The sequence below is a fragment of the Spermophilus citellus genome (assembly GCF_964194105.1).
Source record: "Spermophilus citellus genome assembly, chromosome: 9".
Classification (NCBI taxonomy): Eukaryota; Metazoa; Chordata; class Mammalia; order Rodentia; family Sciuridae; genus Spermophilus; species Spermophilus citellus.
The window spans coordinates 19,767,525-19,839,613 of NC_138191.1; the positions used below are offsets into that span (position 1 = coordinate 19,767,525).

At 45.1% G+C, this 72,089-nt stretch overlaps 1 protein-coding gene across 4 annotated transcripts; it reads left to right on the plus strand.

Annotated features, from left to right (window-relative positions):
- Positions 1 to 4,449: 4,449 nt before the first annotated feature.
- On the plus strand, positions 4,450 to 53,402 carry NGF (nerve growth factor). 4 transcript variants are annotated; one of them, XM_081305496.1, is made up of 3 exons: positions 4,450 to 4,532; positions 47,601 to 47,724; positions 52,508 to 53,402. In XM_081305496.1, exon 3 carries the CDS (start codon positions 52,520 to 52,522, stop codon positions 53,243 to 53,245), a length of 726 nt encoding a protein of 241 aa, XP_081161622.1. In that variant the 5' UTR covers positions 4,450 to 4,532; positions 47,601 to 47,724; positions 52,508 to 52,519; the 3' UTR covers positions 53,246 to 53,402. The 4 variants fall into 4 exon arrangements, with proteins under 4 accessions (XP_081161622.1, XP_081161621.1, XP_081161620.1 ...); XM_081305495.1 differs by lacking the exon at positions 4,450 to 4,532 and adding an exon at positions 8,465 to 8,484; XM_081305494.1 differs by lacking the exon at positions 4,450 to 4,532 and adding an exon at positions 22,705 to 22,724.
- The last annotated feature ends 18,687 nt before the right edge of the window (positions 53,403 to 72,089 follow it).

Below are 72,089 nucleotides of genomic sequence, written 5' to 3' on the forward strand. Positions count from 1 at the left end.
TAAGGAGGCTGATTCATAGGGGGAGTAGGGAGAGGGAGCATGGGAGGAATAGACGAACTCTAGATAGGGCAGAGGGTTGGGAGGGAAAGAGAGGGGACATGGGGTTAGAAATGATGGTGGAATGTGATGGGCATCATTATCCAAAGTACCTGTATGAAGACACAAATTGGTGTGAATATACTTTGTATACAACCAGAGATATGAAAAATTGTGCTCTATATGTGTAATAAGAATTGCAATGCATTCTGCTGTCATATATAAATTTTAAAAAATCATTTTGAAAAAACAAAAGATCAAGGGTTTTGGATGGAGAAGCTGAGGGCCACAGATGAGAAGGGAAACAGTTTCTGCTAGTGCCTATGCAGGTAGGCTAAAACAAGAACCCACAGGGACATCCGGAGTGCTGGTGACTGAGAAAGCATGCAGGAGAGGTCACAGTTGGAGCTATGGTTAGAATCCTGAAGTCAGGGTAGAACCCCAGGAAGAACAAGTGTGAAGGAAAACAGGAAGCCCTGGGAAGGAGCTGTGGGAGACACAGGCCTTCTGAGAGCAGACAGAGACTTTAGTACTGTAGACAGTGTGACTCAGGACAGCACTGTCACAGCAGTCTCTGGAGAAAAGTGTTCCAAACAAGAGGTCATCAGGAGGGGAGGCTGGGGACCAGCAAAGTCTCCTAAAGGAGGAAGAGGCATAGTTCAACAGCAGGAGTGTCACAAATTTGGGTTCAAATCTCTACTCAATCATTGTCCAATTACAAGACTTGAGAAGTGATGCATCCTTAAGGCATCAGTTTCCTTACCCACAATAGGAATGGGGCTATGGATGGGACTCACCAAAGTGCCTCGCCCCATGTCTAAAATAAGGGAGGCAATAGATAAATGCTGGGGGTCGTGTTTTTTGCAACTGGTATTGTTGAAGAAAAATATCCGTTCCATAGAGGGAAGGGGAGGGGAGGAAGATGGAAAGCATACTGCAGGAATTTAAGGGAAGCCAAGGAAATGGTAGATGTAGATCACTTTGCTGAGGAAATTGGTGGTGAAATGAAGTTGAGAAATCTAGTAGCTGGGCCAGCAGCATCTATAAGAGAGGGAACACATACAAATGGAAGGGAGGGAATGAGGAGAGAGGAAGAAAATGAAGATTTCACAGCCAGAGCGTGAAAGCCAGGAGCAGGTCCCAGGAGTGGGCAGAGCTGGGCCCTACAGGAAAAGGGGTACCCCTGACTCTCCCTGTACCCTGCCTGTCTCGTTTCCTCCCAAGCCTTCTCCTGCAGCCTAAGGTCGTCAGGTCTTCCTCTCTGCTTCCTTGAGGGAGTGTTGGGGGAAGAAGATTCGCCTAGAAATCCAGAAGTCCTACTCCTGGCCCTGACACTGGCTATTTGCACTTGGCTGAGCCTCTGTCCCTCCTAAGCCCCTGTCTCCTCATCCATAAATAAGGTGGCTAGATTGGTCACTTGCAATTCCGTAACCATGTCATCTCACTAAGTGTTATGAAATATCTCCCCTTCCGAAGTTTTTCTTCACGCTGATTAGAAGGAAAAGGAGAAAGGAAATCTGAGTTACAGCTATCACTTCCTCCAGCAACTGGGATAAGATTTCCTTATTTCTCAAGTATTGCAAGCAGATCCAGTGGTCCCATGTCGTTGGCAGATCTCTGCTGAGCCTGCTGGTGTTTTAAATAGCAGGTGCACTTTGTCCTGGCTTCTGGAATGAGGGGAGGGAGAGGCAGGAGGTCTGTGCTGGGCTGAGCACTGCCGTTGATGAGACACTCAATGGCTGCAGGCTTCTGCATCCTCAGAAATAACAACAATTACTGTACACGCCACAATCTGTCCTCCAAGTCAGCAAATGCATCAGCTGCTGGTTATTTTGATACCCTGGATAAAAAGCTCTTTCGAGAAAATCTAGTACAGGAAAACATCCTCATCCTCTGCTTGTCTGCACCATTCTTTCTGGCCGCTGCCCTCTCAGCTGTTTTTCATTCCTGTAAGTGTGGTTGGTCCAGGCCTTAAGGTCCTTCTCTCAGTGACCCAGAAGAAGGACATTTCTGTTTGAATCCTTCAGGAAAGTGGAAGAGGCAAAAGAAGAGACACCTGGCAATGGTTTCTGAGCCAAGGCTGGCCTGATCTGGAGCATGCTGGGAACCAATCCAGTACCAGTGGATTGTCTGACAGCCACAAATGGCTCTAGTTATTGTTGAATTCAGTAAGCACTTGCTGAGCACCTACTACATGCTAGGTCCTATGCCAGGACATAGGGAAGATGTGATAAACTTGGCCAGGACTGATAATCAAATCATGACTGGAACACCAGCTCTCTGACAGTAGTTACCACAGCCATCTCACAGAACCTAATACTTAGTAGGCTTTCAATAATAATCTTTAGATGTTTCTGTTTGTAGTTTACATATTCTTATTTACTCAAGATCCTTCAAAATCAAGAGCAGAAAGAGATCTAGTTAGGAATGGAAAGAAACTTTTATTAAACCAACATGTGCCATAAGAATATGATCAACAATTTGGGGGTGGGGCATCTGTGCTTAGATTCTGCTTACTTCATTTTTCAATTTCCCTCTTACATACCACATAAAAAAGAACCACAAGTGCCTCCAATCCTTTTGTCCTTCTGGGTGACACCACAAGGACACATACAAAAGCTTTGCATTCAATAACCAAATTCTGTTATTCCGAAATTTTAAATTTCATGCCCAAGTTTTCAGACAGCTATTATGTAAGAGCAGGAGTTAGCACTTTCCAAAAAAATGTATCTATGACATGAATGATGAATGAATTTGTCCTATTGTCCGGAAATCCCTTTGTTTAATTGGCAATGATAAATTTCCTAGTAGACCACCATGACTATGATGCCACTTTTGCAGAAAGGGCCATTTAAGGTGTTCACTGTCCTCTTGCCCTCAGATGACGGTGTTCATCCACCAGCCTGTATCTGACCAAACCAGATGTGGACTTCATAAAGCTACAGCTGATTTCCAACTCCAGGGCTTCTCTCCTTCTCCAGAGTAGGATGGAGTGGGAAAGAATAAAAGGGATGAATGGGGCCAAAGATGAAAATAGAAAAAGTTGAGACCTCAGACCAATCTGCAACCAGGAAGTTGAAAGTATCTAGGCAGGGTTTATCTTGTTCAAACACCACAGGGTAAGGGACCACCCAGCATTTGTAACACAGCATGAATCCTGTGCCTCCTCAAATCCCAGCATCAGGAAGGACACCCTTTTTCAAGGTTACACTGGCATGGTGTCAACAGCAATGGGGAGACTCAGTGCTCCACTCTCCCTGTCCACCAGTCTCCCACTTTCTTTCCTCCCTAGTGTCATCCACACAGGGTATAGGTTCAACATGCCTTTGCCAAAGGAAGAAGTGAAGATATCTGGCAAGCCCAAGCTGGGAAGGAGTAGAAGGTGAAAATTTTCAAAGACCCTAGAACGTTATTTCAGTTATTGATATACATTTGGTGGAATATCTGACTGTAGATTTATTTCTGCTTTGCTGGTTTGGGGCTGGAGCAGAAGGGCAGACCTGAGTGAAGCTCTGAATCTACTAAACCCAAGAAACCTTGGAGGAGATCCCACCTCACTCAAGGTGGGCACAGTGGGAAAATAAGGAATTGGGTAGGGGCTAGGGTGGACCAGAAGTCTTGCTCACAGTCAGTGTGGGTTTACAGACCTTTTGCAAAATTGATGACAACTGTGGACCCTAGAACCAGGAAAAAAAATGCATGCATCACGTACAGACATATATTCATTCAAGGGATCAGGGACTCTGGAAAGCTTAAGTTAAGGCTGGCGGGTGGTGGTGGAGGTATCCTGACGCCTAAAGTCCTCTGCAGAGTGACCCCAAGCCCAACTCGCCCCTACCTGGGAGCCTTCTAGCTGATTCAGATTCTCAGAGCCGCCGCCCTCTCCTGTCAGAAAAGTCCTGGCACCTGACTCTCACAGAGCTCCCCTGGGTGCTCCTTTAGCTCACTCAGACCTGCAGGGAGCAGGTGATGTGCGGGGCACCCGGAGCAACACATGGCAAACCCAGGACGCGAAGGAGGAGAAGGAGGCTGGCAAGGCATGGGGCAGGGCTGGGAGATGAGGGGAACTCAGAGCAAGTCCGCCCAGCCCCAGTCCGCTGACCCATCTGCATCGGGGGCTAGCACTCTCTTGGTGCCCCAGAAAATCCCCGTGCGGGCTTTGGGCGCGCTGCCCTTCGGACTCGGATTCGTTTCCCTTTGCCCGCTGGAGGTCTGAATCTTTCCCTGGTTGGTCGGGCCCCCCTCCTGGTAGCTGTGGATCTCCAGTCCCCAGGACCCCCTACAGCCAGGCATCTCCGCCCAGCCACGGCAGGTGCGGGGCTGGGGGTGGGGGCGGGGTGGGGAGGGGAGGGGTAGGGTGGGGTGGGGGGGAGGATTTGGAGCGAGTGTGACTCAGGAGACCGGGAGGAGGGGCTAAAAACATTGAAGAAGCCTGTTTCAGCAGCTTCACGCTCCGGCACAGCAGAGAGCGCTGGGAGCCGGAGGGGAGCGCATCGGTGAGTCAGGCTGCCCTGAATCGAGCCCCGAGAGGGGTGCAGCGAGGGCGCCGGCAAGGGCGCCGGCGGGCCGGGGTGGCTGGGCTTCCCAGGAGAGTATGCATGGATCTTGGTCTGGCGAGATCTCAGGGGACCTCCCCAAGCTCCCGCGGGCTGAAATGCACCCCCTGAAAATAATGTCCCAAAGTGGGTGTCGGGGCGCGAGACCCTCGGTGGGGAGGCGAGTCCGAGGAAGCACCGCTCACCGTGGTCGTGGAATTCCCAGTCCCAGGAGAGTTGGAAGTCTGGTAGGCACCCCTAGCGCCTGCAGAAGCCGCAAAGCTGTGCTAGGGAGGACTAGCTCGCGGGTTAGAAAAGAACTGCGCGCAAGTGAGAAAGAGCAAATGAGCACGGAGAGAAGGGATGCGCGCGCTGGCTGCAAGCTGGCGGGGGCTGGCGGACTGGTGGCCAGCGCTGCGGAGGGCGAGTGTACAACACGCGCGGGCTGGGGAATGCGCCAAGTCGGGAAAGTGCTACGTTGCCCCTAGATGAGGGGACGAGACGGGTAGAGCGTGTTAGACTTGGTGAAGGGAATGGACGTGAGTTTCGGAACTCCTCCGCGTGTTGCAAGAGGAATGGAAGTAGCGATTGTGGGACCGGGGATTGACATAAGAAGCTTGCGCGCCAAACGCAGGGTCCGACATGCTAAGGCCCTACACGGAATGTGCTGGATATCCGCAGCTCGAAGACGCCAAAGTTTAATCCTGCTACTTGGGTCTTACGCTTTATGCTTTACCTCCAAACGTCTACTGCTAGGTGTGGGAGAAGCTGGCACCCAGGGTTGGGGCGGGCAGCGCCTTGGGTTCAGGAGGCTAGGCTGTAAAGGAGACAGAGAGGACTTGGGGGTCAGGGAGCTGTAACTTTGAGTCAATGTAAACAAGCAAGCGGCTGAGCTCCGTTTGATTACAATGATTACACACACACACACACACACACACACACACACACACAATCTCTGAGATTCTTATGGAAGGTGTTTTCTGCTTGAACTTTCTTGTCTCCTATGACTTGAGAGATTAAAAAAAAAAAAAGAGTCTGCTTGCCAGGCTGGTTTTTCCAAGTAGTTCCAGGCTGGAAGTTGTAACAGTTTGAAGGATAATTTATGGGTGTTTCGTGTATTAAAGTGTATTAGAGCAAAGCCTTTTGGGTGCTGTGGGTATTAAGGAAAACTTAGTGCACGTTCCCAGCTGGAAACCAAAATAGTGCTCTCCTGGGTGTCTCTGCCCCATCTGTCATCTGAAGCCAATGGAAATCCTGGAGAAAAGGCACTTGATTAATTGTCCTGCCTCCATCCTCTGAACAGTGCCAGTCCCCTCCACCCCATACATACATGACCAGTTTCATTCTGCAAATTCAGCAATGGCAGTGAAGGACCCACCAGGAGCTTCTCTCCAGGTCTTCCAACTCTTGAAATTGTCATTTAAGTGTACTGGGCTGGGGTGGTGGGGGACTGTTTCTCCCTTTCAAAGCAATACAGAAGGGTAGCAGCTGTTGCTCCCTGCCATCCCTTTTTGCCCTGTGTTTACATTTTTCTAGAATGTCTGAAACTTTCCTTCTCTGCAGAGTCACAAAAGAAAGGCTACATTAGAACTGATGGGTTCCTTCTGTTGAATAAGTCAGGTGTCAACTTGCATGACCTAAATGCTAATTCACAGTGGGCATTATACCCAGAGGTTCAGAGGGGACTTGCAGATGAGGGTGAGAGTAGTGTGGGAGCTGACACTGGCCCAGCCAACAATGACTAGCAGAAGAAATGAATGTCCCTCTTTTTGGTAGTTGGAAGGAGATGGAATTAGTGTCACATTCTGTCATATCCTTACACTGCTCTTTTCTCAACCTTTTTATACATTGTTAAGCCTGAAAGAGAAAATCTATCGGGGGCACTGCAAATGGGAGACCAAGGTCTCTGGGGGACACTTGATTTGACAGAACTGTAAGAGTACCTCTGAAGATTTTATAGCTAGCAGCTGGAGCCACTGCTGTCCTGGGGCAACCATCTTACCCTAGAGTAGACCAGGCTTCCAGAGAGTTGGCGAATTGGGCCTACTCAGGACAATCATCCAGTGCTGATGACTCTTTCCCTTCTTTTAATGCTTAGCAAGGAAGGAGGCTCTATTGCCTACCCCATTACTCCCCCGCCCCAAGGGCCAGTAGGCCCAAGGTGAGGTTCCACAGTACCATTCTTTTTCAGGAAGAAATCTGAAGGGGGCCCAACTGCCGACATCAGCAGGGAGAGTCGGGCATGGCAGGGCAGGGCTAGAGCCTGGGGGAAGTTTCTCATCATTACTAAGATTAAACTAATGAGCAAAATGCCACTTTATTTTTCAATGAGTGCTGAGCGGAACTGCACTGGTGGAGCGCACTTCATCAGAGCTTAGAGAAACTACCCAGAGATAGGGCCACTGCTCTTCTCCACTGGGCATGCAGTAGGGCCAAGGCCCAGACCCCAACAGATAGCAACACTGGAATGAGGCCCAGGGGCCCAGCCATTTACCTTCTGCCAGTGGGAACTCATAGGGACTTCACGGTCCATCGCAGGCCTTGGAGACCTTTGCAGGCAGCAAATACTCTCTACTCTCAAGAAGCAGCAGAAGGTCTGCTAAGGGTGTGCATCAAATTCCTGGATGTCTGTGAGCATACACCCATGTTCCCAGAAAGTGTCTGTTTCTTTGACTGACATCTCTAATCTTGCAGACTGCCAGGTGTCAGACTTGGCCAGGCCCAAGAAATCAGTGGAAGGGGTTATCAACTATTAGTTTCGGAGAACACTGTATGGTGGCATCAGGCAAATAAATGAGAATGAAAGACTCTTCCACAACCCATTCCCTGGGGACCTTGCTTCCTGATAGGAGGGTGAGGGTGACATTTAAGATCCTGACTCCAAATGGCAGTTAGACGAGGATAACTCCCCCACCCACAGGCCAATGTGCAAATAGAGAAATTGAGGCTGTGGGTCACTGGCCTTTCACTCGGGTGTGCCCCGGCGCGGAAATATCCCTGTTTGAACTAAGGAGAATAGACCTTCAGCCACAAAGTTTAACCAAGACCAGAAAAATGAGAACATACCATAGAGGAGAGGGTTTTTTTGTGGTTCAGTATGTTTTCATTGCTCTTCTGTGGGCTACATTACATGCTTTTGAGGAGTTTCTATAGACTGTTAGTCTTAGATTAGAGCTTAACAGGAATCAGATTACAAAGTTGAGATGATATCTTGATATTTTCCCCCTGTATTTTGGGCAAACTTCCCATGGTGGTTTATATAAACGGGTGGAAAGTCACTGGGGCAACTTGAGCAAGTCACTAAATTACTCAGGAAATCTATGAGACCAGTGGATTGATTTAATATTGTTTCTCGATGGGACTGTTGACATCTCACGGCAATTCTTGGTTAAGTGCGATCAATCTACACAGCACAGAAAGTGTAGTACCTATCCCCATCTCACCTTCTAAATGTCAGATGTCATTGTGATAGCCAAGCATGCCCCCATAAAAGGCTAACTGCTTGTTAATTAAAGATACTGCTGCTCCCAGTTGAGAATTCCCTTGAAAATAATCAAAAAAGGCCTTTCTTCTTGGTCTGGTACTAGGTCCCTGAATTGTGGTTTCCAAAGTCCAGATCCTGTCAAGTGTCACTCTTTGCCTTCTGTGAGTAGAATTTGACTACAAATAACCCACAGGAAAAGAAATCCAAAGAGTCTGTGTGTGTGGAGGGGAACTGGGGTATTAGAGCATGTCAGCTTCCTTCTCTGCCATATGCTATTAAAAACACAGGCAGACTGCCTGCCCCGGGAGTCCTCAGCATCAGGAGGAAATCCTCTCCTTTGCTAAATGGATCATATTCTGGCACCAGGAGATCTTTCCCCTGAAGCAGAACCCCACCACGACCCTCAGCCCTGACAGCATTTAATACAACGTGAGTACAAATTGATACCAAATAATACAACTCTACCCAAGCTGCGAAAATAAATGAGAATCAATACATGACAGTTGATAGAAAAAAAATGCTACACTAGTGGGGTGGTGCTTGCAGCCAGCACTGGGTTTATTTTCAAGTAGAACAGCTCATGTTATCCTCACCTCTTCACCAAGAATCTCACTAGGGGACCAAAAAAAAAAAAAATAGAAAGAAAAGAAAAAAAGAAAAAGAAAAACCCAAAACCACTTGTTTACTTATAGTGTAAAGGTATGAAGGGAATAATATCTATGGGAGGTATTATAGGAACATGTCCTGGGTGCTCACTCCCAAATCATTAGAAGTAGGAGATGAAAATCAATGCAGGGTCAAGGCTATCAGAGCTTGGAGCTAGTTCCTAGTGGTAATCCTGTCCCTCTGCCAAAAAGAAGAAGGAGGAGGAGGAGGAGGAGGAGGAGGAGGAGGAGGAGGAGGAGGAGAAGGAGGAGGAGGAGGAGAGAAAATGGATGCAGGAGATATAAGGAGGTTCCCAAATGAGGCTGGTCTAATGACAAAAATCTGTGAAGTGGGACTAGCTACAATGCTTTTTGAATTGCCCAAGAGTTTGACCAACCTCTTTCACGTGTGGGAAGTCTTTTTTATTACTAGTAGTATTAGTCAGAGTCAGACAGCCAGAAAACTTCCTTGAAAATTCACCGCTAGGCAAAGCAGCCGGAGAGGTTTTGGCACTGCCTACGTGGCTTTTGCAGGTGGAGAACCCTGCAAGGGGAGGGATCTGGCTATGAGGTCAATGGGAACAAACAGCCTAAATATCGCACAGAAGCCATCCCATGCTGGGCAGTTATGATCCACTACTTTTGGAATCATTTCCCAGTAACCACAGGTATTTGCTATCTGGTACAGACCAACTGATTTTCCTGTTTCCCTTGGCTGTTCCTTCAGTAGCAAGGGCTGGTGGTATTTATCTCCTTCCCCCTGCATGCTGTTCTTCCATGAGCCCAAGGAGGACTTTCCATTCTGAGGGAAACCTCCCCAAGAGCCCAGCTCTTGCTCAGGGAGGGGGAAGCATTCTGTTCTCAGTCCCTCGTCACTGTGCGGATCACAACCCTCGTTTCTCATAAGGTGATTTGCATTTCTTTCTTGCTCAGTCTAGTGAAATGGCAACCTGTTTTTGGATCTGAGCAGACCTGGCTTAGAGGTCAGCAGACTGAGGTATACTACCTTGTCATTGTAAATAACCACATGTCGAACCTCCACAGTGTGTGGGAGATGCCAAGGGGGGCAGGCTCCCTGTAGATGGAGGTGATGTGTCAACCAAAAAAATAAAAATAGGAAAAAAAAAAGTAAGATTTAAAAAAGGGAGAGGTCATACTGGGTTCTAACTGCCTGAAAGATGCTAGACTAGATAAGTAGGGAGAAAGGAGACATCATTGCCAGCAGAGCAGAGCAGACACCCAGGTGGGCAGCTCCTGGACCCAGTTCCTTATCTCACAACAAGGCTATAGTAGTGCCTACGCTGGCAATCTGACTGTATGCCACAGGTGAGCTGGTGTGGGCAGAACACTTCGAGGGCTTGGCCAAGAAAGCACCAAACAAAAACGAGCTTCCTTACCTGGTACTTTTCCTTGGGGGCTGATCCAAGGGCAGTTTCCTTCATGAACCCTTCACTAAAGGGACCATGACAACATCTTTATATGTCTCAGTGTATATAAAACTTTGCTGCATTCAAATAAGAAATCTTTTCTGTTGACACTGAAGTCTTCTCTAGGAACTTACCTCTATTTTGACCTTCTGTAATTAACATTGTCACTTGGATGGAATTTCAGCCCAACGTTTCATCTCCCGAATTATTTGCCTCATAACATCCCAGCAAAAGGAGACTTGGGGGTATTTCACCTGTGATTTTTTATTTGGGGGGGCAAACGTCTCCTCAGACTTTTCTGTCAGCAATGTTAATCAGTGCTGGAGAATGGCAGCTTTCAGAGTGATTTGGTTCTCTTCCCTACATAACAACCCCTCTGTGTCTTTAGAATTGTTGAGTATCTCGTCACATTGACTAGAAAAGGAAAGAGGGAGGAATTGAAATACTATGGTGGCAGGGCACATACTCCCCCAGACCCAGCCATGGGTGAGCTGTTGAACTGTAAAGAACCCGTGATCCCTGCCCTGCAGGGGAGGTTGGTTCACCATATAGCAGGCTACCAGGTTGATTTCCTTCTCTCAATTAGCATTTTTATTAATGCACTAAGGAGTTGGGCCATGCTGGGGGACTCACAATACAATTCTGGATCCTTTTCCAAGAAGTTTGCTCAAGAACTCAAACTAAACTTGCTTCAGAGGCTCATCCGATCATATGCACAAGTAAGGCCATACATAGCCTGGTAGGGACAGTGGAAGCTAGAAGTGATATGACCCATTGAAAGGGGACAGGCCATCCGCTGCTTTGCAGTGTTGTAGGTCTAGTGTGGCTGAGTTGACAACTGTTCAAAGTAAGTCAAAGTTTTGAGTTTGAATATGTAATTTCTTTACTTTCAAAACATCAATTACCATTCAAACAAAACCTATGTGGGGGATTTTTTTTAATCTTCTTATCTAAATTAATACCCTTGGAGAAAATTGCCAAGAAATAGCTGAAGAAGTGCTAACTTTGTATGGCCCCAAGAACTCTAAGAAGTGGGAGGCAGGAATGACCAGGAGACCTCTAGAAAAGCTTCATGTGTGTGTGTGTGTGTGTGTGTGTGTGTGTGTGTGTGTGTGTGTGTGTTGGGGTGGGGGGGTATCTTGCAGGTGGGTAGGATATTCTAGAAGTCTTGGCACCAAATCAGTTGGAACTGCCTTTGAATTCAAGTTGTGCCTTTTATTAACTGTATGACCACTTACTCAATCCCAGTAAACCTCAGTTTCTTCATCCAGGAAAGTGAATCAGAATGCTGACTTCAGAAGGCAACTGTGAAGGGGAGGGGAGAAAATGCCAGAAAACCCTTGCTACAATCTGGAATATGTCAAATGCCCAGGAAGCCTTAGCTCGGTGCGCAATGCTCGTCAGCTGAGAGGGGTTGTGGCCATCCCCGAGGGCAGCAACCTCTGGCCCTTTATCCACACTGCTGTTTTTGAACCTTGCCTACAGCTGTCTCTCAAGGACTTGGGCCTCTTTTGCTTTTTCTGCTGCAGGAAAAGCACAGAAGCCTGGGTTATTTCCTTTCCTGCTTCTCCCCAAGGCCTGTGGCCACTTGCCCGCTTGTCCTCAGAATCCCACCCTTGAAAACCTGACCCGGACCACAGGAGAAAAACACAACCAGTAAGAAAGAGAAGTGCTCTGGGAGGCTGTATAGACATGCACGGCAAATATTCAAAGAATTCTTAGGAATAAAAAAAATATATTTGTAAATCTGGATTTTTTCATGAGGACATCACAGGAACATGTTTTCTCAATTATCGTGCACATTGCTTGGAGTGAAGTCACCTAGTCCACGGCTCATCGGGGCTGACTTACTCTGAGCCCTCTGGTCTGGACTTTATGACCTGAATCAGATTCAGCCAACCCTGCCACTGCCCCTAGCTGTCAAATGAAAATTGTCCCCAAGCCCTAAACCAGGGTGGAGACATACACACTCCCCTGAAAAGCAATCTAATTTCAGGTCCTGGTTGTACTCACCAAAAATTGAGAAAGACACTTCCACTCTTAATGGTGGATTCATAGAGTCCCAAAATCCTTTGCATTTCTCTTTTCCTTTAGAGTTGATTGTTAGATGGTGGCTGTGCACTGCCCACCAGGGCAGATGAATTTGCTAGGTTCCGAAAGCAGAGAAAATAGTTTCTTTTGCAAAAGCACGCATCAACTGCCTAAAATATTACCAGTCCGTGCCTGACATCAGCGATTATGTTCTCTGGATGGATTCCTGGATTGACTCTTTTCCAAGCAAATGGCTTTGTCAGATATTTGCAATATTTCTGAAATATTTTATTAGTGATGTCCCCTCACCAGAGGGATGATCCACGGTACGCAGTGAGAAAGTGCACCTCAGAAGCAAGATGCTGCCTAGGATCTGCAGTAACTTTTATTCTGGAAGCATCTGTGACCTCCTCTGTGCAGTGAGACGAATTACTCCCCCATAGATACAGCTATTGTGTGGACTAAGTGGCAAAGATGTATGAAGTGCTGGTTACTAGGCCTGCCACCAAGGAGGCCCTAGCCAGGGAAGCTGCTCTGGTCATCTGTCTTTAATTCCTCTTCCTCTTCCTCTTCTTCTTCTTCCTCCACCTTCCTCTTTTTATCCTCCTCCTCTCCCATTTCTCCCTCCTTCCCCTCCACCTCTTCCTTCTCCCATTTGCTTTCTCAGTGACTGTTCAACTTCATTACAACTCGGACTTCCCTCCGTGTTTTTATCCCTGAGTTTTGCTTTTCTTTGACAAACTCAGCAAAGAAGAAAGAACGATCTGATTTTGTCTTTGGCCCCACTTTCTCCACCCTCTTTCTCCCATTTCTTGTTTGCAGAGCCCTCTTTCTGCAATCCTCTTCCCTACACTCGACCATGACAGTGATTGTCCAGAGGGCACAAAGCATCCTTCTCTCTGCTACTAGATTCCGTCACAGGGTTATTGTGGCCTTTCCTGGCCTTGTCACGGAATCTGGATAAATGCGTTGGGCCTAGTGTGGACGCAGTGGCTCCTGTTCTCAGAAGATCATATCCTTTCCCCTCAGTATATTTTTCTAAGGACTATGGAGCCAAGATATTATTAAAATGTTGATATCATCAAAATTCTAAAGAAGTTCCTGCCCAGTGCAGAGAACTAACAATTTCTGGGGAGTGAGGCTTTGGGCTACCCCATTGTGGAGCGTTTACATTTCTTTCCTGAGTAGCTTCAGGGCTCTTAATGTGACACTAGAACTGACACCTTTAGATAAACCAAGCCCCCATCCTAACTCCAGCCAAGGGGCAGTCTGTCACTGACCTCAGCTGTTCTGTTTCTGGTGGAGGGCACATGAAAGGGTGACCCACACCAAGATTCTACAAAAGGGCCACAAAGGTGACGTGGCCCAATTTCCTTGAGAGCCTGGCTAATGTAGCCCTGAAGACAGATCAGTGATGACAGACTGCCTGGCTCTTTGTTCCCAGGGAAGCTTTCGCACCCCCTCCTTCTGTAGCTCTCTGGCTCCCCTGGGGCTCATTCCAACTCTCTTCTAGTAAAATGCCCTCCCTCTGGGCTCCATTTTCACTAAGACTCAAAGAGGATTATTTGTGACATCTCCTCAAATGCTGAATTCCTGTCCAGACCAAACATTGCTCTTTCCAGGCAGTCCCCAATTCTCTATTTGAAGTTGCAGGACAAAGGGACAGAAGGAAAGAAAATGGACCTGGCTTGGAAGGTACTTTCCCCCTCCACAAGACTATCCTTTCTCCCCTCACCACCCACATGCTACTCACTGCAGAGCTAATGTCCCAGACCAGTGCTCTTTTTAAATGACATTAGTAGCCAAGAGAGATGCTTGCATTGTACAAACCCCGTCTGAGCAGGTGAATACTGTTTTTTTATTAGTTGTTTTTTAGATATACATGACAGTAAGTGCATTTTGACATATTACACGTACATGGGTTGCAATCTATTACAATTTTGATCACATTCCTGTGGTTGAACATGATGTGGAGTTGCACTGGTCGTGCACTCATATATGAACATAGGAAAGTTATGTCTGATTCATTCTAGTGTCTTTCTTATTTCCATCCTCCCTCCCTTCCCTTCATTCTCTTTTGTCTAATCCAGTGGACTTCTGTTCTTCCCTCCACCCCCATGTTGTGTGTTAGCATCTCCACATCAGAAAGAATATTGGGCCTTTGGTTTGGGGGGAATTGTACAGTGTAACTTCTTTTAGGGAAGAATGCATCATATCTCAAAAAGACAAGAATAAGTTAGTCAGAGGAATAGGTGGGAACTATTGAGCCAAGCCTTGGGGAGGCCAAGTGGACTGCTCACCAGTCAGTAAAGAGATGTTCACATTCATTGCCCCTAAACCTGTGTTTTAGTAAAAAGCAAGTGCTGACTTGTTGTTTTTTTTTCTGTGCCCAAAAGGGGAGGAAAAGTGCATTTCCACCCTTTCTTCAACTTGCAATGACAAATGGAAACAGTTACCCCCAGAAGCAACACACCACCCAGAATGTTCCTTCAGCATGAAACGAATGACCTCTCTTTTCATCTGGGTTACAGAGTTGTTTCTGGGCTTCCACAGGCAAAGTGTGAACGCTGGGCGATGTTTTTATTTTCCTTGTTGAAGAGATCAGACACCAAAGTCTGACTCCAGATTTCATGCCCACGTGTCAGCATCTCTTTATCTTGGAAATGAAAGAAAATATTTTAGGGGTGGGGTTTTTAAGTGCTGTTGTTTTTGAATTTTTCCAAAAAAAAAAAAAAGAAAGAAAGAAAGAACAAGACGCTTCAGAAAGCAGGGGGCTTAATAAAGCAACAAAGCAACAAATACATCCCAAAATATAAATACATCTCGTATAATATGTCAAAATGCACATACCTTCCACTCACTTCAACTTCTTCAATAATTTGGACCTATTACAGAATTTTGACTGGCAACACAGTTGCTTGGAAAATTTCCACAAACCTGTCTGAAGCTATTTCTTTAATGCACTAGGAAAGGTGTTCCACAAGAAAGAAAAATAGTAAGTCAGATGTAGATTATTCCAATTCAACAGCACTTAGATTTAGGGGATGAGGGTGTTTCTCAGAATGACTGGATTGCTATCTGTATGACTTGGGAAAATTACAGAAACTCTGAGCCTCTGCATCCTGATCCGCAGAGTGAAAATAAAAATATTTACCTGCATACCTAACTGGGACTTGCACTGAGTATGGCTGATGGCTGGGAAGACACCTGGGGTGTAAATATAGGAGGCTGGATGTGAAGACCTGGACAAGGAGTGGGAGACTCCAGGTGTTCGTCCTGGCTCTGCCCACGGTTGGGAGAGGGACCTTGACAGTCACTTGCCCCAGATGAGTGGCTGCCCATCCCAAATGCTGGAGTAGATGTTGAAGTACTCACAAAAGCCAGGGCAGAAACCAGGTGTTCTGCTGTGGTTGGGACGGAGGCCTGTGCCAGGCACTGGGCAGGCCCCTGTGAGGCAGCAAGCAGCCAAGGGCACTGTGGAGGCAGCAGGCATGTGCAATGAAACTCATCGGGTTTCTAGGCCCAGAGGCAACACATGGCAGAGGCAGGCTATAAAATAGGACTCCTAGCACGTACTCCTCAGTGCTAAGCTTAAAAGAGGTGACTTTTGCTATGTTGTTCAGTTGTCCAAAACGTGGGTATGGTACTCATCTAAGGCAGATGTTACAACAATGACAGGATACCTCGGTGACACACAGTGCTCCCAATGTCCCTGCACCCTCATGGGTCCACAACATCCTCTGTATCTTCTAGATCATTCTCTTCTTGAATGACCTCATCTTCCCTTGGACATGAAATATGACTTAAGGTTCTGGGTGTGTTTCCATTCTCGACCTCTCCCTGGGGCCCCCCTGGCTCTTACGTTGTCCTGGCATGTCTGCTCGGAGATCTGGAGTGGACTTCTCAAATTTAGAATTTTTGACCTTCAAACTACTCTTTCCCTAGTATTATTTGAGTCTTCCCCATTTGATGTAATGATATAATTATGCTCACAGAATAGTCTAGGAATCATCTTTGATTCTACCTCCCTGCTTGTCTTCCATATTTTGTGCACCAATGAGTCTTTTGCCTTCACCCTCAAAATACATCCGGAACCCAGTGGCTTCTCACCATCTCCTACTGCCTCTTTTGTGCAAGCTATGGTCACCTCCTGACCTGAATCTCCCCCAGACCTGCCTGCTTCCCCTCTTTTTTGTTGTTGTTAATCACATATTTCATTCTGACACTGCTCATTTATTTCATAGTACTTAATTCTATGACTTGTTTTCTTATTTTACTGTATCTTCTACATGGAATGAAGGCAGGGGACCTGTTGTGTTCACCAAGTAGTTCACATAGTAGGAGCTCAGAAAATATTTGTCAGGTGAGTAACTCAACATGTACTTGATAGGTACGGCACAGACATGGCTTACTACAAAGGGGCCGGAAAGGAAGGGCTGCAGGATTCAGTGTTTGGGAGAAGGCATTCTTGGAGGAAGCATGGCATAGGATACAGAGTGAGTTTCTGGAGTTGCTGGTCCCTCCAGACTAGCTGGCCCTAAAGTAGAGCAGGACTTTGGGGACTGGCTGCCGCAGTCTGGCTGGGCACAAATCACGAGCCACTGAAGCAGGAATAAACTATTTCTGAACTCCACCAGCACACTCCACACACACTCCCTGGGAACTCTCCCGAAGGCCACCCACACGGCTCCTCCAGGAACCACCAACCGGAAAAGCCCTCCTCCGGCACTTCCCCAACCAATGAGAACTCTTCAGGAATCCCCACGAGAGCTCAACCAGAACTCTGCGAGAACTCAAAAGTCATCATCTTAATGGCTTGCTGGCATCACCTCTCAACCACTACTTCTGGCAAAAATGCCATGCGTCATCCCAACTAGGCTGTGGCCTCAACATCTAGCTTCCTCTCAAGCACACGGGCACCTGGGGTGGCCCTCTTAAAGGTTAGAGTCAGCTGTGGACTGGAATATTTAGTAGGGTGGAGAGCCCAGCTAGAGGCCTAGGGATCCAAGATACAATTGGAGAAGAGTCAGGAGAGTGAACACAAGAAGGACCAGGAAGGAGCAAGCTCAACTTGGGGTGGCTCAGGCCATGAGTGGAGCCCAGTAGAAAAGAGCCCATATCTTCAGGGGACATCTCTAGGTTAGCTCACCTGGGCAGCAGATGGGGATGGGGGTGCTTCTACCATTGGTTTTCCTGAAGCCCAGTAAAGGGGCTATTTGGACCTGGGATACTGGGAAGGCAAATAAGGAATAAAATCAAAACCAGGCAGACAATGTGTCCTGTGCGGGCATATTGGCCTATATAGAGTTGGTAGCACATGAGATCATGGTATGAAAAATGCAGTTCTGGAATAGTCTTGATTCTAAAACACTCTGACCCATCATCCCCCGTGAATCCTGCATTTCATTGAAAATCAGTCATTTCAGTAAAATCATGTATAATGGTGGTTAGCACCTGCCAGGTGATGGGTGGGGTTTTCCGTCCCCTCCTTCTAGGTCAGCCCTCTGTGCCATTCCTAATAATGATATTGACGTCCAAGTTTTGAGGGAGATGAAATGGGAGAATGGGGATTAGAATCACATCTCCAAGATTCTGACTCCAGGTGATACAGATTCTGGGGTTTGTAGATCTTGGAGACTCCCCTGATAGAGACATGCCCAACCTCAGGTACAGAGCTGTGGCCTTCCCAACATCTTTTCCAAGGGATAGTGTTGGTCAGGGTCTGTGTCTTTGGGTCCACCTCAGGGCGACTACTTATGACTGTGGATCGTCTTGCAGCCTGGATACTTCTGAGGAGTTGACTACATGAGATCAGCTGGCCAACACCTCATTTTATTAGTCTGTTAATGTAGGTTTAAAGTAACACACCTCAGAGGTAGCCAGCTTACTCCAACCTACCAAAAACATTATTATGAAAATTTACAAGGTCTAAAGAGTGATATAATGGTGATGAAATTCAGATGAGTTGGATTACCCTTATGTCTAATTTAGCCCTGACTCAGTCTATAAAAATATGGATTTTCCTGCAGACATAGTCTCATAGCTGCTGGGCACTGTGTGCCTTGCAGGGCTGGGGCAATGAGGTTGTCTGTCACTCTGCCTCAAAAATTCTAGAACACCTAGGCTGACCGTCTGTCCCTAAGTCTCCAGAACTGCTCACATTTCTTGCTGACTTTTCATTCACAGAACCCATCTGCCAACTTGTTATCTGTCCCCCTTCAACCACTAAGTCCCCTTGTTGATATAGACAGGTTTGATGTCCTCCCACTTCCCCATGAAAACATGATATCTGAACCTTCATTCATACCAAGAAACACATGGGTGATAAAGGCTCAGACTGATTGATGCTTATCCCTGGGGCAAGTGCTTTTGAGCAGCCATCAAATGATCTCTGTTAAAAGGTGATAAACCACTCACAGACAAGGCGGCAAGCCAATGACTGGCCTTGGTCCTTCCTTCCTGCTAACTGCAACTTTAAATAAATGACATAAACTCCCTCTGAGTCTCAATTTCCTCAATTGTGGAACAGGAATAATAATAATATCTCCCTCATGAAATAGTGATTCAAGGAGAGAAGACATGCAATACTTAGCTCAGTACTTGGTGCATAAAAGTTGTCCAACCCATGGCAGCCATTCTCCTTATGTGAGTAAAATCTTGGAAAGTAAAATCCAGACAGTAGTCAGTGAATCATGGGAATACTTTGGAGCTGGAGGTCTTTGTAAAGTGAGAGAGCAAGGGGGTGGAGTTTAAAATCTGAGGAGACCCCCATGCAAGGATTGCAGGTCGATGCCATGGTATCAAAGTGTGATTTCCTGTTCACTTGTGGGGTAAACCTCAGTGAAGACACCTGTAAATGGGGGGAGTAAAGTTGCTGTGATGACTCAATATAACAATGCTTAGAAAATGGTTAACATGGCATGAGGCACATAAGCCTCAAAACACAGAACTTTCTTGTGGTTCTTGCTCCTGTTATCAAGACCAGTCTTCCCCGGCTAGTTCCGCTGCCATCTCTTTGCTCTGGTCAAGCTACTACATAGGCCTAACCCGGGTTCCTAAGGCACTATTCCAGAATTTAGGCAGGAACAGTGCAGCCCCCACCCCAACAATCTCTCCCTTTTACAGAGCAATTACTAAAAGCCACTTCCACAGACTTCTGGGGACCACTCCTCACAGGTTCCACGAGGCTTTGTCACATGTAAAGGCAATGCCATGCTATGCACAGACAGGATCAGCCCCTTTCCTTTCTTATTACAGGCCTGGAGTTGATCCCTCCTGGCTCTCAGACCTCATTCTGGGATGTGAAAAAAGCAAGGGAACCATGCCCCTGACAGGAATTTAATTCAGTCATCAGCAAAGGGCAAGTGTCGCAGGGCTTAACTTCTGCCCTTACCCCTGCCAGAAAGTGCAAAACCCGGATAGGAAAAAAAAAATCTTAAAGCTCTAGATTTCTTGGACAGAAATAATTTGTTTAGTGTTTCATTTATCATCAAAGCTACAAAACTTGGACTGTGGCTGTAGCTCAGTAGCAGAGCACTTGCCTGGCATGCATGAGGCACTGGGTTCGATCTTTAGCACCACATTAAAAATAAAATAAAGGTATTCAGTCCATCTACAATTACCAAAAAAATTTTTTTTAAATCTACCAAAGGGGCTGGGGTTGTGGCTCAGTGGTAGAGAACTTGCCTCGCACATGTGAGGCACTGGGTTCAATCCTTAGCACCACATAAAAATGAATAAACAAAATAAAGATATTGCATCCATCTCTAACTAAAAAATATTTTTTAAAAACTCTACCAAAACTTAAAGATGTTGTAAGAACATCTCTTTTCTGCCTATTTTCCTAAGCAAACATATAAAAATGGAGAAACTTTTGGGTCCTGCCAATATTGGTAATTGGGATTAATTCTTAAATTCTTATTGCAAGGATGTTGCCTATCTTTTCTTTTCTTTTTTTTTTCATACCAGTGATTGAACCTAGTGAACACTTTACCACTGAGCCGCATCCCCAGCCCTCCTTAGTACCCTTTATTTTGAGGCAGGGTCTCACTAATTTGCTGAGGGCCTTGCTAAATTGCTGAGTCTGACCTTGAACTGGTGAATCTCCTGGCTCAGCCTCCTGAGTCACTGGGATTTCAGGCATGTGCCACTGCACCTGGCTGATATTGCCTATCTTAAAGCTTATTTTTCACTAGTGAATAATTAGTGTCCTCACTGTGTGCACGCATTCTGGGCTTTAGGGACTATAGGACATTTAAGGATTATACCTGTCCATGGGGGATAAAAGGTTGTTATCTGACTGACACTTCTTATTTTAACTTTAATTCCAAGGAACTTTAGGCATTGGGGGAAAAATATCACTGGGGTCAATCTAGTATCACAGGGCTGGCTGTCAGACACATTCTTCTATGACCCTGTAGTCTTGGTCATAAAAAGGAAATGAAAACATTTTATCATAAGTCTTCTTGTCTTCTGTAGCTTGCTTCTGTCATCTGCCCCTGTCTGCGCCTGTGAGACACCACACACACACACACACACACACACACACTCACACACACAGGCAACTGCTGTTCCTGTCTGATTCAAAAATCCATGGAATGGTAGAGTTGAAAAAAATCATGAGAAATCATGCAATCCTTCTTAAAATAAATGGTGGGGCTCTTGGAAAGGTAGGAAAGGAAACCAAAAACCAAAAATCTAGTGGATGGAGTGCCTGTCACAATGTGAGCAGTAGAGCCCTGCTCAGGACTCCGTTCATGTCTTCCTTTCAACTTTCATTAACTCTTTATCAAGCACCGTCTTTGTGCCAGGAGCTGTGCTGGGAACCCGAGACACCTTGGTGGACAAAACCCATATGTAGTTGCTGCGCTTCTCATGGGGCTTACAGGCCAGTTAGGAGGGCAATCTGTGATTGATTGGTAATCCAGGCGGGGTGCGGGGAGTGGTTCTAAGTGCTGGGAAAGAGAATCCACAGGCTGGTTGATGGTGTGACCCGGGAGCAGGCAGCAGGCTTCCTAGAGGAAGGCATGATTCATTGGAGATCTGAAAGGTAGGCAGGAGGAGAAAGAGGACAGATGCTCCAAAGATAGGGGGACGTCCTCCTTCCTGGTCCAGGCAATGTTTAACTGTGGTGTGCTGGAGCCAGCTCACAGGGACCCACACCTGCTCCACCATAAACTTCTCTCTTCCTAGCCCTGCACTCTGAGGTCATGTGGTAACTTGAAATTGGCCATCGTGGGCATATTCGTATCCGAAAGCAACGGATGCCACAAATTCAGGTTTCCCCCAACTCCAACTTTGGAGAGTCATTTTTACCAGCTCCACAGGCTTCATATATTCCACCTGCTTCCTGGCAGTGGGCAGTACAAATAGTGCCTTTTAAGCCAAATGCCTGGTCTCCCTCCTGCAGAAACTACCAAGCATCCCCCAACATGTGACTTGGGCCTTGGGCTGTTTATTACAGACCCTGGGCCATCTGGCTCCTCCTTGGGATCCAGGACATCCCAACAAGTTAATACCAACCCGCTAAGAAAGAGCCTGTTCTTGTGGTCTTCGTCACCCCCTTGCCATCTAATGATATTTATCAACCACCCACGCCTGCCCAGCACTGTATGAGACACTTGGCCAGGCAGATCTCGAGCACGACTTTGACCCCTCAGGAATTCGGGGCCTGGCTCAGGCCGCTAGACTGACATTGTTCCTCCCTAATATAACACAGGCTGCTGGGAGCACAGAACCAGGGCCAGAGCCCAGCCAAGGGCACAGGGGTAGGAGATGGCACTGAGTTTTACACAGTGTATCTCTAGACACACGAGGCTCCGGGAGGGAAAAGGTTGGAGTTCACAGTACACGTGGTGTGGTCAAGTTGTAAAGCAGTGAATTCCACCACCCTCACACCCCACTACCCACCTAGTTCTCTGAAGAGATTTGCTAAAAGAAAAAGCAAGTTTTGAGTTCTTGTGAAGATGGTCAATTAGCAAGCGTGGAGAACATTCCAGGGGTGGAAGGTTCATGGTGGCAACACCCTTGTTTCCAGGGGATATGTGTGTGTACTGTGTACATGTGTGGGTGCCTGTGTGTACATGTGCACAAGGGTACATGTGTCCACCTCTGTGTCTACGTGTGTGTATGTAAATGTATGTATGCATGGCTTTGGTGTCCGTGTGTGGTTCACAGAATATGGAGGGAAACAAACAATGGCTGTAAGATGTGTGTGGGGGGGTGCTGAGAACTGGAGCATCTAGAAGGAAAGGGCAGTCAGGGGTCTGGATGGGAAAAGAAGCAGGGCATGCAGGATGGACAGGGTTCCCTATGAACATCTGGCTTTGCTCTCTCAGCCTGTGCTGGAGAAGGCACCCCCTGCACTACAAAGATGCAGCCATTTGCTCTCTTGACCTAGAGTCGCCACCACTTGGGGTGGCGGTGAGTCTCCAGGAGGCCTCTCCTCCCTGGCCCAGCACTAGCTCTGAATGCAGTGGGAGAGCAGCCCTTCCAGCTACAGACACTGAGTCTCGAACCCTCTCCTCAAATCGTGAAGCTGCACGCCTGAAATGGAGCATAGGCAGGAGTGAGCAGAGGGAGTTGGGTGAGCAGGGCCAGCAGGGAGGCTGCCAGGGTGGTTTGGGGAGGTGCGACACAAAGGGGGTGGTAATTTGAAGGTCCTGAGTATTTAGAGTGCAGAGGAGACGATGAAGGAGAGATCCCAGAATATACTGGGAAAGGAGTTGACTCAGAGTGGACAGACAGAGGCAGGTGGACTTGAAGAGAAGGGCCCAGGTGCCCTGAAGAGAAGCCCCACCCCCTCCCTGGATCCCTTTCTCTGTTGTAACCATTACTAATGGCCTGTGGCCCAGCTCACATGCTGCTGCCTTTCCTGGTACTGCCTTGGGGCCCAAGAGAATCCCCTGACCCTTCTGACAAGGTCAAAGGTCCTGGCCCAGTCACTGGGAGCTGACAAGAGAGTTTGGAAGAAAAGCACTGTCCAGTCATCTGCAGAGGGACTGGGGGCAGAGAGGTAGTACACTAGTGCAGGCTGTGTCCTCTAGGGCGCCTAGAGGGGATGAGAGGGATCTCTGCCCACCAAACCTTGTGCGTGGCAAAGATGCATCTGCCTGATGGAAAGATCTCTTCTAATTCCCACAAAGCCTCCACGGGGCCTGGCTGCAGCCCCAACCCTGGAAGCCCATGCAGTCCATGGGAGGGGGCCCCAGAGAGAATGAGATTGGAGTTTATGTTGGGGTTCAAGAGAGGGGCATCCTGTGGGGAGGGAACAGTAATACCCACTTAACAACGTCACCTAGGGTCAGCACCGGGCTGTTAGTTATTCCGTGGTCTGAAAATGAAAGGATGTTTTCCTTATTAACATAGAAATAATTAACTTGTTTATGTTATTATGCTCATTGTCTAAATATTGTTTAATAAAATGTCTTATTGCTGATAATTACCCAAGCCTTACAGTAAACACGGGACTCCCGCGGAGGCAGGGGTGCATTTATAGTCACATAGAGAGCACCCAAGTGTTTACTTTGCTGCCACGTAGTCACCTGACCGTGGTCCCCTGACTGCAGCTCTGTGGTAACTCCTTATCAACCCCAGGTGAAGAGCGCTCCGATAAAGAGCAAATTATTCTCTGTGGTCAGATCCCAAAATACGTGGGTGACAAACACAGTGGCATTGTTTCGTCCACTGAGTCTTGTTTTCCATGTGTGGGAGGAATTCCAGATTGGAGAATTCTGAATCCAGACTTCGTAGATTTTTTTTCCCTCCTAATCGAGACAAACACAACTAATGATAAAGAACAATACCAGCCTGGCTTCTATGCTCTGAAAGCCTCCGGGTCAAAACCTGACCTCAATAGGGATTGGAAAGGATCCAACAGCAACTACTGTCTTCTGTTGTTGAGTTGGACCACAGACTCCACCAGACCAACTTTCCCTTGGCTTCGGAGCCTGGACACAGAGCAGATGTGCCCGCCTGCTTATGCGCTGGAGGATGGAACTGCTCTCCCAGCTCATTGAAATCAGATGCAACAGCACTCAGAGCTGCCCTGCAAACAGATGGTAACTCCATGCAAGCACCATCATATTGGAAAATTACAAAAGCCATGACTCCATCTCCTTACTGCCCTGCACAACAGTATTTTTACCAACTGGGCAAGAGAAAGGTCTTCTCTTCTCCAACCATATACTGCAAGGGACCAGGCTCATGTTTAGATAGCTAAAGCAGTAAAATATATTCAACGCCTATCCACAGCTTTATTTTCCATGGTTCTACCTGAGGTCGACCATGATCTGAAAATATTAAATGGAAAATCCCAGAAATTTACACTTTTGTCAGTTTTAAATTGCATTCCATCTGAGTAACTTGGTGAAATATGGCAACATCCCATTCCAGCCCTTCAGGACATGAATGATCCCTTTGTCCAGCGTATCCATGTTGTATACCCTACCCCACTGTTAAGCACTTAGTAGCCAAATCAGTTATCAGATCAACTGTGGAGGTATCACTGTGCTTGTGTTCAAGCACCCCTTATGTGGCATGTCACAATACTGGTTTCATTCACCTCATTTTGTCCCATCACGCATGCTTTGTATCATCTCACATCAACACAAGAAGGGTGAGTACAATAAGATAATTTGAGAGTGAAGAAAAGACCACATTCACATAAATTTTATTATAGTAGATTGTTATAATTATGCTATTTTATTATCATTTATTGTTGTTAATCTTTTACTGTGTCTAATTTATCAACTTGGTCATATGTATACATGCACAGGAAAAACACAGTATATATAGAATTCAATATTATCCATAGCTTCAGGCATTCACTAGGGGGCCTTAGAACATATCCCCAAGGGATAAGGGGGGGTTACTGTATACAGATTTGAATATGATAGATAATTCTGGAAGGATGTGCTCTAAATGTTAACATTAGTTATATCTGACTAGATGAGATTGAAATGAAATAAAAACCAAAATGGTATATGTGGAATCGAGCGTACCTGTTTGAGGAATTTGCACTCAATTTCCAAATGGCATCCAACTTGTCATAAACAAATCCTGAGTTTATGTGGAAATATTTCTTTAAATATGCTGTATACTTAAGAAAAGTTTATCTTAAAATGCTAGGTAGTTAATAAACTCAATTGCTCTGGATTTTAAAAGTTTAAATCATGCTGGGTTTCTTTTGAGATTTTTCCATGTTAAAATTAGGTAATCTGGACAAAACATTAAGTTAGACTTTGTTGATTGGTTGATTTTTGAGATTTACCTAAGCAAATCAATACATAGCTCCAGTTTCTTCTCTGTGTAAAATACTCAACAACTCTACTCATTGGGCTATTATGAGCATTAAAAGAGATAATCCATATAAAGTATTTACCACAGTACCTGACAATGAGAAATTGAACAAATTTTAGCTATCATTAGTCTGGTGTTCTCTCTCTCTCCCCCCCTCTCCCTCTGTCTCTCCATACACACACACACACACACACACACACACACACACACACACATACACATTTTCATTTATATTTTCTTTCAAAGATGACATCAATAATTGCAAAAAAAAAAAAAAAAGCAGACAAATGAACAGAAAACAATTACTTTCTGAATTAACCTGAGTGCAAAACAAATAAATATCCAGGGTCCAGCTCAAATCTTCCAGCATCTATTGACTCTTTGGACTTTTCTCAGCTACCCTCTAGGTGATGCTTGATACATCATAGCAGGAATTTAAGACTGACAGAGACTTTAGAAATAATCAGTCCTCATCTTTTGATAGGTAATTTACCCAACATCACAGTGCAGCAAAGCCAAGACTAGCCTCCAAGACCCTGACCGCTCGCCTGTCTCTTTTCACTCTGACAGATGGACTCAACTGGTTGATAATGATTGAGTCCCCATTGGTCCTTAGCCTGATTCATAATGTCACACAGTATGTAGCCCAGCCCCAGGCATGTAGCAGGTACTTGATAAGTGGTTTGATGCACAAGGTGCATGCTCATCAATATAGAGATAGAGTCTCTGCCTTCAAGAAGCTTCCAGAGATTAATCAGGGAAGGCACGGCAGGGCATGAGGGGTTCTCAGAGAGGGCAAGCTTGTTTAATTTCATCCATAGAAGAATGAAGATCAGAAATTGTATATAATAAATCTCAGTGAGCTAATTTTTTAAGCTTCTTATTCAGGCTTCTTACTTCTTACAAATCCCTAAGCTAGATAGTTCTCCAACTTATGTTTATAGCCCTTGACCTCTGCCTTAACTACAGATTTCTCTATCAACTCCCTCCTCAAACTCTCCACCTGTATCTTGCGTTTAATATATAGGTACCTCCACTTTAGCTCATCCCAACCTAAATTCCTGATCCTTGCCCTTCAAATCTGCTCCTCTCTAGTGTTCTCCATCTCAATAAATGGCACCTCCATCTAGTGGGATGTCAAAAACTTTGGAGTCTCCTTAAATATCCCTTTCCCTCACTGCTCCACAGCACAGTCCACAAGGAAGATCCTATGGGCTTCTTTCCTTCCACATATCCCTTTTACAGTGTCCTCTCACCTACCCCACATTGCCACCACAGCTCAGACCACTGCCCCCTCTCCCTCAGATGACTGCAGGAGCTGCCTCGCCCATCTTCTGGTTTCCACCCTGGGTCCCCATTGTGCGTGCGCGGCTATAACGAGTTATGTCACCTTCCCGCTCAAAACCTTCTCATGGCTTCCTGTTTCCTTCAGAATCAGTCCAAACTCTCCAGCCACAGAGATGGTTTGCTGTTTTCAGACACGTATGCTTCTGCCTCAGGGTCTTTACACTGGCCCTTCTCTGCCTAGAATATTCTTCCACATTTCTGTATACCTCTCTCCCACACTTCAGTTATTTCTCACCGGCCATCACCTCATCACAAAGTCTTTCCCTGACCAATCTAGCCTTCCCTGGTGTATAATTCCAACTTGTTTACCATGCTTTGTTTCCTCCATCACTTATCAGCAATTGGTATTTTGTTGGTTGCTTTTTCGTTCTGCAGAGAACTTTCCCATTCCGTTCATAACTGTATCCCCAGTCTCCAGAACGATGCCTTGTCTTGTAGGTGCTAAAAGAGCAACTCCACGATGCACTTTTTTTTTTTTTTTTTTTTTTTGTATCAGGGATTAATCTCAGGGGCACTTAAACACTGAACCACATCCCCAGCCCTTTTTATTTTTCATTTTGAGACAGGGTCTCACTAAGTTGCTCAGGGCCTCATTACATTGCTGAAGCTGGCTTTGAATTTGTGATCCTCCTGCCTCAGTCTCCTGAGCCACCAGGATTACAGGTGTGTGCCATGGTGCCCCACAACAATGCATGGTCATTCCATCATTCCTCGATTGTTGGGTCGAGTGGGTATTCGTCTGCTGCTCTTGCTAGACCACTCTTTTTCACCTCTGTCATCCCTGCAGTTCTGAGCATGGGGCCCCTGCATGGCACAGGTGCTCCTTATGCGTGTACCGAATTAAACTGAATGATTTTCAAGCACCAGCCACACATTTTCGAGTTCAGTCAAGTTCATATTATCAGCCAGAAGCCTTGTGCCCCAAGAATTTGTTCATTTTCCTGAGAGAGTTTCATGAGAACTTAGGCGGCAACCCTTGGAAGAAAACAACACAGAGCTTTGTGTGATGGAGAAAACAGGGAGGTGCAGTCTCAGTCAGGGCCGTTCGCGCCGACCTTTTGCCAGGCCTGAGTGTGCAGAGCCAAGCTGTGGGGAAAGCTGTAGAAGCAACTGTAACCAAAGGGTTCATCAGATCTCAGCCACTAAGGTCACCCGTCTGTCCTGGAGGGGAGGTTTATGCCGTCCGTCTGCCACAGGACCCTGTAGACAAACCACAGTGACTCAGACACACCAAAATTTTTGCTCCTGTCTGATTCTGCTACACTTCTACAGACCTAGACAACCTTGTTCCTTGACTTTGGAATCAGGTCCATTGGTTTGAGTAATGGACTGGGGTCTTTCCAATCATGCCATCCTGGAGACACACCCCAGAGCCCGGTCAAGGGAGGCTGTGCCACACTGAGGTCTTTCCACCAGCCAGCTTCTCTGGAAGGAATCCAGGTACAGCCCAAGCTGCACAAACTTCAGGGCTGGAAGAGGGGCTAGAACATGACACGGCGTACTAGGAAGCATTTACAGATTTATCTTAAAGGTACTTGCAAGAGTGGATTCAGCCCTGCCTTCGGCTATTTCCTCGGGCTCACACGTTTAAAGTAGAAATAAGTCACAAAATGTGTCATTGTCTACTTATACTTTCTCCTGATGGCAATAGAACATGACTCAGCTCCCCAGGTCACCATCCGTTATTTTTAGACCACTCTGTCTTTTAAGAAAAGTCCTTTGGCCACTGGAAGACTCTTTTCAAAAGTTGATCCGAAAAAGTAAAAACAACTGTACATTTAAAAGACATAGGAAACCAAAGAAAGAAACAGCTTTATTAAGGTAAAGAAACTTAATAGATGGGTATATTCGCTTTTACCTTTTTAGTGGGTCGGTGCCGATAAACAATTCTTATCTTTGGAAATGATGCCAGGAAACCTCACTAAATCAAAACAAGTACAGATTTACAGAAAAGCAAACAGCAGCTGTCTCAGATCACCCAGGGGTCTGAGGCCAGCAGTCTGCTGAGAACTCATCAAACCCAATCGAGCTGTTCAGGGCACCAGAAATCTAAAGAATAAAAGTGTAAGCCTTTTGGGAATAGTAAGAAAAGACTCATCCAGATTTTTTAAAAAGTGTGTCCAAAGCTCAAACCATTACCACAGACCAAAGCAGGACTTTCCACACCAGAGCTGCAAAGAGGCCACTTCCAAAAGCTACTTAAGTGAGACGTAAAGCATATCTGGATCTTTCCTCCACACAGGGACAGACTTACAGGGACAGAACTTGTCCCCCTCTCTGGAAAATCCCCAAATCACAATCTCACAACAGTTACACTTGTTTTCAAAGCACTGGTCAATTCAAGAAACCATGTTTCTTGGATGGTTTAGACTATTCTCAAAAATGAATTTCTTGGTATATGGATTCACATAATATGTTGCCACATTTTCAGTTCATACTGTTTCCATGGTGAAATAAATTTGACCTCAAGTGTCTTCTAAGAGCGCCCCAGTGCCTACTGGCATGTAGAAAGCTGAGTACAGAAAGCTGTTTCTAACCCAGTAGTTCCCAAATGTGCTTAACCATGGAACCTTTGTTTCACCAAACCTCTTTTTACATCCCAAGGGTGGGAAGCACTGCTTTGAACATTCCAGTGACTTCAAGGCCAAGATCGAGGCCCACTTCCTAGAGAGATCATTCATTCTCTTAGTAAGTGGACATTTGTTAGCTGGCTTCTGTAGGTCAGGCTCTGCCTAGACACAGAGGCAAATACAAAGAAGAAAGTGTCTAGATTGCGGCATGCTGGTAGTATCAACGTAATGGAGGAGATAAACACGTACGTAAATATCAGCATTTTTATGGGAGGAAGGGCCTCTGTGGACCCCTTCATTACTGACAGTCTGTATAAAGTAATTTACAACCCATATTGTTCAGTAATATTTTCTGTGCATTTGTCTTACAAATATTATGTGTTACTATAGTTTTACTTTTGTAACACCATATTATGTGTTACTGAAGATAAGACGTGTGCCTCATAATTGTCTAGTATTATCTATAGTACCTAGCATGGGATTGGACACATAATAATTCATCTAATGTGTACTGGTTGATTCATTAAAGACTCAACTAGGTGATTCCTTGATTCCTTTTTAGTTTCGCAATTTAATAATCTTTCTCAAATATCGGTACAATCTTATGCCTTCAAAATTATGGTGAGCCACAAAAGTATGTAATAATTCATTAGTTCCAGTTTTCTAGGGGTTGTCTCAATGCCACAGAAGTAGCTAATTTCATGCACACAGCCTCTCCCAGGGACAAGCCACAGCGAAGGAAAGCAATTTGCTCTCTGCTTATGGTCACAGCTTAAGTGTTACAACTTAAAACTTAGTGATTTGACCTTGTAATCAAAGAACAGCCAAGTCTCTTGATTTTACATATGAGCATCCTGGGAATCAAGTGAATGTTTAGCTATTCATTGTAGAATTTAATACAGACTAGGGTTAGCCACAATTGGTAACACTTGGGGAGTTGTTAATTTCTTGCTGGCAATTTCACTGTAAACTCCCTTCATAAATTTCAGATTTAAACTTGGCATTGTCATCCAGATTTTCTGCATATCTATTTGATTTACATATGCTGAGTGGTTCCTAATTGTATGATCAGTAAATAGACAGCACCTCTGATGCTTTAAGTATTTGAGAATTCTCCAGAGCCACAGAAACTTATTTCATAAGTCAGTGAGGAAGTGAATTTGATGAAGATGGGTTGTGTTGGGTTCTACAATGATGTGTCAGGGTTTCTCAGTCTTTGTGCTAGTGATGTTTTGGCCAGATGTTTATCGTGATGGAAGGTGCTCTAGGCCTCATAGTCTGTTTGCAGTATCCTCAGCTTCTACTTACTAGATGCTAATAGCATCCCTCCTACCCATCGATAACACCAAAAAATGTCTCCAGATATTGCCGGATGTAGGGGTTAGGTGGGAGGAAACTTCCCCTGGTGGAGAACCACTGAAACTAAAAGAATTCCTGGTGGCTATCTAACATCAGTTCTAGACTGATGCTAACTGGATTTTTCATTTATGAATCATTAGTTAGTAGGTCCTCAGAGAATGAAAAGCAAAGTTTATTGTGCTTTGGAACCACATACTGTTCTCTTTCTAGCCTGTATAGCTTAAAAAAGTTATCTACCCTCTCAGAATCTTACTTTCCCTATAGACACAAGAAGATGAATACCTACCCACATGTGGGCACCAGCAGAAGAGGGCCATAACCTGAAAAACTCCTCGTATTATGCCAAGCAAGTAGCAGGCATGTATTAAATATCTCTAGTTCCCTGCCTCCTCCTGCTACTCTTCCCCTCCTCCTCCGCCCCCTTTGCCAATGTCTGAGACAAACATAACCAAATTATATGCACTACAAATGGCTTGGTGGTTTCTTTCTAATTTTTTCCTTCTATAGCACAGATAATCAGAAACTGACATTATATCCAAACCTTATGTGAGCTTTGGAGAACAGAACAGCCTCAGTCAACAATAGATAAAAGAGAATCTGAGACCTCAACCCTCCCCTTCATGCCCAAGAACTTCCAAATACAGATGAATGCATCCACACATCTCCACATATGAAACTGACCGTTCATCAGTTTTCTCATTCTGTGTTCAACATAAGATTGTAATGACTAGACAAAGAGGCTACTCCCAGTGGGGTTGATGGAGCCCTGCACCACCACCCATCCTCAGCCATCAAATAGACCTGGTCACTTCCTCAGCTGCACTGCATGAGCCTTTGAAAAATGAAACAGCCCAGTTTAGGCACCATGGGGAGGAGGCTAACCTGAAAACATATCTGGTGTAGTCCTGGACCTCAGGGATTTACAGAGAAGACATATGGAAAGGCTTATGAATCTTATTTTCATTATAAAGGCATTATAACAACATTACAAGCCATTTGGAGAATGAGGGAAAGAGGAAGGGGATCACCCAAAGTTCTAACACTCAAAACAACTGTTTTCATTTATGAATTTACTTCCAGGCCTCGTTCCCACACACATGATTTCCCTCGACTATGGTGATTCCACACACATTCTCCCCTCACCTGACCCCACCCCCATCTTGCACTAGATCACAAGCATTGCCCTTTATCCCTATTGTCATCTCGGTTTTCGTATTTAATGGCTGCAAAGAAGTTCTGGAAAAAGATTTCAGGAACTGACATTATATCCAAACCTTATGTGAGCTTTGGAGAACAGAACAGCCTCAGTCAACAATTAACTATCAATTAACTAATCCCTTATTAAGGGATAATGCCTTATCCCTTAATCAATTAACTATCCCCTTATTGATGAACACTTGCCTTCTGATTTTGCAATTATACAACATTTAGTGGAGGGGGGATCCATAAGTATAGCTTTTCCCATGTCAGGATCATTTTCTTCAGGACAGAATCTCAAAAAATGTAATTAATAGGTACAAACTGTGAATATGTCTACAGTATTAAATATAGTATTGTCAAATTATTGCAAAGTACATTATTTTGTTATAGAAGAATTTGTGAATCATTACCAAATACTTAGAAAATACAGGAGAGTAAAAGGCCTAAAACAATCACTCATAATCCTTTAACTCAACTATTACCGTATTTTGTTCCAATCTTTTCTCCCTGTATCTGTTTTAATGTAAGTATCTATCTAAAATTCGTTTTATTATATTATCAAGACTTGCCTTCTTAATAAACAGTTACCCAGTGTAGAGGAGTAATTTTAATTCACACAATATAGGGGTCTCTCCGGGCATGGTGCCACACTCCTGTAAGCCCAGTGGCTCAGGAGAATGAGGCAGGGGGATCACAAGTTCAAGGCCAGGCTTAGCAACTTATCTAGGCAAGTCACTTAACTTAGTGAAACCCCGTCTCAAAATAAAAAATGTTAAAGGGATGGGGTTGTGACTCAATGGTTAAGGACACCTGGGTTCAATCCCTAGTACTAAATAAATAAATAATAGGACTCCTTAGGGTGCAAAGGGTAGATGGCTGCAGGATACCTGATTGCTTCAGTACACCCAGAAGCCTTCTCTGCACCGTTCTGTTACGGGCCAGGTGTCTGCCCTCCCTGCCAACAGGACTCTCTTCTGTCGTTCCAAAGTCAGTGCAGGAGAGGTCTGTGAAGTGGAACCAAAGGTACCTTGAAAATCCCTTAGGAAGGACCACATTGGTCCTCTCCATAGAGCCTCTCCATAGGTCCAAACAACTTGTTTTCCCTCCACAATGGGAACAGGTTACTCACTCTTCCTTCCATTAAGCACTGGATGGGGTGGCTTATTTTTTTGAAAAAAAAAATATGGCTTAAAAAAAATACAAATCTTTAACATCAGTATCACCCAGAATGAAAGTTCAGTGAAAATCAACTCTGACATAAAACTATGTTTTCTGCGCACATATTTGCATATTCAAGTCTCCACCTCACACACTCATTTGATGATTGCTGTGTGGAATCGCTTTCATTCTTTAAATTGTTGTTCATTCTTTATTTCTCTTCTTTCCTGTCTTCCTTCTTTCATTTCCTCCTTCCTGTCTTCCTCCCTCCTTCCCTTTTTAAAAAGTGTTTTGTTTTGTTTTTCTGATTGCATATAATTGAAGAGACATGTTTAAAGTTCCTGTAACAGGAACCATTACATCCTAAATTGAGCACTGTTCACAGTGGGGAATGCTGCCACCACTGGCAGCCCACTTCTGTTGCTGAATGTCTCTATTCAGTGGAGGTAGCACCTGCCCCTCCTCCATTTCTTCTCATTCATCCCTGTGGCCTGTCCTGCAGTGGTGAAGGGCAGCTCTTCTCCCTCGCCCTGTGGAAGCTTTCCTGAATGCCTAACATCCCTACCTATAGCCATTTTTGTTAGGGGGTGGTTTCCAGATGCCTCACCTTCTTGGTTCATCATTAGCACTCTCCACACTGGGGGAGAGAAGGACTGGGGGCTTGGGCTGAGGCTGGGGTTCCCTCAGCCCATGCACTGACTGACGGAGCAGCCCCCTTACAGGGAAATGGCAATGGCAGTGGCACCGGGGAACAGTGGAAGCACATCCCTGAGACGGCCTCTCTGCAGCCCCAGCTCCAGAAGGCTGCATCCCAGATTTATGGATGGCACCTGGTGAAGCAATGATGCAAACGCAATGTGAAATCCAAGTACACCATCATCTCTCTGTGTTTGGATTTGGTTTGGGGTTTTATTAATGACAGTGGATTTGATTAGACAAAGTTTACACAGTAACTAACTCCAGCTGGATCCAAGCATCAATGGGAAACCCCAATTCCCCTGATGTTGTCCTTTTGTCCTTTCCACTCATGATTTCTTTCCAAAGCATTTTCTCCGAATCTGATAATGGTGAGGTCATACGATCTCATTTATTTGAAGGGCCAGTCTGGCACGCCCAGCCCGGCGGCTCTGCGATGAGATGAAGGACTCTTGCGTTGGAGATGCTGTGTGCCTGGATTGTGGCCTTGTCCTCACTTATGTGATGCAATCACTCGATCGTTCTGCCAAGGCAATGTTATCATTGGGTTTGGGTGCGGATTTGGAATTTTTCGAACAGAAACCATATTCAAATAGATCACTAATTGAAACATCATCAGGATTGTCTTGTAACCTTACCAGAAGCTGGTTCAATGAAATCTGGGTCCTTTGGTGGAGTTGTTACTTATTTTGAATGACTGTGATTACCTACTGCTTGGGCTTTTTCTCTAGGGAAATCCAAGAGGCATGTCTTACCGGTCCTGGCCCAGGACTGTAGGCCTGTTTGTAATTTGTGCAGGGATTTCTTCCTCTCCCCAAAAGCTGGGGTTGAAGTCATCTTCAAAATCATTTATTCAGTCTGTCTCCTTTTCCCATTTCTCCGTGTCTCTGGCTTCTCTCTTGGGCTGCCTTCCCTCCTGCTGCTACTGTCCCTTGTCTGTGGGTCCCCTTCTCCACCCTCCTTGTGTTTTTCCCACTCACCTCTATTGTTTTCCTCTGTCTCTCCTCTCATCTACTGCCCTTGCCTCTTCCTCCTGTTCTCCTGCTCTCTTAGTTCCTTCTTACGGTAACTCCATCCCCCTCCTCCTTTCTCAGTGTTCCTCTTTGATGACAACAGGTTTCCTAAGGATAGGGCATTGGGTTCCTCTGATCAGGACTCACCCATTCCTGCCACAGCACTCATCAAGCTTCCAACTGATGGGAAATGAGATAGGTATTTCTGCCTATGTCCCTGACCTGGGCTTATCCCCAGCCTGGCCCCTAATTGGATTCAGCAGATCCAGCACCAGGACCATGGCCAACATCAGTGCCAGCATTAGTCAGATCCCTCATGGTGCCAGGTGGGGACTGGGCCAAGTGGCATAATTAATAGCCAGTGTGTGCCCTTCTGATGTGTCTGCCAACATGTCACTATTACCCTGTAGGTGACAGCCATTGCTCACTGGTATGGAGCCCTTTTTCTTTTTTTTTCACCTTTATATTCACTGTTCTTGAGAATCTAAAGCAAGACATCGGCCTGAACTTTTTTTTTTAAAGAGTTTCTAGAAGCAACAGACTGGTGGGCAAGAGGAACTTCCAGATTTTTACCCCAGCACTTGCAGTGAAAATCACCAGTCTGCCGTGGATGCAGCTACATGATTCCCACTATTAAAGCAACTGCTCAATTCAATACAGTGAATCAGAAGGAGATGTCTTCTATCCTGGCTAGGTGGCCTGTATGTTTTTCACTGAGTGATTCTGTTCTTTTAGGACAAGGGCATTTCACCTGTGAGCAATGAAAGCCGTATGTCTGCCTTTAAAAAACCTCCTTCTTCGCCTTGTGATTTACTTCTATATATGATGCACTCGCTGCTGAGAGCATGAAGCCTGGTCAATTAAATCCTGATTAATTCGTGCAGACTTGGGGAAGTCAAGTTAACGATTCACAAATCGAACCCACTGCCGAATGTCCCTCCACCACTCCCATCTCTTTGCATTTCTGTTCAGTGTTTTTGCTCTCCAGTCGCCCCTCAAACCCAAGTCATTGCTTGGCATTTTCTTGTTTTAGAAAGTGACAAACAGAGCAAGCAGAGAAAACACTGTATGTTTTGGACTAAAAATGAAATCATTAGGGTAAGTTTCTATTCTTGTTGCCTGGAATTCTACTCTGGTTCTGATTAAGTTCAACAAAGATATTATATTCGATGCTTTCCTGTAAATGTATGAGATGGTTTGCTATTGCATGTCCATGAATGGAAATATTAACAGACTACACTTGGCTCCATCCGCCTCTGGCTTGGTCTTCACACCCAAAAAGCCAACCAATAGAGAGTTATAACCCTAGGCCAGAGTGAGTAGCTCCTGACCTGCTCTTGTGGTTTTTCTTCACGATCTCAGAAATAGAATTTTATCCAGAAAATGTACAAGAGTAAATGGAATAGCCACATTCTAATCTTTATAAATTGCCCAATAAAGAGCAACTGAGTATTTCTAAGCCTCTGCCATCTATGATTACATTTCTATCAGAAAAGTGGGTCCTCCCAAAACTATTTCTAGGTGGGTGGAGTATTTCAATAAGCAGGAAATATGGTGTCTGGGCTCCCTTGAGATTATAAACAAGGAAAGACTCATAACAGATAAGTGGAGCAGTCAAGGTATTTTATAAGACTAGAAAATCTGCTGTTGAAAATTTTTAAAGCAACTAGGTATATTCAAGAATAGAAATATGCAGAATCCCACCTGTACGTTATCCATATCATAGAAGCAAAAGTTGATACTCAGTTCAAAAACCCAAAAGGCAAAACTGTTACTCCTTTGAACTGGTTAGACATGTGAACCTTCGAGTAGGGTAGGAGTGGATCGCAGCTAGAGATCTGAGTTCCTGTCTGTCATGCACTATCCACTAGGCCCTGTAAGCTCATATTTCTGTAAAATGGAGATAATGCTCACCTAAGAAGATTTTTAACAAGCATCTTAAAAGACAATATATAGAAAGCCTTTAGTATAGTGTCTGGCACATGTTTTTTGAATTATTAGTGGTAGTAGTTGTTTTTAACCTTCTAGCCCACAGTTTATGCTAGTGAAACACTGAGCATATTTTAACACATCACCTTTAATTTTACACTTAAAATAGCAGTGATTCTATCCTTATCAATTAAGTCATAGGTCTAAGGGAACTCTTCTGGAGACTTCTATCTTATCCCTGTGCTTTTTTTCCACACGCTCAAACTCAAACTCAGTTTTTGTATACTTACCCTAGTAGCCCAGAAGTCAGGAGTTCCCTACTCAGTCTGAACAAGTGGCAGAAAGAAGCAAGTTGACCAGGCCTCCTCCTGGGACAGCTGGCTGGCCACTTCTCTCTCTGGGGTAGGAGGGCCATGAGAGAGCCATACTCAGGGCCTGGTGTTTAAGTCTCTGGGACTTCCCCTCTGACAAGTGTGAGCCCATCACTGCCATGGGACTGGACATTCTGAAGGCTAAAGGAAGTGGTTAAGGAGAGTTTTCCCTCTCTGCAAAGCCCTAAGCACAAAGTCTACTTATCTTCCTATATGAAGAAATGGAAAAACTCAAAATGATCTGCAAAAAAATCATGTACTTATATTTCATAGATTGCATCAGACAAATGGAAGAGCCTACCTCACTTTGGAGGGCCAAGGTACACAATTCTTTATTTGCTTTTTAATTTATGTGTGTGCACACATATTATAAATAATCTTTTTTTTTTTTTTAATTTTTTTTTTATTATTATTATAAATAATCTTGTGACAGTTATGGATATTAATCTTTTGAGATAATTCTAAGAATTACCAAGGGCTAAACTGAAAAGTGTCATCGTCAACATTGTGTATTTCCATTAAAAATACAATATTGACCAAAGAAAAATTTTAAGAGAAAGGAAGGGGAAAAAACACCTTTCAGAATGAGGCTGGAAAATAATATGATAGAATATATAGGAAATCGTGAAAATGTGTCTACACCTAGCTCTATCCACCACTCAGTTGGGATTTATCTGGACTTAAAAACAATTCATTGAACTACTCTAGAAGACACCAAATGACCTCCAGCTTGGCTCTCTTCTGCCTCTGGTGATTTTACTGATGGCTGAAGAGGAGGCATGGGTGGGGGACATTGGTCAAACCTCAGTAGTTCCAAAAGTTTCCTTAATTTTTTGGAGAAGATGGTGGTGATGCTGATGGTGGAGGTGATATTGATGGTGGCAGTGGCAATACTACTGGTGAAATGGTGGATGTGGTCATGCTAATGGTGGTGATGGGTGGTAACTGGATGGCGGTGCTGAGGAAGCACCAGGGTGATGGTGGTGGTAATGCCAGGCTGGTGATGGCCCTGGTGATGGCTGCAGTGGTGGTGTTTGTTGGATATAATGGTGCCATGCTCTTTGGATCTAAATGTATAAATGCTGTGGAGCTCTGAGAAGTGGGAAGAGAGAGGAGAAGCACACGGGTCTCAGGGCTTGGTGGACACAAGTGCAGGGAACGTTTGGCAGGGTGCTCTGCCCTTTACCACTGCACATGCCTTTTGAGGTGCTTCCTCTCTTGGGGACAATGCAAACAAAACAAACATGCTTTGGTGGATATTCTACTGGTTGTAAAGTTCTGGGGGTTTGCTTATTTTATTTTTGTTTTCATTTGGGTTTGCTTTTCAATCCTCAAAAGGTTTTAATCTATATTTGGGGAACATGCAAATCAGTTCTATGGAAGAAGGAAAAGTAGCAACAGTCCAAAAGAAAGCAGGGATGAAAGTCCTGGACACGGGTAGGTGGACATGATGAAGGGAGACAGAAAGGGCTTTATTATACAAACTAACCCAAAACTCTGGGTTAGGCAGCACTTACAGATAACTGAGGCCAGCTGGACCTGGTGGCACATGCCTGTACTCCCAGTGACTCAGGAAGCTGAGGCAGGAGAATAGCAAGTTCAAGGCCTGCCTTAGCAAGACCCTATCTCAAGATTAAAAGGGCTGAGGGTGTTGTTCTGTTGAACAACAGTGCTCACCTAGCATGCACAAGGTTCTGGGTTCAATCACCAACACACAAAATAATATTAATAACAATAACTCTGGCCATCACACAATCCCACAGATGGGTCAGTGTCCCTACAGCCAAAGATGAGACCTGGAGCCTGACTCAGTGACTGGGCTCAGAGGGAGCTGGGCAGTCGATTGCCCACATTCCTAGGGACAATGGATGACACTCTTTGGACCAGAAATGGCAGAACAAGTCCCTTGAAGGCCTTTAAAGTGAAGATCCCTTCATAGACAGGGGCCTGGTGCCAGGACCTCGGCTGATGCACAAGGAAAGGAGAGAAACACTAACAAATGGTTTTCATTATCATTGCGCAGTCTCCACCCTCATTCTGTATGTGTGCGCTGTCTTTCTTTCTTTCTTTCTTTCTTTTTTATCTTCTTGTGGCTTGTAACTAAACAATGAGGTGATTGCCATCCCAGTGGATTGTGCAACGTAACCAGCAACTGAGTTGGAGCCCAGCCTTCTCCAAATAATTCTGCGCAAGAAAAATAAGCACACTGGAATAAGGTGGGGTTGGTTTGGCACGACACCTGCGTGCACTTTTTAGTGCTTGTAAAGAAGGCAGAAGGAGGGTCTACCGTCTTGATTTCTAACAGCACACCTGTCAGCCCACCAATGTGGCATTTTCCTGCTGAAATACAACCCCACGGCACCAAAGTAAAGGGAAGCTCTTCCTGTTATCCAGGTGTGTGGATTGGAACCTCTCATCATATCTCAGTATGATATAATGATTTACAGTGGTTGAATAAACTGGCACCACTGCATGAAGTGTTCTCAATTCTGTTCAATCAATATTCATGAAATGCCTACTCTAGGACAGCCCCATGTTAAAGTATATCTCCATATCCCTTCAGGAAGTTAATAATCTAGGAGGAGCCTAAATTTGTCTCAAGCCCCTGGGTGACTAAGCATCCATTTGACCATGAGGATACCTTCCACGTCTTATTCTCCTTGTGGCTCACTTTCCCTGGGAGGCAGCAATTATTCCAAGCAAAGATGCCATTAACATTACCATGACTGGCATGGCAGAGTGGTAGCTAAAGATCACGGAGCTGAGCAAACCACAGCCATAGCTGGAGCAGATTTCGTCCTCCTGACAGCGACGTGGCTGAGAAAACAGATCATCTCAAAAGCAAGTGCTTCAGTTTGTTACTCAGCATCTTTGTTGGCAAATGATTGCAGATAATGGTCCTGCAGCTGTAGACTGAGTGGTCTGCAGTTGCTGAGTCCCACCGAGCATGCGCGTGACCAGTCATTCCAGTCACGAAGTCCTGATTCCTTCCTGCTGGAGGGAGCCAGATGAGGCATGGGGTGGACAGGAGACATCACTTTTCCTTCTGTACCCACCTCTGCCAGCAACTCACTGCCTGATTTTGGCTGAACGTCTTTAATAATATTAATAAGAATAGCTAACATTTATGTAGTGCTAACTAGGTGCTGGGCACTGGGCTAAATGCTTCTTCTGTTTAAGCCTCTCCATAATCCAGTGTGGATAGTATAATTATTCAGATTTTTGAGAGGAGAGGCTGAGGCGCAGAGAGGTTAAGTCACACAGGTAATGGTGACACAGCTGATAAGTGTTTAGACTGAGATGCAACCAGCTCTAAGTCTTAGAGCCTTGGTCAGGAAAAGCAGCCACTTGGGGTCCATTACAGCTCTAATAGTTGTATAATTACACAATTTTAAAATAAATTAGTTTGTACTGTTCTGAATCTTTGTGGGGGTGTACTAGGGATTGAACTCGGGGGAAACTCAACCACTGAGCCACATCCCCAGCCCTTATTTGTTTTTGTTTTTATTTTGTTTTTGTATTTTATTTAGAGACAGGGTCTTACTGAATTGCTTAGCACCTTGTGCACCATTGCTGAGGCTAGCTTTGAACTCACGATCCTCCTGTCTTAGCCTCTCAAGCAGCTGGGATTACAGGAGTGCACCACCATGCCCAGCTTGTACTTTTCTGAATCTTAATCATGAATATGGTTCCTCTATAGAAGTAACTGAATGAGTGATGGGTTTGGTGTGTGTGTGTGTGTGTGTGTGTGTGTGTGTGTGTGTGTGGTGACTGAATGCAGAAAATTGTCCTACCCTCATCTCTGGAATTTCTAATTACCCACCCCATAATGTTCTGGGTCTTTAAAGAGAAATGCACTTTGTGGATCTCTTGTTAGCTCCAGAGTGAATTTCCCCAGTGCAGAATTTTTCTATTGCTCATGTTGTCATGGTCAAAGAAACCCTAAAAAGAGTAACACTAGGAGATTGGGAATATTACAAAATATAATTATGTGAGAATAAAGTGACTTTAGAAGGGCTAGCAGGCTTTCATCTCCCTTGACCTTTCCTCCTGAGATAATGAGAGAGTTGATGAAACTTCTTAACATAAGCTCATAAATGCCCACCTCAGAGTCCTTCATTATCGTTAACCACCCTGATGGCATTCCGACATTCCCCATTTGGAACTGGGATGGTTAAAGCCCTACACAGGAAGTAGCTGAAAGAGCACAAAGCCCCCCTCACAAACACACATGGGAATAAATTCTTCATTTGCAGTTCTTATCTTAGCCTCAGGTCACCTAGGATTTGTATGTGCTGCATGCCCGGGCAAAGTTGAGCTGAGTTATCTTTCATGCCTTGAGTCAGATTTTCTGGGTGTGAAATCAGCAGACAAGCCAGGAAATGTCAGGGCAGAAAAGTGAGAGAGATCAATATTCTGTGGCAGCTGTCACTCCAGAGCTATGTGGAGTGGTAAGGTGTCCTATATGCCCACTGTGATGGGTTTGGTGCTAGTTACCTGTGATCCATGGTTGCAGGGAGATTTCAGTGCAATGATTTCTTCAGTAAAACTGAAGTTCAGCTGCTCAAACTGAGATGGCCTCTTCTCCTGGACACTTTCATGAATAAGGGTAGCATATTCCTGGAATCCCTACTTTCAAATCCCTTAGCTCATCCCTTATCCCTACTTAATTGAAAGATGGGCTGTCTGCCTTTTTAAAAGCTCTAGGACCCGGTGTGTCTGGTAAGCCAGGATATTTTTCTGGTCTTTTTCAGGGATATGGATCTTTAGCTTGTCTTAATTTCTGAAGTTACATCTGAATTGCATTATAGACGTATGTGTTGTAACATTTCTTGACCTAGTGCTTGGAAAACATACCACACACTGAGAGGAAAAGGCTAACTCAAGAAGAGCTGAGGACATGTAATCCTACAAAGCAAATAGAATCAAGGGCTTGGATCCGTGTTAACATTTGCTGGCGCTGTCTTGTTTTCATTCATGTCTTAGTCCCAGGTTGTCATCCAAGATCTGCCATGGGCTGGGAGCCCTCCATAGGTGCTGTTATTATCAAATGTAAACTTTGACTCCAGCCAACCTGAAAGTCCCCTTTGTTCCCAAGTATTGCTGTCTGCTTTTAGCTCCGAGCATGGGAACAACAGACCAGGAAAGACCCAAAGCATAGCTGAAATAGATCTTTTTCTTGTGGTTTAAAGATCAGCCAGTTGGAACCAAAGCCATGTTTTCTTAGGGTCGCAGAAAAGTTTCAAAAACGATTGGATTATTTTTGGCACTCAAATGTAGATTATAGATATATCATTAGTCGTACTGATGGGTTACACTACAGGGGCTGTGATTTAGCAGTACATTCTTGCAAAAATATTCTGCCCTCAACTGTTATGGACAGCTGCTTCGTGTTTAGATATCTTCTACCACATTAATGTCCTTGTAATTACCCACACTTTGAAAACCTCTCTGTGGTGTGGGCCACATGAATTACCCCAGGCAGGTAAGCACCATGCAGATGGTGACCAGCCACACACAACAGAAGGCCACTCACATTGAGAGCAGATACTCTCATTCTAAAGCTCAAGGTCAGCCAACCACACAGTGGCTTCTTCCTTGAGCTGCCCGACTCTCAGGGAAATGCTAAGAAGGGTTTTGTAATTTCCCCCAGAATCTCCCAGCATTATAGGGCTATTTCTCTTCAAGGAATGTGACAGGCACTTTAGAATTGTCAGCAATGAAACATTCAGTCAAAAAAGAATAGCAGTTTTGCTGAACCTTTATATCTTCCTGAGTCCTTTGTGCCAGATGCACTATTTTCCTATTGGACATGCCAAAACCACTAAACAGTTAAAATACATCAATTATCTCATAGTGGCCAAAATTGAATTTTTTTCCAAAAAAAAAAAAAAAAGAGCTAGTCAGCAAACCTCACAGTCATATTCCATACTAGAAAACTTCTGATTAGGCTAAAAAATTAGGAAAACAGACTTGGAACACAAAAGACTTCAAATTACTTTTCCTTTGTGAAAAGGCTCAGAGTAAGAACTCACAGAGGAGAGAATAAAGGGGAATGGTTACAGCCCTTGCAAGTCACAGCAATAGCACCAGATAACAGCCTCAACAATGTGTTCTTGATGCCTCACATTTCAAGTGAGTTTTCCCGACTCATAGAACTCTACCAGGTGGAAACTAGGAGAGAGGGGCTACTACTGCCCTGGCACTTTGTAAGCTTCTCTAGGACTAGTCATTGCTTTGTGGACACACATGGGATACATGATCCAACAGGGCTTTTGGACCAAGCATGCCCACAAATCTTTGGTATTCAAAATGTGAGCAAATAGTCCTTGGGCTTATTAAGAATAAGCCAATGAAAGAGTAAAAAGAAAATTTAATTCACAGATATCTAGACAATCAAGGAGGGGTGTGACAGAGTCAGGGAAAAATACTCCCTAGTCTGCAAGCTATATTCTCTTACCATCTTATTGTTCATAATGTGACCACATCTGGACTTTATATTTTCTGAGATATGTTAATTTCTTGATCATTTCTCTTAATTACTAGCAGTTTATCAAAGCCCATGCCAAGCATCCTCTTTATCCCATGCAGCTGTGGGCCTCAGGCCTGGCTTTACATTAGGAGTTTCTAGGGAGCTTTATGAAATCCTGATGCCCAGGCAGTACTGCAGAACAATGAAATCAGGGTCTCTAGAGGTGGGACCCAGGTAGAGGGAGTTTGTAAAGCTCCCCAGAAGAGTTCAATGTGTGGCCAGGTTTGAGGGCCACTGCTGTAGAGGATTGGGAGACGGCAGAAAGTGAGAGCCAGGGATGTAGATAGACTCTTCCATCAAAGTACAGCATGAAGGACGCAGGATGAGGCTGGTTGGCAGAGTTAGCAGACTTCAATAGCTTCAGTTAATACCATCACTCTTCAATAATCTATCAGCAGAAGCACAGTTTCCTTGAACTCCTTCAATGACGTAGTAATTGGATTTTCAATAATTTATCATTAAATTCTTGGTCCAAAATATCATTGAGAAAATGAAGGGGAGACTAAGGCAATGGTCAATAGAGAGGGATATGAAGAGACTTAGGTCTTCAGGAAAACCTCCTTCCCTCCAGTGTAGCAGGCTCGGACAGGTTGGACAGGTTTTCTGGAGTAGACGGGAAAGGAGTCTTTGCCTGTCCCATGGAAAGGTGCAGTCCACAGTAGCCGACTTAACTGAGCCTGAATCAGACTCTTTGCCTTGAATACCTCACCCCATGGGGAGGTTGCAGTTGGAAAAAGGCCAGTGTAGACCCCCTAAAGCAATGGTCCTTAAGCATACATCAGAGTCATCTAAGGGCTTGTTAAACCACAGTTGTCTCATTTCACTCCCAGAGGTTTTGACTCAGGATGTCTGTGATGGAGCCCAAGAACTCGCATTTCTTCCAAGATACTGTGGTACCACTGTGCACCAGACTTAGAATCGCTGCTTTCAAGCATCAGAACCAGGACAGGACAGGTTCTAGAAGAGTTACACTAGGCTTTAATAGTATTCCTTTATGTCCTATAAGAAGGAACAGAAGATGGTCTTGAGATGAGCTGGGATTCATTTCCATGCATTTATCACAACTTTGAGTGCCATCTGATTTCTTAAGTGATTGCTCCATGAGAACAGATAGGTTTTAAAAATAGATATTCATTTGGGTTGTTTGTCCCTGATGTATTCATTTGAGAAATTGCTAATATTTAAATTGGATTTAATTTTAGAGCCTCAACCTTCACTAGCATGAGACTAAAAATAATAACAAGATCTATGAAAATCATTTAGTGTTTCAGTATTCTAAGCAGGGAATTTCTCTCTACCATAGCAAACAACTCACACTCATACTGAATGAGAGAAGACCAAAGGCACTAGAGATGCTGGACAGGGACTCAAATAGAGCAGTCAGGTGCCTAAGTGAGATTGGCAGGAACCACGGCCTACACCCGGTGGCTTGGGCCAGAGGTTGCAGATAGAGGGCTAAGGAACCTATTGTGGTTGCCCCAAGAAGCCAGATCTGCCTCGGAGTTTGTGACATCCACATCATACTCATCACAGTGGGTTTTAAATGCTTGTTCTTTTACTCGAATTTCCTCATCCCTGGATTATTTATCATAAGAAGTATTACATCCTATTTTTTATGTCCCCAGTGCCTAGCACATTGACTGACACAGGACCTACAAATTTAGTGTTTAATTAATGACCTAAATTGGGCTCAGTGGTGCACGCCTGTAATCCCAGTGGCTCTGGAGGCTGAGACAGGAGGATCACGAGTTCAAAGCCCTTCTCAGCAACAGCGAGGCACTAAGCAACTCCATGAGACCCTGCCTCTAAATAAAATACAAACTAGGCCTGGGGATGTGGCTCAATGGCTGAGTGCCCCTGAGTTCAACCCCTGGTACCCTCCCCCCACCAAAAAATTAATGACCTAAATAAATCCCAATACAGGGGAAAACATTTATCCAATGAGGATGCAGACTGGAAAACATCAACTGTTGTAGGATCACAGACATCAGGGACAGAGATTATCATCCCTGCCAGCTCCTTGGCCTGCAGAGGAGGAAACTTGGGGATGTTTAAAGATGCCAAGTGACTCATTCAAGAATGAGAGGGAACTGGATCAGGATACAAGTTGGTGGGTTCCAGGCTTGCCACCTGTCAGATTTAATCAGATACCCAGATGAAGGGTCTTTGGAGTAGATGGGATTTTTCTTCCATGAAAGGGACAAGATAAATGCCTACATCTTAATAAATACCCTAGGGGACGAGCCATCCTTCCTTCCCTGGACTAAATCTAACCCTGAAAGAGCATGAAAATGGTTGTAACACAGCATCTCACCATTTTTTATCATCTGTCTGTCTATCTATCTATCTATCTATTTTTTAGTACCAGGGGTTGAAATCAGGGGTACTCAACCCCTGAGGCACATCCCCAGCCCTATTTTGTATTTTATTTAGAGACAGAGTCTCACTGAGTAGCTAGCAGCCTCACCATTGCTGAGACTTAGCTTTGAACTCATGATGCTTCTGCCTCAGCCTCTGAGCCAATGGGAATATAGTGGGCTCCACCACAACCAGCGAGTATTTGAGTAAGTTTTTATCCCTCGGCCTGAATCCCAGTTGAGTATTGAAAGACATTTTTGTTACTTTTTGAGATATTTTGAGCAGGGTGGTAAAGGAAGAGGAATGTCAGCATCCCAGACCTTAATCTCATGATTTCCAGTAGCAAATGAAAACCATTTCAAGGGCCCTTCCTATCTTCCCTAGAACTTTCTCTACAACAAATTCTGTGATCGAAATAATCATTCATTTGTTCATCAAATATGCCATGTTCTCTCCTGCTTAAATCCTCATCCCTTCCTACTTACCTGAGTATACAACCACGGCTCCTGGCTGCGTTCCTGCAGACCTGGCTCTTTCTACCCCTCCAACTCATTTTCTATGCTTCTTTCCTTCATGCTCCATTACTTCAACCTATCTTTACCCCAGGGCCTTTGCGTTTGCTGTTCCTTCTGCCTGGAATGTTCTCTCCCTGATTCTTTCTCAGCCTTCATCTCTCAACTTGATGACCACTTCCTCAGAGAATTCTTTACTGAGTGCTATGTCTGTAGTGGCTCCTTGATACAGCTGCCTCTTCCATCATACCCTACTTATTTCTTTCATGATATACAGAATCTGAACATATTTATTTATATGACTATAACCTCCATGAGAGTAAAAGCTCTGTCTGTCTTATTCGTTTGCTGTGTTCCCAGCACCAAGAATAGTGCCTTTCACTCAGGAAACATTATTGAACGAATGAAACACCTACATAGGTCAGGTTTACAGAAGTAAGAGAACAGAATCCCTTTATTAGTTCTAGAAACTATATGTTGAAGTTGAATAGAATTTTTTTTTTTCTCATCATGTCATCTCCATAGCTTCCAACTCCTAAAATTTGTATTTCAACTTGGTGCTCGGCAATTCATGTCTTAGTTCTATATGAACTCAGGCTTGTGTACGAAATGGTCAGGTTGCCTAATTTGCCGCGGTTGCTCATCTACATTTTCATCAAAGCATGAACTTCTTCTGATTTGTCAGGAATTTTTCTCCTGAAACATATCATAATTAGGCTGGTCTAGAGTTGGGTCTGCTACATCTGTGCATGTGCAATGTACAGAACAATTTCCATTTTGATTAGGGGTCTGCAAAGGTAGGACTCTGCTGTGGGTCTGAAAGTACCTACCCAAAGTATAAGATCAGCCATGGGCTGTGTCCAGGCAAGAGTGAGAGGCAGATGCCTTGGCAGATCCATGCAAGACCAGGCCCCTGGCAAACTCAGTAGCTAGACTCTAGCTTCATCCTGAGCTTTGAGCTGGTAAAATCCTAGAACAAAGGGAAACAGGACTTGTTCCCTTGGTACATCTCTCCCCACTTGGGCCCAGGTATCTATCTATGCCTCTACTGGGGAATGTGGTGAGGAACCTGTCTCATGTCAGCTCTCCTTCTCCACAGAGTTCTGGCCCATGGTCGTGCAGTCCAGGGGGCTGGATGGCATGCTGGACCCAAGCTCAGCTCAGCGTCTGGGCCCAATAACAGCTTTTCCAAGGGAGCAGCTTTCTCTCCTGGCCACACTGAGGTAAGTAAATGCCTGCAACATGTTTACTGCTGTGGTGAGCCATTTCTTCGGACTGTGGTCACCATTACAAGATGGCGCTGGCTCCGCTGTGGTCTGTGACAAACAACTCCTTATTTGGGAGAGTTGGCACGTGATTTTTTAACACCCTATGAGAAAGCTCCACGTAGCAGCTTCGCATTGGGGCTTGGGATGCTTTATTAAGGCTGGGAGGGGCATCCGAGAGGAAGAAGAAGAAACATCAGGGGCCTGAATAAACGGCTGAAAGAAGATTCCTGTTGTTGCGTCTTCCTTGCGGGCAAGGGGTCGCGACATACTGCCCTAAGGTGTCTAGCTCTGGACCGGCCAGAAGAGGAGGCCGAAAGTGACAGGGCAGTGAGCCACAGGCTAAGGAAGGGGGTCAGAGGTAACTGGTCAGTAGAGGCCTGGAGCAGTGCCTAGCAATGCTCCCACTGTGACCTTCGTAGCCTGTCGGGAGAGGAAGCCCCTTGTGCCCTCCGGTTGGCCCGATGGCTTCCAGGAGTACAGCAAGAGTAAGAGAACACAGGCCTCAAATGAACCATCGGTCAGAACCTCCACACAACCCCTCAGGCTCTCTGAGTAGGTGACCTTGGGAGATGGAAGGTCAGTGGTCACCTGGCCAGTGGAATGGAAGGGTGGGGAGGAGTTCCAGATCAGGAAGGATACTGGCAGGCTGGCCCTGAGTTCCTCTACCAGGTGTGAATCCCTGCATGTGCTACTGAATCTTCCTGCACCTTTGCTTCTCGTCTCCTCCTCTGTACAATGGTTCCCATATGGCTTACTTCCCAGGTCGGTCATGATGGTTAATTAGACAAATATGCCCATTATGATAATGATAATTATTATCTTATTTCATTCATTCTAAGATGTGTCTCTGAGATTTCAAAGTCTGAACTGTAGATTCTGTTCTCAGGTGGAACACCTGACCTGGTGGAGGCCAGTAGACATGCAGGTGCCTGTACCCACTGGTGCTCTCTGGCTGCATATTTCTATCATGGGCATTTTAAATACTTTGGGATCAAACCTACATGATGCTCAGGTTTACCCCTGAGAGAAGTCAGTTGGTGTTTTGTTCGTAGGTCTTGGTATGTGTTTAGGGAGGCACCAGATTCTTTTTAAATAATTGTCTTCCCGATGTGTTCTTCAGTTTGAAGTACTATAATTTAATTCCATGTACAATAAAACCCCCAAGTTCCTCTCCAATAAAGATGTTTATCTCCAACCACAACAAAAAAAATCTACATGATGCTCAGAAACCTGAGATGCCAGATGTTTATAAAAACAATTAAATACTTAAATGTTTCCTTATATCTGGATTTATGGTACCTAGAAGGCAAAACCCTCAATATAAACTGAAAACTTAGTTTTGACACTGGAGGTTGAGTGAAGACACCCCGGGATTCACCTATGTGTGAGCTCATGGGCCTGGAATGAATGTTGTGTGAGGGGAGAAAAAGGGGTAGGGCCTGATGGCCAAGCTGACCAGTCCAGTCCCTTCTTGGTCTCTAGACAAGAGTACACCACTGGCTCCTTTGAACAGTGCCTTAAGCAACTGTGTAAGGAAGCCAGGGTAGGAGGCATTGGGATAAGAGAGCTAAAGGTCCAGAACATTGTGTGGGAGACAGTTCCTATGACCTGACCCAGGCACACAGAGGTGAGAATGGAAATGAAAGGACAGTTTCAAGGAATGCTACCACAGCAGAACCAAAAGGGCTCAATGCAAGACTAGGTGGAAGGCAGGGAGGAAAGAGCAGATGTCTGGAATGAGCTGAGCATTGGAGCTGGTGGCTGAAGGCAGGAAAATAGGGAAGAGCACATTTTAGAGGATGTGAAAAGATGATCCAAAGAGAAGCTGCAGAACTACTTCATAAGTCATCAAGTGGTCCGAAAGGGGGCTGCTGCTGTTGAATACAGAGGAAGAAAAGGGGTGATGATAAGAAGATTGTGAATATGAAGATTCTGGTTTTGGAGGTCTTGCAGAGAGTTGCCCTGAGGAAGCCGAACGTTCTGAACTAACTTCAAAGGAGCAATTAGGCCCCAGATCTAAGTCTGGGCCTCAGCTGCACAAAAAGTTGAGCTTCATTCCTTGGAAGGAATGAGCTCACCAAAGGAGACTGTAGGATGTGGCAGTGGGGAACAAGGAGCAGATGTCCCTTACTTCCATTGAAAGCCTAAACTTCAATCCATTTTTCTTCATCTCCTTATCCAAATTCTAGCAAGTGTTACTAATTTGGATATAAAGGGATAAATTTCAGTTTTGTTTCTTCTCCCCTAATTCACCTGATGAAAGATACCGTGTTCTGAGAAGAAGAAACGAAAGAAGCGAAATTTAAAGGCTTGAATTAGCTGCCAACTGAGTAATCAATTCTATAAGAGTTGGCTGGACATTGATCAGCAAGACCATTGGCCAACAGATCTGATGGTGGTCAAAAGCCCAGATGTGCTCCCTCCTCCTCCTGGCTGGCTAAAGAACTGGAGCAAACAAAACATTCTTCAAAGTAACCAAAAAGAAAAGAATTTGGTGGTTTCCTTCTTGGTATCTCACCAGAGAGCTATTTTGAGCTCAACCAAAGCACAGTATTGAGGAGAAGAACACACTGCTTTAAAGCCGATTGGGAAAGCAGGACATAATCTTATGCACAAAGTTAAAGAGAAAAAAAAAAAAAAAAACATGACCGTGAAGGAAAGAAAACGGAAGGTGAGCTCCTCTGGCCACCCCCATTCACTCTCTCCTTCATCCTCATCATATTTTTTGAGGACCTACCATGTACTTCACATGGCCACGGAATGCTTGATATGCAAATCACACAGCTTTAAAACACTGTCAAGGAGCCAGACATGTGAGCGATTATCCACATCACATCACCAGGAGAGGGTTATGCAGAATCTGCTGGGGAAGGCGAGAGAGGTGCCTGCTAAGGAATGGGGTACCCAGCTACACAGGTGGATGGGATATGGCTCTGCCCTTCAGCACCTCATAGACAGTGGGGAGACAGGCCCAAATGCTTGCTTCCCAAGAAGTTTGAGAGAGAAAACAATGTGAGAAAAAAATTGTGGATGGAGGGAGTTCAGAGAGTAAATAACCAGCAAAGAACCAAAGAAGATTAAGTCCGTGGCCACAGGGAGATGGAAATGACTCAGAATTAACACATGTTTTGTAAGCACACGCTTAATCCTAACCACCACCCTGGGAAATAGTGTTTATTGTCCACCTTTTATCAACAAGGAAACTAAGGCTCAGAGGGATTAAGTAGCTTTCTTCTTGCTAACAAGTAGTTGAACGGGATATCCAAACAAAGTTTTCTAAACCCAGATCCAATGCAGAGTTCTTTTCGTTACACTGACTTAGCAGGGAAGGAAGGACCTGCACGCTGCACATGCTCATAGGCTATGCTGAAGTTCAGAGTGGAAAGAGGCCGCCTTCAACTGGTGTGATCTGAGAAGGCTTCAAGGAGCAGGGGGTGTCTGTATCAGGCTGGAAAAGAGGGTAGGGAAAAAATGACCTGTGAGAGAAAGAGACCAGAGAAAGGATAGACTTGGAAGTTTGGGGAATACATGCTATAGGGGATGCCTCGAATCCTGCCAAGAAGACTTGGGGAGGCTTCACAGAGAAGGCGACATTGCTATACATCCGCAGGTATGAATAGGAGCTCAAGAGGAGAAGACAGAGGTTCCCCAAGGAGCAGAGCTTGTCCCACAATTACTGGAGGGGATGGGTAGTGTTACTGGTGGGCAACTGCCATGCAGCGTAGAGCCCTCTTGGGGACAGATGGGTTCATGCTGTTTGGTCTACACTCACATAAGAACAAGCAATAAAAAGAAAAGATACGTTTAAGAATGAAAAGAAAGGGAGGGAGAGAGGGTGGGAAGGAGGCTGGAAGGTCAGACTGGCTTAGTAAGGGGTCAATTTTGTACTCTATTTCTGGTCCACAAACAAAAGTTTGTGACTTTAGGCCTGTTGGCTGATTTTCTAAGAATCATTACATGTGAAGGGAAGATGGTAATTCCTAACCTGACTCACAAGCCCCTGAAAAATTAAAAGTATACATGTATGAACATCTAAAACCGTCACTCAAAGAGGAACCATTAGCAGTAGCAGGTTTGAATGCATGAGGTGGTGGCTGAATAGATGCATGGACTAGGATGGTCCCAGAGTGCCACAAGTCTTTTGCCAAACATGACGCTATGTGGATTCATAACAAGGGTTCCAAGCTACCAGATCTCAGAGCTGACCCCGTGCTGCTGTCTGAGGGGTATTGCTCAGTGCTGAGGCTTCGGGACCTGTCCCCAGAAGCACCTCTCGGTGCTTTCCTAGGGGAATCAAAGCTCTTGGCAGGACCAGTGCTGTCACATCTGTGTCACGCTCATCCCCCAGCCTCCCTGGCACTCATAAACATCTTTAATTCCCGTCCTCCACTGCCTCACGCTGGCAGTTGGAGAGCTCAACAGACTCTGAAAATGATGTTCCCACGCTCACACCAAGCTACTGGGCAGGATTTCAGGGGCTCTTTCTCTTCCAAAAATAGGGTAACCACACATCCAGATTGGGTCAGCAGGGTTTATGCCTGCTGTCTCCATGTAACTGTTGCCAGCATCCCTTAACCATCAAATGTGTCCCCATTTGGATCTAGGGTCTCCTTATGCATGGACCACCAAGGGAAGCCTCCTGGGATCCTCTTGGAAGGTGATCTCTGAGGGACCCTGAGACAGACCCACAACACCTGCACTTCTCCACTGAGTCACCCTGGTGTCTTTTTCATTCCAGGTGCGCAGCGTAATGTCCATGTTGTTCTACACTCTGATCACAGCGGTTTTGATCGGCATACAGGCAGAACCATACCCAGACAGCAATGTCCCAGCAGGAGACGCCATCCCGCAAGTTCACTGGACTAAACTTCAGCATTCCCTTGACACAGCCCTCCGCAGAGCCCGCAGCGCGCCTGCTGCGCCGATAGCTGCCCGGGTGGCAGGGCAGACCCGCAACATCACCGTGGACCCCAGACTGTTTAAGAAACGGCAACTGCGCTCACCCCGCGTGCTGTTCAGCACCCAGCCGCCACCCGCCTTGGCGGACACTCAGGTTCTGGACCTGCAGGTCGCTGGCGCTGGCTCCTCCAACAGGACTCACAGGAGCAAGCGCTCCTCCACCCACCCCGTCTTCCACATGGGGGAGTTCTCGGTGTGCGACAGCGTCAGCATGTGGGTTGGGGATAAGACCACCGCCACGGACATCAAGGGCAAGGAGGTGACCGTGCTGGGAGAGGTGAACATTAACAACAGTGTATTCAAACAGTACTTTTTTGAGACCAAGTGCCGAGACCCCAATCCCGTCGACAGCGGATGCCGGGGCATTGACTCCAAGCACTGGAACTCGTATTGTACCACGACTCACACCTTTGTCAAGGCGCTGACCACCGACGACAAGCAGGCGGCCTGGCGGTTTATCCGGATCGACACGGCCTGTGTGTGCGTGCTCAGCAGGAAGACCGCCCGAAGAGGCTGACCCGCCTCGGCCCCCCACCCCACCTGCCCCCTCCACACTCTCCTGGGCCCCTCCCTACCTCAACCTGTAAATTATTTTAAATTATAATGACTGCATGGTAATTTATAGTTTATACAGTTTTAAAAATCATTATTTATTAAATTTTTGAAGCATCCTGTGTGCTGGCACTTTTGTCCTTTTTCCTCAATGAGATTGCTGCAAATTTCTGGAAGATGCAGGGTGAATTGTCCCTGGCAAACTTGACCCCCCTCTAAGATCCATCATAAACACGCCCCGCCCCACCTCCACCACCGCAGCCGGTACTGCAGTTTAAGGCAAGGATCACTGGTTCCAGATAATAGCCTAAAACCAGGCATGATTAGGAAGGGAAGTCTGCTGGGGTACAACTTTGTTCTACATTCCAGAGCCAAATCTACCTAATCCTTGGATTACCTGCCCCGCGGCCTGGATCCATGAGCCTTGATTGCTTCACTTGGGAAAGTTAATGGAGTCTCATCAGAGACAGATCAGGGGTAGGCACAGGGCTGCCCCCGGACCTCACAGAGGCTCCCGCTCAGTCCCAGGGGTCTCACTGTACAGACAGGAGGAAGCTTCCGCCAAAGACCTGTGAGGCTGCTTATGTACAGGGGGAGATCTGCTATCTGGAAAAGTTGTAACAAAATAATCTCCTGAGACCTGTCACGGTAGATCTGATTTCATGTTAAGTTTGCCTTAGCACTGATGGCTGCGCCTCTGCTTATCCCCTGGTGGCTTCCTGCAGAAAGACTTCATTACTCCAAGAAAGCATTAGGGCCTCGGACACTCTTGCCACCCAAGAGCAGCCCCAGCAGCAACTTCCAGGGGCCTCAACTTCAGCTTACAACCAGGGAAGCCAGAGACCTGTCAGGAAAGGCCTTTTGAAAATGTTTTATTCTTTATTGGATAATTTCCACAAGTGACCATAGGTGGCTGGGACCATGAGACCTGTAGAGCGAGGGGTGGAGGGGAGAAGGGGAGAAGAAGAGACAGAGATAAATGGAGTAAGAACAAATACAAAAAAAGTCCAAGCAAGATGCAGGGGAGAGGTGAGCCACAGCAGCAGGACACAATGGCCTTCTGCTCATCCTAACTGCAAAAGGGAACAGGGGGTTGTGAGGAAGGGGAGGGGCAGGGCAGAGGAGGAGGAGCTGGAGGGAGTTGTCCTTTCATCCTTACCAGCACCCCCTGCCTCCAAGACACCCAACACCCTGGGTAGTTTTTGTGGGATTTGTTTGTTGTTTGTTTGTTTGTTTTAATATGCTTGTGAACCAGTATCTCAAGAGTGTCTCAGAGAGAGATAAAGGTGACAGAGAAACTGTAGGATCTACCTTGGAGCAGGGCTTGACCCAGCCTTACAAGCCACATTTTTCCCCAGAGCATTTACATTGGCACAGAAATTTTATTCTCCTATCCATCCCCTCTCCCCACAAGAAAGAAATTTCCACTCTGGTTTTAAGAGAACAGGTCCAAACTGCCCATCTGATAAAAAAGCAAATGATCACAATCATTTCTTCTGCCCAACCCTAACCCAATCCAAATAGGGCAATTGGAAACGCCAGGAGCTTTGGCCCAAGAATCACTTGATGAGGGTAAAAGCATGATGAAATATGCCCTTTTTCCCCCTCAAAGCTACTGCAATTGGAATAAAGATTTATGTTCAAGAAACACCAACTGGAACATTCTGTGCTGAGATGCTTGGTCAGATAAAGGCCTCAGTAAGGGAGCCCTCCCACTGACGGGTGTCTAGGGGTTTTACTGGGTGCTGTTCTAGGCTCCTTCCACAAGCAGATCCTGGGACCCTTTCTCTTAGGCCTGTTGGTCCCTGGAGATTGGAGAGAGGTGGTGAGGGAGGTAAGCAGGAAGCTCCCAGGCAGGACAGTTTTGTTTATGAACAGCTACCCCAGCAGAAACCATGCCTGAGAGCTACTCCCAGCACTGCAAGACTCCTGGGACATCTGACAAAACGTTGTTGGCCCCCCTGGCGAGCCTCGAGGAAGGCTCAGTATCTAAATCTCTGAAGGAGGACAGAGGCGGAGGAACTCGTTTTCATGTGGGTTGCTCTCCTGCCCAGCGGGTATGGGGAGGCCTCTCAGCCCAGAAACACCACCAGCTTCCCCAAAGGCAAAATTCACTGTAGGCTGACACTCTGGGTCCCAGCGTGGGAGCCAGAGTTTTCACATAGCATGGGGGATATCAGTTTGGCTGAGCAGAATCAGAGCAGTCCAAAAACAACCCCGCGCCTGGTGGTGTCCGCAGCTTGGCCTCTGTCCCCTCATATGGAGGGAGCTCTGGCCTTCAGACCCACCCCAGTTTCCCCCAGAGGCCTGCCATTGGGGTCACTAGGGCCTGACCACTTAAGCATGTTGAGAAAACAGCTTTAACCCTCCCATTTTGCTCTATAGAGATGTGGCAGCTGTACATCCCCATACTTTTCCTTCATATTCCTCACTGTGACGTTTCTACCTGGGTTCCCCAAAAGCCCAGAGGGTGAGAGCAGATCTCCCTCCCCTCTAGCAACTTCCTCTTCCAAAGGAATCAGCCGCATAGTCCAGCTTGTGTGCCTCAGAGGGAGGCAAAGCCCCTGGTTCCGGGAAATGACAAGACACTGGGCCACTCAGAGTCAAGGTTATCAGCCAACCCTGGGGGTGAGGAAGCAGCCCAGTGTGATGATACAAACTCTGGGATGACATTGTCAAAGCTGGGTTCCAGGCCCAGCTCCCCCATTCCTATCTCCAAAACTTTGGCAGGCTACAGTTTAAGCCCAGTTCCTGCAGTTGTGAAATGAAAATAATCCTGCCTGTATCGCAGGACTGTGATCATGAAGCAAGAGCTCGTATTGGAAAACAGTTAATTCCCAGGCAGGTGTCAAGCAAAGTAACTGAGTCCAAACTTAACAATGCCTTTATTAATTTAGGAAAGAAGCTACTATGTCGGCCCTCGCTAGGTATTCATTCATTGGTGGACATAGACATCAGGTAGCGGAACCCTCCAGTCAGTGGACATCATGGATTATGGATGTGACATAGCCCGGCTCAGAAGGGTAAGAGCAAGAATAACAGCTCTTCAGCTTCAAATCCTTCCTGAATCTGGCCTCAGGGAGGCCATCTAGATTCTAGATGTTCTAGCATAGTGACTAAGAGCATGGGCTTTGAAGTCACACAGGCAAGGCATCCCTATGTAGGCTGTGTCATCTTAAGCTAGTTGCTTAACTTCTCTGAGTTTCAATTTCTTCACCTGTGAAGTGGAGATAATTATAATGCTTTTCTCAGAGGGCCAAGAGATAATTAAATGCAATCATATACATAAATATAGATAAATACCTAGCACTTAAGAAACTTGTAATACGTTTTAGTTCTGAAAAGTAGAGTTGGCTGAGAAACTCTAAAAGGATATTGGAATGGGGTGGAGCAGTTTTTCACAAGGCAATGAGGTTCACATTTTTATAGCTATATCATAGGTTCATGCTGTGATGAGCAATTGTGACCATTACTAATAATGACCATTAGCATTTATTGAGAGCTAGCTATGTGCAGGCGTGGACCTAAGCACTTTGCATGGATTAGCTCCAAGCAAGCCTCTGGGCTCAAAAACTAATGACCATCTTATGTGGCCAAGAAGGCTGTGCTTTTGTGTTTATGTGCAACACTGCCAGAGAACTGCTCCCCAGCTCTCTGGGATATCTACTCCCCCAGCCCTTGGCAGGTTTATAAACCATTGGCTCTGAGCATTCCCACATGTCAAGCACGTGGGATGTATTTTGCTGCAATTCACTTGGGTCTGCAATTAAAAAGCTCTGACCTTCCCAAAGTTCACCTGGGTATGTGGAGCTGGCTCTAGGGACCCAAGACCAAGAGTAAGTTGGGCAGATCATCCCACAACAGCACCTTGAGGAGAACCCTACAACCCAGGACTGCTCACTAAGGATTCCTTACACCTGGGAGTGGTCATGCATGCAGCAGGCATTCAGTGTCTCAGGACAGCTAAGGCAGAATTTAGTTCCACAGCCATTGTGCCCGGCCTTGCCTCCTGTCCCCTGCACCTGCCTAGTGTCAACAATAAGTGGGGTAATGGTTGAGGCCACAACATGGTAGGCACAAGTTGCTGCCAGAGGTTGGGGTCATAGTGAAAAGAGGGCTGAGATTTCCAGGTCAGAGCCCAGCCTCACCACTAGCTTGGTTAAAAGATGTTGAACTCTTACTTAGCTCTCTGCTCTTCATCTTTCTTACATGCGCAATGCAGAAGATAACAGAACCTACTTTGTTGTCTTTTATGGCACTTTTTTTCCAGTGCTTGGCACCTAAATTCTTGCATAGAAAACATGTAAATGCACAAGCAGCTATATATACACATATGCACAGATATAAGCACAATATACAAATATACGTCCATATACAAGGATATTGTATATGTGCACGCACACATGTGTGAATTGCCTGTGAGAACTCAGAGCACACTGGAAGTGCACCTTCTACACTCACATGCACCCACACCACACACCAGAAACACAGAGCGACACACAAATCAAAAGACATGCCCAAATGATGACTACAGTAATAAAAAGCAATCAAGAACAGTAAGGCAGAGAAGACATCCTAAAGGAAACAACTTCTGAACTGTGTTTGGTAAAAGAAACTGAGTGAAATTATTAGTCCTAGGCTAGGATTTAGTCCATAATTTGAAACAAGGTAAAATCCAAACCTAAAGCCTAGTCCAGCCTTGAATGGGAGAGAGAGAGAGCTGTCTCTCTGTTCTCTCACCTCATTCTGAGCTACAACTGGCAAAGGAACGAGCTTCTCCTTCAAATTCAGACCTTGGGGAAATTCCTGAATAACCTGAAATTGTGTGTACAGACACCATGTAAGTCCCCTTGTGATTCCCACAAAATCTTGCCTGTGTTCAGACCAAAACCCAAAGAGCCAATCAAATATCTTTTGGAGATGGGGCCCCTTCCAGCAGCATCAGCTGGGTTTCCTTGATTCCCTCAAAATAAGAATGAAAGCAGACTCTCAGTAGGTGCCATGCACCCCCAGTTCCAGGGGAGCACTTGTGTTGGAGTTTCGTTCGGTGCCACGGCTAAGCCCAGTCTCTGGCTTGGCCGCCTCTCCGCCTTTATCTCACCCTCACCATTCCTTTCACTTTAACATAATGAAAGTGCAACTTGCACACTGTCTGGAGATTGCATATGATAATTGGAAACATGTGTCTGAGCTGGCATCCCTTCAAAGGGCTTTGGAACTCTGACTCGGGCCGTCTTCTGATTGCAATAGCAATCCTCCGAGCTGGCTCTCCAGCCTTCACATTCCTGCAGCTGCACCTTGGTGTTAACTCTTGCCAGGAGAAGGCCTCTGCACACAGGCTCATTCCCGGGGTCCTGCAGAGGTTGGCAACCTCTGTTCCCCCCAAGGGCAAAACTCTGGGGATGGCCTCTGGGCACTGAGTTCTCAGATGATGGTAGCACAAACCAGCAGGTTCATTTTCCATTTGGTGTAAATGGCACGTTGACAGTTAGACCCCCAGGAGGTCTTCGGGGCACTGCTTGGACTGTCAAGGGACATGAAGCTAAAGCCTCTCTGATTCAGCACAGTGTTGTGTTTTGTTTCGTGCTGAAGTAAATGCCAAAATGTCATTATCTCACTGGGAGATTCCTAAGGGAAATTGCAGAATCAGTGACAATTCTCCACTACAATCCTCCCAAGCTGTGTGACTGAGGGCAGAGGCTGGGGGGGCGGGGGTAGATGGGGGTGGTAAGTGTTCAGTTAAGCAGAGACTATGCACAACACATCTGCAATGGGCAAGGTTCCATGACAGGCCCAGAGTAGACAGGAGGATAGGCCCCTGTCCTCCAACTTTGTTCCTGACCTCTCTCACTCCCATCTCATCCCTGCTCAGTTCCTGACAGGGATCCTGCTTTGGATTCTCAAGGGAAGTGGTTCTCCAACTTTTATCTACCTGAATCATTGGAGGGTCTGGTTCAGGAAGTGGGGCTGAGGTTCTCTACCTTTAACAACCCCCCCACACCCCCGTGATGCCCATGGTGCTGCTCCAAGGACCACTTGAAACACAAAGGGCCTGGACCACACATGGTTTCCCCATGGTCTGGCCCTCAGTTCTCACCTAAGAACTACCACAAGACTCATCTCTTTGGTTCTTAAAGTCTAAACTGACTTTGGGCAAAGCAGCCTAGACTCTAGCACCCAGCCTTAACTTCTGCCTTAAGCTCCTCCTTTGTGTTCTACAAGGTCAGCTCTGTTCTCCTCCCTTGATGGGAAAAGGTCTGAAAAGGGCCCAGTGGACTAACATTATACCAGGAAGAATGTGATAGCGGCTACAGCCAAGTCCCAAGAGAACAGGAACTCTCTCTCTCTCAGCTTCCCAAGAGGAAGCTGCAGGTGGAGGCAGAGAGGGCTCAGAGTATAAGTCAGGTGAGGCAGGAAGAGAGCCAGGCATCACTAGGCTTCATCCTGCTTGCAGAAAAAAAGCCTTGGTGACAGACAAAGCATCACAGTGGAGACCCGACACAGAAAATATATCTGTGCAGGGTTTTCTCTCTTCTCCGACCCTCAGCTTCTTCTTCTTGATAATGAGGGATGAAAAGTCATCCTCCTCCACATCAGACATTTTGGACTGTCCTGAAACTTCCCCGAAGAGTTGTTTGTACTGCACCCGGGACAGTTTATATAACACTTGATACAGCCATCAGTAATGGCTGTAAAAATGAAAAATGTCACCCAGTTCAGGGCGTAAAACAAGTAGCTCCCATCAGTCTCAAAAAGTTTGTCTTCCTTCAGCTTTAAGTAGATGAATTCCATAGCCAGACCATGTCGGGAGTCACTTGAAGCATTTGAAAGCCCCATTCCAGACCTCCTGATGGCCATATGTGGAGTTTCCACCTCGGGCTCTTACCCTCAAAGGGCAATATACAGTTTATTTACAGTTTGTCATATTTGAAGAATGTCATTTAAAAATAACCAGTTCCTTCTCTCTCTAGTTGGCTCCACTCTGGGTCCATAACCGTTACTGCTATAATCACAATCTCTCTTTTATCCATTACATAAAAATATCACTATTTTCGGTAAAAGATCATGAACACAATAAAAATGAGGCTTATGATGGCCCTAAGAGGAGCTTTGCTGGAAAAAAAATATTGCCAAGAATTCAAACTGTCTAAAGTTTATCAGACCAGATGGCCAGTGAGTTCTCTGGATTAATAGTTGCTCAGAGCAATAAAATCAAAATAAATGTTGTCTATGTGTACCCAAAGTCACATGCTCAGGTCAGCCCTGGGACCTCTTTGGTTTACATCTCTGGATGTGGTGCCACAGGTCTGTAGCCTCAGGTGCCACGTGTCACTTCCTCTGGAAAATGTGCTACTTTAGAGTCGGAAGTGTTGCTGTTGGTGTCGTTGTGAACTTGACAAACAAGAGCCAGAAGACTACAAATGTAGGTAAAGCTCTCTCTAAATCTGCCTTGCTCACTGATTCCAGAAGCCTCTGGAATCCGCACAAGCAAGGATTCCAGCTGGAAAAGCTATAGCTTACTGCTGATTTTCTTCTTCTGGGCTTACCTTTCACTGAGCTCATTTTCCTGATTTTTTTTTTTCTCCACGTGTGCCAGGAAGACTTCTTTTTGCCTCCCATAAGCCAAGTCTCCTCCACTGAGCAATCACACACGTAAGATTCATAGCCGGGGAGGGTGATGATAGGATCGAGGTCTATGAGCAAGAGGGCCCAACATACATCAAAGGGCTTGGATGACTTGTGGTAATAGAAAGCGAAACTCTATTCATTGAGAGATTTATTCTGCATCGACTTTAATCATGGCTTTATTGGGTTGTGGTTTTGTATTTGGTGAGTCACAGAAGTTTTTAAGAGGAAAAAGCTTTTCGGTTGTTTTATTTATTATAAGAGGCTTTCTTTGTCCTACATAAAGCAATAAGGACATGATTAAAATGGAATACCCAGACCCCAGTGGAATGACCTGAGAGTGTGAGAAAAAGATGATGTTTAGAGCAGAATCCCAGCTGTGCCATGGAATGAAGAGGGGCTCACCCTGGTGACACATGCAGACCATGTGGACTATGGGATGGATTTGAGTGCTGTTTGCTTTCAACAGACACTGGGCACAGTACAGGTGGCAAGTTGTGCCAGGTCCAGGAAGACACATGAGCACCACCACCCTCCACACACACACATACCTGTTGTGTGTCTATCTCTTCCTGACACTTCTACCCCTTATTCACCAGAAACAAACCCTGCTCCGTTGGCTCATATTAGCCCAGACTACTGACCCACCTGTTCTTCTTGTAGTTTGGCTCTCAACAAGTATATATGTTAGTGGGGGAGGGGCAAATATAGCAGAGACATTAGGAGAAGAGGGTATGGAAAATTTTCTGGATTCAAATCTTAGATTCCCCACTTATCAACCACATGATCTTGAGCAGGTCACCTATGCTTTGTCTCTTCATCTGTAGAATGGGAGGATCTTTTGCATTAAGAATTCAACAAACCACCTCTGTAAAGTGCTCTGCCTAGTCTTGGTTGTCAACATTACCTTTCACTCCCATAGAAGTAAACTCCACAGCTTCATTCTAAAAGGATGACCAAGAAGGGCCAGAGATGTGAGATTGTCAGGGAAGAAAAAAGGAACCAGGAGCTAGTTCTTACTCTGAGAAGAAGAGGCAAAACAGGAGAGAAGATGGGGAAATACTGAGAAAAGAGACCTCCAAGTCCACCCGCTGGACAGCCTGGGTCTAGAAGGTTTCTCTCCTCATTTTGAACTAAAGGTCTTTCTCAACATGTCTATCCATTCATTCAACTATTGTCTCTAGGATGTGTTCTGTGGAACAGCACGTGGAGCTGGCCCATGTCCTTTTCTATATGACAGATCTTTGAAAATAGCTATTATGTCCCTCATCTAGGTCTCTCATTTCCCAGACTCCACATTCCCAGGTCCTTCAATCATCCCTGTGTTGTGGGGTTTCCAGACCCTTTGCCACCCTGGTCAGCTCTCTCTGGACATTCTCTAATTTGTCCACATTGCTCTTAAAATGTGGTGTCCAGAGGAAACACAATACTCAAGATGTGGACTGACCAGCCCCTAATTATAATGGGACTATTAACTCCTTTGATCCGAAGAGTTTTATTTCTATTAATGGAGCCTAAAATTACATGAACTTTTTCAGTTGCCACATCACACTAGATTTTCATTTTGAGCTTATGGTAAATTATAACCCCTTGAGTTTTTTTTTTTTTTTTGCTTTTGTTTTCTTACTATTATTAAATCAAGACTCCTCTATCTTGCATTTTGCCAATGATTATTTAGTTTAAACACAGACATTTGGCTTAATGGTAAGACTTAAGGACTCTGTGGCAAGGAACTATGTCTAACTCATCATAACATTCCAGAGTACAGCACAGTGCCTGGCCCACTGAGATGTAAGCTGCATATCTTCTACCAACTTCCTCATCCATGATGAGAGTGTAAGGAACAAAGACACCAAGAATGTTCTAGGCAAAACTCATCTCTACTTTTAATTATAGCATTAGCCACCAAACCCTGGCATGGCAACCCTGGAGCAAAGCACCTCTGTAGGACCTTCATGAACTCATTTGAATGAGCCCATCTGATAACAACTTCATCAGGGAAGAGAAGAAAAGAAAAAGCAAAGCGAACAAAAGCAAACTGTGCAAAACAAGGGGCGAATAAAAGTGTTTGCTCAATCTGGCACCAGTTTGATTGCTTTTCTCCTACCAAGAAGAGTTCTGCTTGTATTCTGGCCATCTTGTGAGAGGAGGGGGAGTCCTTGGGCGCCCCCTAGAGGTTAGAGCTTGGGACTGATAAGTGATGTTCAATAACTTGAATGATCCCTGGTCATGTGTCCTTTCTGAATTTTGATCTGGTTGTCCAACACATTGATCGATCCTCTCAAATATTAGAGAAGTGTGAGATTAGGCAGGATCAAGCCAACCTGGAGCTACTATGAGAAACATCAATGTACGTGACCTTGACCCCTGGAAATCACTGCAAATTCATTTGTCCAAACACTAAGTCCCTTGCCTTGTTGTTTGTCTTCCCCTGTCAACCTTGGCTCCCAGGAAGTCTCTCATAGACTGTCAGACTTTGCATTTGTTGAACTTGAACTTTAGATTTCATATTCATTCCTTCCTTCATTCAAACCAAGGGCAGGTTCGGAGCTAGGAATACAGTGGTGAAGAAAATCAGGCAAGGAACTTAAAGTTGAGTGCAAAAGAAAAACAACCCACAAATAAATAAAATCATACCATAATCATTTCTACAGATAGAAGTTCCTGACCATAATAGAGGTCTTTGACTTAGTTGGAGAATAGCAAGTGATACTTGAAGTGACAGATGAGTGACGGTCACATAACTCTTAATCCACATTTTCCATCCTGTCTGCAATTATTTCATAGACTACGTTGTCAAATGCCTTAAGGAAATGAAAATACCCTGTGTCCACATCATTAACCTGATAGAGCAGTGATTCCATCAAAGACTTCTGAATCGTCCTTCATGAGCGAGTAAGGCTTTTGTTTAATTTCCTTGCTTAACAGGAAATGTTTGAGTATACTTAAAAGCATGGTGAAGAAGAGAGGGAGAAATTACAGGTTTTGGAGAAGATTTGAAGTAGGTAAAAAACAAAGTGTTCCACCAGGAGACACCAGCCACCTCCCTGCCATCTGCCTCTGAATACTTTCACTTACTCCTTAAGGATCACATCATCCAGCAACACTGTTCATTTGTTCCATGTTTTTCCTTATTGGGAACAAATATCGGCTGGTAACCATGCAGCCCGAAGCCTATTTCCTTCCATTCCATGATTAGTGAACACCAGCTACAAATTAATATCCCAGTAGTAGCATCCTTTATTCTTATTGTTTATTTTTTAACACACATGCATTATGTTCTTATTATGCCCTAGACAATTAATTAATAATAAATATGTGTGCATGTGAAAAAAAATGGTAGCATGAGGTAAAGAGAGCTCTCAACTCTGCATATGAAGGCACAGAGGGCCTGTTACAGGCAGGGACATTTAAGCTGAAGTTTGAAGAATGAGTAGAGGCACATTACCCATGCAAGAGGGATCCTCAAGCAGAGGAGAGAGCATTTGCAAAGACATGGAGACCCAGGAAAATAGGGAGTCCTGGGTAACTGAAAGAAGGTAGCTTGGACAGGGCCCCAGGTCACCTCAGGGGAGAGACGAGGTTGAAAGAGCAGGTTAGAGTCACTCTTGATAAGCTCTGAACACTGTTCCCTAGAATTAAGATTTTATTCCACAAGCAAATGATGAGTCTGTGAAGCTCCAATGAGCACTTTAGACACATCACTCAGGTGGCCATGGGGAGGGTAATTTGCAATTGTGAAGAATCAAAGAGAACTTTATCTCATCTTGACATCACTAACCGCTTGGCCAATATCCATCTGGCGGTGTGCACATAGTGTGCACCTTCATTTGTTTGACAGAAGATGCAAACCTTAATAACAATCACAGCATCACCGGAAAGGTGGATAGGGTTGGCACTATGATCCCTTCAGTGGGTTGTATAGAACACTAGTTCTTAGGGAGTTAGTAGGTGCTAATGGAGGGAGAAAAGGAATATCTGCCAGTTATATTCTAGGAAATGTTGCTTTAGGTTATTACACATGGGGAATAGAGCAGTCTTCCAGGTAACCCAAAGGAGATCAAGCATAGAAAGCACTTCCATGTTCCTTCAAAAGGCACCAACGAACATACGCAGCGAGTTACTTCAGGCACAGACGTGGCCCCTTGCTTCTCTTTCTGTGATGGCTTTCCTTGGGCTGGTGCTAAATAGAACTGACACTGGGACTCTTTGAGCCTACAACTACTAACTTTGGGTGTGTGGCAGGAAAAAACTTAATTTGTAGTTTGAGAATTGGCAGGGCAGCTAATTGGTTCTCCCTGGAGAAGGAGCCAGGATGGGTATGTGGCACCAGCCAAGCTGATCAAAGCCAGGAGGAGACTCAAGGGGACCAGGAGAAGCCAGAAAGAAGAAGAACCAGGGGCAGAGAAGAGTGGAGAGATCCAGGACTTAGTGAAAGAAAATGACTGTGGAAGAACTCTTCAGTATGAGACCAAGAGGCTGACACTGAAAGGAAGATCAGAAGGAGGGTAGGTCTCAGTTAAAGAAGAAACAGAATGGAAAGCTGAGAAGAAGAAGTGAGTGAAGCAAGAAGGTTTGGGCCTTTTTCCGTGGACAGAGAGAGGTAATTCAGAGCATATTCTTATGAGACACTAGCTGCATGGTATAAGAGAAAGGAAGGGTTACTCTGCATTAAAGGCATATCCTCTGGGTAGGCAGAGTCTATTCTTGGAGCTGTAAGTGACTGTGCAGAAATCGTTCGATTCATCTCAACTACTGCAACATCCTCCGCAGAACTGACCTGATAATAGGGGCTCAGTTAGGATTTGCTGGACAAATTCTTAAACTCTTCTTCCCTCCATATCCAAGTATCCTGGTCTCTATGTTCCAAAGGAAGTTCTACTTGAACACAATGTGTATTTGTAGAGGAAACCTCTGGGTGCTTAGCCCAACAAGAAGATATAAAACCCTTAAGCCTCTTAAGACCTCAACTTCCAATATTGAGAAAAATGAAACCACTTGACAAAGTTGGTACCTATATGGGACACTAAGTGACACATGCTGCTATGGTCTGAATGTTTTTTTCCCTCCCCAAATTTTATGTTGACATCCTAACCTCTAAGGTGATGGCATTAGGTGATGGGACCTTTCGGAGATGACACCTCTGAGAGATGACCAGGTCATGAGGACAGAGTCCTCACAAATGGAATTAGGGCCCTTATAAAAGATCCAAGAGAGCTGCCTTGACTCTTCCACTAGGTGAGGACACGGTCTATGACAAAGAAGACCTTCTCTCTTCCCTAAGGAAACATCAGTCAGATTGTATGCCTTGAGATCCTCAACCTAAGACCACACGGGAAAAAGGCCAAGGCATTGCCAGTATTCCAACTCCCAGCCCACAGCATGTAGCCCCCATTCATGAGCCAGAGTCCAAGGAGTAGCTGCCTCCCAGTCAGTCCAGGTAGGCAAAGCACTGGGGTCCCGTTCAGCAAAAGCACCCTCTCATTCCCGTGCAGCCTCAGGGAATCTCGTTCCATGGCACTTTCTCCCCACGGGCCTCCAAAAAACTAACCCTTCCCAGAGAAATTGTTCCCCTTGTCTCCGTGAGTTCAGGCTGCTGTTAACAAAAATATCATGTCGGTTACTTATAATCAACACAACTTTATTTCTCCCAGTTCTTGAGGCTGGGAAATTTAAGACCAAGACACCAGTCTGGTGAGGGTTTTGTGGATGGAGCCTTCTCATGGTGTCCTCACATGGAAGGAGCTAAGGAATCCTTAGGCCTCTTTGTAAGGGCACTCATCCTCATGACCATCACCTCCAGATGTCTCTCATCTGAATACCCACACAACAGCAATTAGGTTTCAACATTTTGTAGAGGGTACGAACACTAAAACTGTAGCATCACCTACCACAATTTCCAGGGTTTCCCGTTATTCTGTTCTCCATTTCTATCAAGCTAAGATGAGGGGAGAGAGAATGGGCGTAGCACTGGGCTCCAATTACTGCTTCCAGGCCATTATTCTTCCTGTCTCCTCGTAGGAGTTTCCTCTCTTAGGGCTTTCCCGTGGTACCTCACTCCTCCTTAGGGTCACCCACTATGCACCCACAAGACAGTGAAGAGACAATTTGCAACTATAAGATACTCATAGTCCACAATAGCTAAGGTACGGAGTCAACTGAGGTGTCTTTAAACAGATGAATGGATAAAGAAAATGTGGTCTCTAGACACAATGCAATATTACTCAGTCATAAAGAAGAATGAAATTATGACACTGGCCAGTAAATGGATGGAACTGGAGACTATCATGCTAAGTGAAATAAACCAATCCCCCCAAAAAAGCAAACACTGAATGTTCTCTCTGATGTGCTCTCCCACCCAGCTTGCGCCATCTCAAACAAATACTGTCGTAATACTTCCCAACTGATGGTGACCTCATAGGTAGAACTAATGTTTACCAAAGACTTTCATTGTGTCAGGCCCTGGGCCAGGTGCTTCACACACTATTATCCCCATTTTACAGCAGAGGAGATCACGTATGAGAGAGAAGGGATTTAATCAAGATCAAACAGCTGAGTGTCTCAGGTGGAGTTCAAGGACACAACTGTCCAACTCCAGACCTAAGCACTCAACCATTATGCCACTGAAGAAGACATCTCTAGGCTCACCAGTTTCTCCAGGTCTCTTCACCCTTTGAGCACTAGGGAGAATCACACTACCAGCCTCTTTTGGGTAGAGGAAACCATGATAGTTGCTTTGGTCAATGAGAAGTGAATGGAAGTGATGTGGGTCATGTTCTGGGGGAAGCATCTGAGCCTGTGGTGGGATTTTCCATGCTTCCTTCCCCTGCTTTGGTGAGCCCCAAATGTCTGTGTTGAGATGATGAAATCATACAATAGTGCAGACCTTGTCAACCCGAGTCCCTAGAGAACAGGGTGAGTTGAGTCTGCCATCAATCCACAGGCTTGAAGCATGAATGAGAAAATAAACCTTTGTTTTGTAAACTTTATAGTCACTGAAATTTGGTTATGTTTTAGTGGAAAAAAATACACTCACAGAATAACAGTCTAACTAGATGAATACAGATACTTTGTTTCACCTCAGTTACAAAAACCAGGCTCTGGTAACTTTTGCAGATTCAAATGCTTTCTCATACCCTAGTTTTTAGTTAGTTATATTTACAAACTATGCAAACTCCAGCAAACCACTTGCCTCTCTGGTTCTCAGTTTTGTTTTGTTTTATTTTGTTTTCATTCATAAGCATGAAGAAGTAGATGATGAAGTTAAGTTTTAGGTAACAAATTCCAACCAAGAGCATGGTGGGTGCCAGGCACAATACTAGACAGCAGTTGATACTAAAAGTACCTTCTATTCCCGACACCATGGGTCTGTCTTGACCAGCTGCCTAGGACTATCCTCTAGGGACGACTGCTGAAAATAAGCCTGGGGTCAGCCCTGGATCTGCCTCTCACCAGACATGAGACATGGAGCAAATTAGTACTTAATCTGTCCCGTATTCCCACCCACCACCTCTGTTAGGAAAATAGAAATAAGTATGTATAGATAACTCCATGGCTTAGTCCGTTTAAGCTTTTCATGTCTCCATGAAGAAGCAGATGGGTCTGGTATAGTCATGATGGTCATCTCTAACATGCTATGTGACTATGTGCATGTGAGTTAGCCACTTTATACCTCAGTTTCTCCAACTACAAAGAGAGAATGAGTACCTCTATACCTTTAGGTTTTAGTGAGAAATATTGAGCTCTTGACAAATGTTGCACTAGTGGCACTTGACAAATGTTGCATAGTGGCACTTGACAAATGTTAATTACTCTAAAGAAAGCCCTCGTACTCATATTTAAACACACACACACACACACACACACATCACATCATATACTTACCACAATTATTTAGTGAAAGGGTATTTCTCCCATCTTGAATATAGGAACATAAAGGGCTAAGCCTTCTTCCTCTTCACCTCTCCTGGGTCTTGAAAGTAGATGAGCTAAATAACTCTTTGGGAAATGAACCAAATAGATTCGCCAACTCTTCTATTCTCCTGAAGAAAATGAAATCTCTTGACCTTAGAAAAAGTCACAGGCTCTTTGGGGACTGTGTAGTTGTCAAGGAAATTATTGCTCACAAATTTTCAATCTGACCCTCCTCTGTGCCTCCTGGACTCAACAAATGGAGAGAAAGGGAAAGATGAGGAAGGAGGGGTGTTTCTGAGCCCCCCAAGTTGCCCAAGTCTCTAAGATCATGTTTTTCTGCAGTCTGAGAGGTTTTGTTTTTGATTTAAGGAAACAAAAGAGTTTCCAAGAAAAACTCATTTTTGTTATGATTCAGAACCATTCAATTTGTGATATTATTTCCTCTGCTGAGTTTTCAACTTTCTAACCTCCTGTGAGGCTGGACCAGCTCTAAGGCAGAGTGTGCTCTTGACTGTAACGTGGGGGCTCCCCAGCAGAGCCACCAGGGGCTGCAGAGTCCTGAGACAGTGGTTCACAGAAATAAATCCCTGTCCCCAAGAGCTAGGTTCAGATGGACGTCAGCAGTGGCCTTGCAAGTGGACTCTCCCAAGCCTTTTCATCATGGTCCTTTCCCCAGGGAAAATTCAGGGTCTGAGGCCAGATGCAAAAGAGCAGAGTTCAGGGCTGGCGAGATGAGCGTCTGCATGGCTTTGTGACCAAGAGTTGGGGTTGCTTTAGCACATCTGAGGGGAAAATCGAGTGGAATGCTCCAAATGGCTATTTGCCATCACAATTTATGATCACAGAGGATCTTCCTCAAACCCCCCCAAGTGTGGGTGTGGTCAGAGGAAACATCTTTTTACCTGAGGGCCATATGTCTGTTGAAAAACTGTTTTGAGAGTGATCTGGGACCTTTTGAAGTTTTTCTTGCCCAGTAAATGGAAGATTCTACCTGGGTCACGGTCAGGAAATCTGTCTCTCTCCTCTGCACCAGCATGGCAAGGGGCAGGGTCTGGGGCCAGCGTTCTCTCTACAGCTTGAGGGGTACTTCAGACCAGGGGAGGAGGCAACATCGAAATACATTTTTGATCTTCATAAGGCTGGACCTTTCTAGCATAGTTTTCTATTTTAAAAATGGGCAATTTGACTTGGAATGGAGTTAAGTTCCCTGTCATTGGAATTGTCCAAACAGACTAGACACGTGGCAGAAATATTATAGGAAAGGTTCAGACAAACGGATGTTGACATGAGGTGACTTTCCTTATCCCTTTCAATCCCAAAGTGCTGTGATTGAATTAAAACATGGTCATAAAACAGCTGTGTGCTCCACTGAAACAAGGGAGTAAGTGAAAATTTAGCCTTCATACTTAGCCTTTCTTGGGAGATAATATATCTTATATATCTTATCTAGTCTTGCTGATATCAGAAACTTAAAACTATTAATATTTAAATTCCCACATATGCTACATGTCTTACCTAAGTCACTGAGGGGGCGGGCTCTGTCCCAGTCATCTTCCTTCTGGGTCCTAGGTAACAAAGGTGCAAAATTGTGCAGTGCCACAAGTTGCTGCAATACTTGGAAGAGGGATAGTTGCATACTGAAGCATCCTGCTCCTGCCTGAAGGTGACACTTATCCATTCTGCTCATTCTTGATAGGCTAAGGCAAGTCACATAGCACGAACTACTTTAAGAGGTATAGAAGTGCCATTTGACTATGCCCAGGAAGAGAGACAGAAATACTAATGGACAAGACTAATGGCTATCATAGCACAGATGCACACGACAACTGAATGACAATATCAGACAATATGCATGAAGGACTCCATAAAAAAAATGATAAAAGGAATCTTGACAAACTCAAGAATGAATGAGAAATCCAAGTGAGGTCAAGAATAAGGGAATATGTAGGATATGGATACACTATTGAAAAGGGGAAGGAGTAGGTAGGAGCTACAGTGAGGAAAGTAGTCTCTCCAGAAGAGGTGAGGACAAGAGGAAGGCAAGGAAGGAACTAGAATTTATATGTCATCGTGATATCCCAAGTACTTTGTAGGAACTGTAACATTTTACAAATTTCCATTTTACAGATAAGATTGGGTCTCAAGGAGATTATGAAGCTTATTCAGAATTCTACACACCTACTTGTAATAAATACAGAGTCAGCATTCACACTGTAGTATCCTTGGCTCCAAAGCATATGACATTTTCTGCACCACCACAAGAAAGCAATAGGCATTATACTTTCCCAGGATCGTGAGAAGACTGGATTCTCTCTCCAGTAGCCCTGGAGAATAGTGGAAGATGAAGTCAGTGGAGTCAATTTTGGCTGTGGACAGAGTTTGGAACTGATAAGATAATCAATGGGGCATGACGGACATTCAATTTAAGCATATAATACCTACTTTGGGAACACCTACTACTGTAACGTTGCAGGACAGACAAATGTTAGTGAAATATCTTTAGTCTTTTATGGGCTTTCAAAGCTCCTGGGAAACAAAATGTTATACTATAATTCAGGTAGAATCTACTGTTTTGAAGCAAACACAGAAATACAAAATGTGAAGATGGTAAAAAAAAAAAATCTAAATGTAAGTGTAGCTGACAAGAGATGAGAAGGAGACAGTAACTCTGATGTACCCAGGGGCAGGTGATAAAGAGAATGTCCATGGCCTTAAGTGTGAAGGTGCCTTCCCCAAGCCACAGTCGCCTCAATAGGACCCAATACCAGTTTTTGTATTTCCCCTAAAACTCTTCGATTATTTCATGACATCACCAGGGAATTCCTCACTTATGCTCTCAAACACAATCTTCTAGTCTACCCCAGGAACCCACCAGCTTCTTCTCTGCATTAGCTGAATTTTAGGTGTTGGCTAACCTGCTTTGTTAATAATAATAGTGATAATAACAACATCTAACATGTACAGGAGACTAATTATATGGGTCAGCACATCATTTACTCCTCAACAGCAGATGAGGAACCTGAAGTTCAATGCATCTTTATCCAAGATCACATAACTAGTAGATGTCAGAGCCACGATTCACACCCAGAGCTTTCATACTCCCCTGTATTCAACCTGGAGAACCAGGGCTATGTCTTTGATTCCTTTCAGGAAGTGTTGTACCTGGCACAGAAAAAGAAATCAACCCTTATGAAAGGGGTTAAAGGAAATGAGAATCAGACAGCTGAAACCATCTCCCTATAGTAACAAATATGTTTTCTTTTTAAGAG

What these genes read in the sequence shown, in the direction of transcription:
- NGF (XM_081305494.1), top strand. An exon ending in TCTCTCCTGGCCACACTGAG is followed by an intron (nt 47,725 to 52,507) that starts GTAAGTAAATGC and finishes TTTTCATTCCAG; the next exon opens with GTGCGCAGCGTAATGTCCAT.